This window comes from Pipistrellus kuhlii, unplaced genomic scaffold (genome assembly GCF_014108245.1).
Source record: "Pipistrellus kuhlii isolate mPipKuh1 unplaced genomic scaffold, mPipKuh1.p scaffold_m20_p_8, whole genome shotgun sequence".
Classification (NCBI taxonomy): domain Eukaryota; kingdom Metazoa; phylum Chordata; class Mammalia; order Chiroptera; family Vespertilionidae; genus Pipistrellus; species Pipistrellus kuhlii.
The window spans coordinates 3,113,077-3,180,009 of NW_023425584.1; the positions used below are offsets into that span (position 1 = coordinate 3,113,077).

General features: G+C 54.0%; 1 protein-coding gene and 1 pseudogene across 2 annotated transcripts; one reads left to right on the forward strand and one right to left on the reverse strand.

The window, feature by feature from the left end:
* Nucleotides 1-14,745: 14,745 nt before the first annotated feature.
* Nucleotides 14,746-51,465, reverse strand: LOC118711460 (neuronal vesicle trafficking-associated protein 2). Of its 2 annotated transcripts, XM_045576583.1 has the most exons (7): nt 51,362-51,465; nt 48,834-48,933; nt 47,410-47,447; nt 38,641-38,790; nt 29,579-29,662; nt 17,035-17,145; nt 14,746-15,202 (listed from the first exon to the last, which is right to left on the reverse strand). In XM_045576583.1, the coding sequence occupies exons 1-7, from the start codon at nt 51,431-51,433 to the stop codon at nt 15,011-15,013; spliced, it is 747 nt and encodes a 248-aa protein (XP_045432539.1). In that variant the 5' UTR covers nt 51,434-51,465; the 3' UTR covers nt 14,746-15,010. The 2 variants fall into 2 exon arrangements, with proteins under 2 accessions (XP_045432539.1, XP_036280442.1); XM_036424549.2 differs by lacking the exons at nt 47,410-47,447; nt 48,834-48,933; nt 51,362-51,465 and adding an exon at nt 39,626-39,744.
* Nucleotides 51,466-59,133: 7,668 nt separating this feature from the next.
* Nucleotides 59,134-59,972, forward strand: LOC118711218 (annotated as a pseudogene).
* Nucleotides 59,973-66,933: the final 6,961 nt, after the last annotated feature.

Sequence of the window (66,933 nt, forward strand, 5' to 3'; positions counted from 1 at the left end):
CACCCTCCGCAGCCTGTTTCTCCAGACCCTCCGCCTCACCCTGCACAGAAGGCGGCCTGCCTCTGGCCTTCGCTGCTCCCCCGACCTTGACCAGGTGCTCAGGAACCAGACCTTCCCCTCAGCACCCGCTCTGCCTTCTAGTCCTGCGTCCTAACCCCCTCCGCCCTTTGTCCCCAAACCCAGCCGGCCGCTGCTCCATTCCGGGCTCTCTCCACGCTGCCCTCCTCAACCTTGACCCTCCTCTCTCCTTCCTCCTGCTCCTGCCCGCTGGTCTGTCCTCGAACCCCCATCTCCGCCTGCCGCCTGGTGTGGTCTGAGAGCAGCCCTGGCCCTGGCACTGTGCCCACCCCGGACCCTGCTTCCTTGGGGCGGGGGAGGGCGGGCAATCTGTTTCTTGTGAAAAAATGTTCCTGGTTGGTGGAGGAAGGAGGGCTGTCTAAGACTCCAACCCAGTACAAATAAAGGACAGCCAGGCCTGCAAAATGGCTGCCAGGCGCCCTGACCGTTCGGCTCAGTGGATAGAGCATTGGCCTGCAGACTGAAGGGTCCTGGGTTCAATCCCAGTCAAGGACATGTACCTTGGTTGCAGGCACATCCCCAGTGGGGGGGGGGGGGTGCAGGAGGCAGCTAATCGATGATTCTCTCTCATCGATGTTTCTAGCTCTCTATCCTTCTCCCTTCTTCTCTGTAAAAAATCAATAAAATATATTAAAAAAAAACAAAACAAAACAAACAATAAAACCAAAATGGCTGCCAAGCCCATATTTCAGGGACAGACGCCGTAAAGATGACCTTTATCCAATCAAACGCGTCCTGGGCCCTTTGAAGTTTAAGGCCACGGAGCCCGGAGCGACTGAGTCCCAGGCAGAGGTGCTCTCCCAGGGGCGGGGGTGGGGGTGGGGGAGGCAGGGAGGGGGCGTCGGGAGAGAAGGTCCCCGCCCCAGGGAGTGGGGCTTCGGGAAGAAACCGCGGGGGAGGAAACGAATTCCCTCCCGCCCTTCAGGTTTCCCTGTTTGACTAACAATCACATTAACACGAGGCAGAGCAACAGGAGACAATGAGGACACCTGTCACGTATGTTCATACGGGACACGTGTTATCTATGTCCACACGGGACAGATCGGGGCCTCACCTTGGCCTTGGGGGGGCGGCGGGGGGCTCTGCCGGGGCCGGTGAGCACAGCCCAGCTCCCAGGCCCAGCGACAGCTCCAGGAGGCCCTGGCTCCATGCGGTTGATTTGACCCCAGGCTGGCGCCCAGGAAACTCCACGGTGGCAGGAGGGCCCCGCGTTGGAATCAGGGTTCTTCCTGAACACAGGGCGCTGGGCGTCAGACAGGCGTGGCGGCCATTGTCCCACAGGGTCAGCGTCGGACAGACTGGCCAGCAGGACGAGCTTCCGGAGCCACAGCCCCGTGGCCCGCTGCCGCCTGAGGTCTGGCCTCGCTCTGGGGGTGCAGACCTTCATCCCTGTGCCCGGGTCCCTGGCGGTCTTCACCCCGTTAGACACCGGCCCCCCTCCCGCCGCGGCCTCCCGCCTAAGGTCAGGTGACAGACGTCCCACTTTGGGCGGGACAATCGCGCTTTTTAACAGTTTGTCCCACGTCCCTCGATGTTTTAAAAAAGTCCCGATTGCCCAAACCGGTTTGGCTCAGTGGATAGAGCGTCAGCCTGCGGACTGAAAGGTCCCAGGTTCGATTCCGGGCAAGGGCATGTACCTTGGTTGAGGGCACATCCCTGGTGGGGGGTGTTCAGGAGGCAGCTGGTCAAAGTTTCTCTCTCATCGATGTTTCTGGCTCTCTGTTCCTCTCCCTTCCTCTCTGTAAAAAAATCAATAAAATATATTTAAAAAGTCCCGATTTCTTAAAAGATTTGATTTTTAACAATTTGTCCCACGTCCCGTGGCATGTTTTTATATTACCTCTTTATTATATAGGATGAAATTACAAATGGCATTGCTTAATTTCTCTTTCTCTTTTATTTATTTTATTATTTTATTAAATTATTATCTGTGTACGTATTTTAACCCCCCCCCCCCGGGTGGGGTTTTAAAACAAAAAATCGGGACTGTTTTAAAACGCCGGGGGACGCGGGACCCATTGCTGAAAATTGGGACTGTCCCGCCAAAAGCGGGACGTGTGGTCACCTTAACCTGAGGCGACGGGAGGAACCCCCGTCTTCCACGGACACAGCGCCGCCCCTGGGCGATGAGCCCAGCTGTCTGCCATCGAGGAAATCCGGTCTTCGCCCCGACGGTGCGCAGGTAGGACCGCTTTCCTAGTCAACCGGCTCTTGTCTGCGCCGGGCCGTTCCGGCTGGGAGGCTGGGAGGCTGGTCGGGGATGTGGGGCCGAGGCCCCCCCAAACCCCCCATTCGCTGAGCCGAGCTCCCACCCCAGGTCAGCTCTGCCGCAGGCGCCTCCGTGCTCCCAGAAACACGCATGGCCAGGAGCACACGTGTGGCCAGCCCTGGGGGGGGCGGGGATGGAGGGCTGCCTCCCCCTCTCCCCTCACCCCTTCGGAGGGCCTGGAGAGACGGCTCCACCTGGAGGTGAGGGGTCCCCTCAGCACCCCTGCAAAGCCCTCTGCTGTGGACGGCCACGTGCCCAGGGAGGGATGTTGGCATCTAAGGCGAGCCCCTTGCAGGGCGCTGGGCACTGGGCGCTGGGTGTGGGTGTGGGTGCAGCGGCCGCAGCTGCGGAGAGAATTCCCTCCCTCCCCGTCTCCCCGTCTCCTAGGCAGATGGGTTTGGCTGTGACCCAGAGGAAAGGGCACCGAGGCCCAGGCCCCGGACAACAGCTCAGGCCTCGCAGCACCTCCTTTCCTCGGACGGACCAGCAGCAGCAGGTCCACGGCCACCCTGTCTCCGCAGCCCGCCCGCCCTGAGCCACGGGAGGGAATCCGCAGCCTTCCCGGCTGCAGGTCTCCGATGCTCGCTGGTGCCCGGTTGCCGTGGCAACCAGAAGCTCTCCTGTGCCACCTTCCGGAATGTCATTAGACGGCGAGGGGGAGGCGGCGAACAAAGGGAGCGGGAAGGCTGTGCCAGCCGCTGGCGGCATCGTCGAGGGGGCAGGACCCCTTCGGTAGCCGGTTCCCCGCTTTCCTCTTAAATAAAAGGCATGAGCCATTGCATTCCGCCACACTGACCGCCTTCCTGTTGAAGGAAAATCAAGACTAATCAGCGTGCCTCCGAGCCCCACCTGGGAACTGGGAAACCTGTACCTTAACGAGAACAATGTTGTATAACAATACGGCCTTCGCGGGCACCACTGTGGACCCTGCCAGCTGCCCGTTTTACAGGTGAGCAACACGAGAGAGGTGAACAGCCGTCCCAGGTCCCAGCACCAAGGAGGGGAGGCCGGGACTGGGAGCCCTCAAAGCGACGCCCACTCAGCTCTCCTGGGAGACGCCTCGGCCTCAGCAGCTGATTCAGGAGCAGGTGCCTGTGGGAGAAGGAATGGAGCTGGCGCCTTCCTGCCTGACAGCCTCCCCCCCCCCCCCCCCCCCCAAACACACACACAGCTGTGCTGATGCAGAGCTGGAAGCAGCCCGGCCCCAGCTGCCTCTGGTTCCCACTCGCACGCCATCTCCCAGCAGAATGCATCTCGCCTCCGTGGTCTCCCTCACGGCCATCTCTCCACCCAGCCCCTCACCGGGCTGCATCTCTGCCTGGACCACACAGGATGGTGTCCCAATGCCTCAGCATCCCCCCCGGGCCTCTCCAGCGTCCTCACCACTGGCCCTCCAGCTTCTCCCGAGAACGAGCCAGCGGTCCCAGGTTGGGAGAGCGATCCTGGATGGGAGAGGGTGCAGGCTGGGCTGAGGGACACCCCGCCCTGTGCACGAGTTTTGTGCACCGGACCTCTAGTTAAACTTTATGAAATGGATGTTAGCAACGATGACACATCCTGGAAAAGGAAGAGTCATGCCCCAGTCCTGGACCCCGGACCCCCCTGGCCCCCCACCCCAGACGAGCTTATGGCTCCAGCCACACTGAGCTCCGCCTGGTGACTCAGACAGCCCCGCTCTCTCTTATCTCTTCCCTTACTTCCCTCCCCTTGAGCCCCAGAGCCCCCGACTGAAGAACATCCAACCTCAGCCTGGGCCATCTCCCTGGCGACACCCTCCCTAATGCCTAGTCCCTTCACCTCCCTGCAGGCTAAGCCCATCCCTCCTCTCAGACCATAAAATACTCAGACTCGGAGCGTTTCTTTCTTTTACTGGAATTGCCTATTTATATACCCTCCCCCCTCCCCCACCACACACCAGACTGTGAACATTTGAAGGCAGACACGGCGTCTGCTTCGCTACTACAATCTGAGCACAGCAGATGCTCCAAATGTAAGTGATTGACACGCACACGCACACAGGTGAACAGAGCATGTTAAGCTAAACCAACAAGAGATAGTGCTGGGATGAGCTCCTTTCCTCCTTAGAAACCTCCCCGGGGTTGTTGAAACGTGACTTGTGAGACAGAAACAAGTTTGATCCGATGTTGCACCAGTGCCTGGTGCAGAGTGTGGGTGCCCAGGCGTGCCCGGGATGGGCACCGTCTTGTCCCGTCTGATGGAGCATCCATCCTTAGCATCTCCAGCCACCCCACGCACTCGGAGAAAAAGCTACGGTCCCAAGTGCATCTATTAGAAAACCACAAAGGTGGCAAAAAAAAAAAAAAAAAAAAAAAGGACTTAGCATGAATCCAAAGCAGAAAGGACAAAACAAGTCACTCTTTGAACCAAAAGGGGCAATCAAGTCAGATGGCAGCAGAAACTAATAAAACAGAATGCACACAAAACGAATCAGGTACATTTGATCAAGGCCACTAAAGATGGTCCTTTGAAAAAACCAATAAAGTAGATTATTTTCTCGCAACCCTTACCAAGAAAATCAGAGAGAAGACATTTAAAAATAACTCTGGAGGTGAGAGAAGGCAAGGAACTATAAATAAGATTAACACTAAAAATGTAGGAATGTTAGGCACAGCTTAATGTCAATGAAGTAAGCCTTGAGATGAAATGAATGACTTTGTAGGAAAATATAAATTATTAAAATTGATTTAAGAAGTAGTTGTCAGCCTAAATAGAGAAATATACATAGAAGAAATATAGGAGAAGTTGAAAAGGTAAGCAAAGACCTGTCCCTTAAAAAGGACATAAACTCTAGTTTATGGCAAGTGCCACCAAATTTTTTATAAATTACATTGGCTATGATCTATAAACTATTCCAGAACATAGAACAAGATGGAAATCAGTCCTCCTTAGTCTGTGAGCATAACCCTGACATCAAAACTAAAGTTAAAATAAAACAGTAGGCCATATTCACTCATAAACATAGCTGTAAACACGCTGAACAGAATGCTAGCAAATCAAACCTAATGGTATATCAAAATGTTAGTGCCAAAGATATTTGACTCTTCCATGTCAGAAAAATATACTAATAAATGTCACCAGTTTAACAAATAAAAGAAGAAAATAAAATGTGATGGTTTCAATGGGGATTTCAAAAGCTCCATAAAATTAAACACCTGTTTCTGCTGAAATAAAGCCATAACCTAATAGTTGATGTTTAACAAACATGAGGCCTATTGGTGAAAAACAGGACTATTCCCTCGTAGGACTTGAACAGGTAAGGATGCTCTTGGTATCACCCTGCCACACAATATTTTACTCAATGTCCCTGCCAATGCAATAAAGCAAGAAAAAAAAAATAAAGGATTAAAATTTCAAACAAGGAAGAGCATCATTATTTGTAGGCAATCTTAATGTATTATTTCCCTAGAAAATCAGCTAACAAAATAACAGTAAAGGGGAAGTAGCTAGACATCTGTACAACATTTAAAAATTAATAATTCTCTTTACTACATAATAATCCACTCTAACATGTAATTAGAACACCCATTCATAACAAGGAAGCATACATGCCCCATCAAGGAACAAATCTAATAAGAACTGTGCAAGACCTACAATTATCTATACTAATAAGAGAGTAATATGCTGATTAGACCAGGAGACCGGACATCTTCTGACTACGTGACTTCCTTCTGGACAAAGTGTCGGTCGTTTGCATGAGGATTTCGAAGGAAGATCTGCCCTCGATGGGTGCCCAGCCGAGACGGCAGCCCCTCCAGGCCCTGGGGTCAGAGTCCAGTGCCCGGAGGACCACAGCTTGGCCTCTTGGAACTGGCTTCCGCAGCAGGAGAATCTGCTCTTTAACAGCCGCTGTCTGCGGTGGTTGTGAGACTTTTTTTCAGAGCACAATAAAACGGTGTGGGTAAGACACTTAATGCCGCACCCGGCATGCTTTCTGAGCTTCAGGCCGATCATGGGTAATGAAGTGAGAAGCAGCCGGCAGGCGGTGGAGGAAACGGAACGCGCTCTGATTCTCGGCAGCGCTGACTCCCACCTCCACCCCTTCCCAGAGGGAGGCGGGGTGCCTGGCAGGCAGCTGGGTGTGTGCTGGGCACGGGACCTGTCTGGATGCCAAGTCCAGTTTCACGAGCCGCCTGCCCTGTGACGGAGGCTGGGCGGCTGGCCTCCCAGGGCGTGTGAGGGTGAAACGATGGAGGGGGCACGGGGCGGGGCCAGGGTGAGGGGCAGCAGAGGCTCCGGTCCTGCCGCTCTTTAGGCCTGAGGTGTTTTGGGGATGGTGAGGGACAGGCTAAGAGTCGGGGGCAGGAGGAAAGAGGGGGCTGGAGGACATGCGACATACAGGGTCTGGGAGGGCTGTTGCTGCCACGCCAGGATGAGGGAGAAGAGAAATGAGGTCCCATGAGTCCAGACAGGCCTCAGTCCCAGGTGAGCTGAGGCTGGTCCCCCTGAAGGCTGGATAGAAACAGCAGCACAGGGAATAGCTGGGTCCAATAAAGAGGCTGGGGCAGGAGAAACAGGGGGCCGGAGGCTCAGGGCAATGAGAGTTCAGCACCACGGACAGCGACCTGCAGGCTGAACCCACTGCTTAAAGCTGCTCAACACCCAGCTATTGTTCACGTGGACATCTTGTCAACCACACCCATCGGTGAGTCCCCTGCCGCCAGACTGTCACTAAGAGAGAAGATGCGGACAGAGGCACTGGCCCTCTGGCCCAGGAGAAAATAGATGCTCAGAAGCGGGTCAGGCATGGAGGACAGAACAAGGAAACGGAGGCGTGTGCCCAGCCCCTGGGCAAGGAGGTGCCCATGGTGACATCCTCAGAGAAACCTGTGATAATGGTCCTGTGTTTACCTTCACAGTTTAAAGAATGTGACTATAATTTCATTAGCCAGGACAAGCAACGGTCATTGTGATGATAGCTAACATTTCTAAGCCTCTACTGTGTGCCAGGAACCCCCGGGTTTATATTTTTTACCCTCACAGCCATTCTATAATATTTATTGTGCAAGGTGGGAGCCTTGTGCCCATTGTACAGGTTGGGAACCTGAGGCTTCCAGACCTCGCGTCACTTGCCCAGATCAGCTGGAGCCACAGAAGAGCTCAAAAGGGGGTCAGCGAAGACCCAGCTTCCACTCCTCACACTCCAGGTGGAGGTCTGCGCCCCAAAGAGGAGGAGGAAATGCATGCTGGGGGGAGGCAACAACCAAGCCCGCAGCCCAGTGCTGAGCAGGGCGGGCTACCTGCAAACGCTCACCGTGAGCACCAGCCGCGGTCAGTGCGATCCCACCTGACATTCAGCCTGCCTGAGCCTTCCTGCGTGCCAGTTACAGCGTCTTTTAAAGCAAAAAGCCCTTTAGGTGCAACGCCATTGGCCATACACTCCACGTGCTCCAGGCCCCCAAAGACAGGGCTTTGCATTTAGTGGTTTTCATTTCTGACAACTGATAATGAACGCTCCCTCAATGTGAGAACTCATTTTTTTTTTTACCTCTGTGAAAACAGGGAGTGCAATTAACAGCTCTTTCAAAAGAATCAGGCTGCTCGGGCTGTTTGCGGTGTTGGTCTAAGCACTGAAAACTCTACTTGCACAATATTATAATCATCATAATCCATCATCCTTCCCGAGAAGCACTCAGCGGGGACCTCTTTTTCTGGAAGGAAAAGAAAGCAAACCTTTTAATAATGACAAGTAAGTAATACAAGGAGAAGCAGTTCGCTTAGTGGTCTGAGCCGCCCTGATGAGATTCCAGTCCTGCCCTGCCCTGCTCTGGGACCTGGGACAAGCCCCTTTAACCACCCAGAGTCTCAGTTTCCTCATCCGTAGAATGGGGATGAAATGTGAGGTCAGCAAAATCGTGATCATCAGAGCAAGTCCCAGAGTGCCTGGGGCAAAACCAATACTCGCTAGCATTCCTGCGTGGCACCTTGATACCACGCCACAGAATCACGATGACGGACTGTGCGTGCTGTCAGTGAACTGCCGGCCCCTCTCCTCCTGCTCAGTGTCCAGGTGACGAGTTCACCGCTTACACTGAGGAGGTCACCCCTCCCCGCCTCTCCTCGGCGGGGAAGCCCGGACCTCGATGCTCCGGGAGACGTGAAAAGACCCTCAGGCTACGTTCCCCGGCCCGTTTCCCTTCCAGTCACGCCCACCTCAGTGGCTGGTTGAGAACATGGATGAAAGTGTATGAAACGCCACCTCAGGGACCAGTTCATAGTTGCTGCTCCATCAACAACCCTCCTTCCTTCTGGTGCCCACTCATTCCTTCGTTGCTCCCTGCAGTCCTAAGAGGGAAGCAAGACGAGGGTCCGGGTTCTCGCTGGAGCAGAGGTAACGGATCTCGCAGAGCCTCGCTCGGGAAGAACTGGATGGTAAGTTCCGTCCTTGGCTTCCACTCCTGCTTTCTTGTTGAAGCTCCATGCGGAGTCATCTCACGTGTTCAAAACCTACTGAGTGTCTCCCAGGCCCTGGCCAGGCCGGGCCCCGGCACCAGTCCCAGCTCCATTTAACAAGAGCCTGACACCAGCAGGGGAGCTCAGCGGGGTGAGGGGGCAGCTCTGAGTCTCCTCTCTCTGTGCCTCCTCCTGGCTCTTCCCTGCACAGTCTCCCTCTCCTTTCCTCTCTCCAGAGCTTCACCACCCACACAGCCAGCCACATGCTGATGAAGTTAATAACCAGGGTGTCAGCTTTAAATACCAGTTAGCTCAAGGGAGAGAATCTACGTGTCAAAAAAAAAAAAAAAAATCCAGCAAGAGGAAAATTTCAGGGGAGCCAACCCCTTACCACAGCCATAGTGCTCAGCCTGTAGGATGCTGTTATACACTGAGAGGCCAGATGATGATGATCTCTGAACGCATAATAACCTGGCCACTCGGTGTATATCCTATACAATAAAAGGCTAGTATGCAAATTGTCCCCTCGACCAGGAGTTCAACCAGCAGGCCGGCCAGCCAACCGCCCATGTCCCCTCCCCCTGGCCAGGCTGGCCGGACCCCACCCATGCACAAATTCATGCACTAGGCCTCTAACATATATATATATATATATATATATATATATATATATATATATATATATATAAACACTGAGTGGCCAGATTGTTATGCATTCAGAGATCATCATAATCTGGCCACTCGGTGTATTGCATTTATCCATCCATCCATCCATCCATTCATTCCTTCATCCATTCTCCAAAGAAGTATTTATTTAGTTGTTTATTTATGAGCATCTATCAGTTAGACATTATTCTAGGCCAGGGATCAGCAAACTTTTCTGCAAATGGCAGGAGAGCGGCTATTTAAGGCCTCGTGGGTGGTGTGGGTTCTGTCCCTAGTGCTCAGCACCGCTGCTGGAGCACCGACAGCACAGAAGCAAGGGAGATGCCCGCTCCAGGACAAGTTCACTGACAGAACGGGCAGGCTGGCGCTCACCCTCCCTGCACTGGCACCCCCTCGTGGAGGTCAGAGCCTGGCGTGCGGACAGCCGTGGGGACGCTCTGTGGTGAGAGACAGGACGGAGGGCACAGTGACAGTGAGAGTCGGCAGTTAATTACACACGGAGTGCTGCCACATGCCAGACACCTCACCGAAGTCATTTCACTTGTTCTCCAACGACCCTGTTGGAGGTTTTGGTTTTTTGTTTTTGTGTTTTTTTGTTTTTGTTTTTGTTTTTGTCATTTACAGAAAACGAGGCTCACGTGGTGGTGACAGGTAGCCAAGACTGTGTGTATCTATCTATCTATCTATCTATCTATCTATCATCTATCTATCTATCTATCTATCTATCATCTATCTATCTATCTATCATCTATCTATCATCTATCTATCTACCTATCATCTATCTATCTATCTATCTATCTATCTTCTATCTATCTATCTATCTATCTATCTATCTATCTATCATCTATCTATCTATCTATCATCTATCTATCTATCATCTATCTATCATCTATCTATCTACCTATCATCTATCTATCTATCTATCTATCTTCTATCTATCTATCTATCTATCTATTCATCTATCCGTCTACCTTAAAGTTAGAATTCAGAAGTGCTATAGTCGTCTCAAGTTCAAATCTGTGTAAACTGAGCAATGAAGTCAGGTGTTTTCGAACAGTGTGGTTTGGCCGGAGGTTTAAATAAATGGCCTTGCCATGAAGGCAAGGGGCAGATCTTTTTCAAAACTGAATGACATCCGGTCCTTAAGCAAATACTTAACCGACAAGAAACAGTCATTTCCACCTCTTGCAGCCCTTTCAGCTTGTGGTTTAAGAGGATCTCCGTACCAACCGGACACAACAAGGGAACACAAAGCTCCCTACCGCACGGCGGGGCAGGGGGCCTCGGAGAATGGCCGTTAGGGCCCCGCCGCTGGCTGTCACCTTTCTCCAAACTCGGCTTCTGGAGGCCTTGCTTCCACGGGTCACAGCTCTTCTGCAGAGCGCCCAGCGCCCGGCGCCCTCCCCTCTCATCGCAGGAAGGGCCCTTTGCCTCTGAGGAAGGAAATCCTTTTGCCCAGGATTCGTTCAGCCACCGTGACGCTGCCTGAGGGCCTGGGTGAGAGGAGTCGGAGAGGACCAGATCCCCATGCCTTTTCGGCTGCAGTCCCCAGGCCAGGCGGTGTGGGGGGCACGGGGGGTGGGGCTCCACCAGGCTGCCCCTGTGTCACTGAGCAAAGGGCTACAGAGCAACGCGGAAAGCCCCGCCTTGTGCTGGAGAAGCCGCAGCGACCTGGGAAGACTCGCCTGTTTTCTTCCCAAACGCAGTTAGATGCCCCGCCCTTTGCGGACTTCAAGCCAAAATGGAGAAGCTGCTCCATCTGACTCAGGAGGCCCGGCCCCGTCGGCGAGCCAGCAGCGAAGCTGGCTGTCGGCAGTTTGTTTCCCAGCTCCTGTGGCCCAAGCAAGGCTTCTCCTATTGTTTTCCACCAGGAGGCTCATGGGGAGGGCGGAGGGGGGGAGGGAAGGGGGCACGCTGTGAGGACCCCCGTGGACTGTCCTCCCTGTCGCCACACTGAGCCCCTGGCCCCTGAGGCTGTGGGCCACTTCCCCCCACAGTCCCCTCCGAGCTGTGTGTCACCCTGTCTCCTGGGTCCACCTTAGTCCCAGGGTGAGACCAGCCGCCGATCCGGGCGGCGTGGGTTTGGGTGGGACCTGCCTCCAGCACAGCTGGCCCTTCCACACACGCCCGGGCCGGCAGAGCGGCCACACGCTGGTCACTTTGCAGCTACAGACAGGCAGCCCAGGGCCAGGCCCGGGCAGCGACGGCCATCGCCTGCACGAGGTCCCTCCCCAGAGGCCCGGAGCCACCCCCTCAGGGGCCAGCCTCAGACGGCATCAGAGCAGCCCCGCTCGCTCCGCGGGGCGCATCGGGGCGATCTGGGCGGCAGCAGCCCTGTGGGGGCGAGTCCTGCTCCGTGGGGGCAGCACCTGCCCAGCCTGCACCCGGGGCGGGTGGACCTCACAGGCAGCCGCGTGTGCAGCCGACGGCAGTCCAGGCTCAACCATGGCAGCAGGGCCATCTGCCCCCCACGGAGGCCGCTCCCGGGGCCCCCGCTCAGGTGGTCAGGGAGACGGCCCCACGGGGTCCCACAGGACACCCATCCCATAATGCCACCCACCACGCCTGGGAGACAGGCCTGAGGACACTGGTGGGCGTGGCTGAGGCCGTGAGCGTCCTAAGTCCGGGGAGAGGTCCCGGTGTATCACAGCCATTCCTCATCCGAAGCCTGGGCAGCCCTCCCAGGGGGCAGGGCTATTTGTAAATAATTCCCATTTACAGTTGAAAACACCGGGGCTGTGAAAGATGCTTATTCACGATACAGTAGCTACCACTGGTTGAGTACCTGCTACGGGTAAATCTTTAAAAATATTTCGTCGAGGTCTTGCAAAAAGAGTCGTCGGTACAATGGTCCCTCCCCCCTCCCCGCCCCCCCCCCCCCCGCCCCGTTTCAAAGATGGAGGCAAAGCTCAGGGAGGGGCCGGAGGTGGTGGAGGCTGGAGCCGCCCAGCGAGGCGCTCGCCGGGGACCTAGAGAGGCACACAGACAAGGACCATCAGGAGAGGGAGCTGGAGAGGGAGAGGGAGTCCGGGCCAGAGCAGGGAGGCCTCTGGCGGGCAGCCCAGGGGTGAGCTCTGAGTCCGGGTTCTCAGACACACACCCTTCCTGAGGGGAGGGCAGGCAGATCAGCGCCCGCTGTGCCAGGCCGAGCCGGGTCCAGGGACTGGCGCGGCGTTGCCATGGAAACCAGCCCTTTGCCAGCAGCGGCTCAGGAGGCTGTTTTCTCTGTTCTCCCTGAGGTGGTGCCGTGTGCATCTCGGAAACATCACCGGGCATTTCTTTCTTCTCCTTTCCCCGCTCGGCTCGCTCCCGATTGGAGGGGGCCGCATGGCGGGCAGGAGGGGGCGAACTCATCGCAGCCGCTCCCGCAGGTGGTCCCTCCACTTTCCAGGAAAATGTCTGTCTCCCGAGCTGGTCACGGACGGGCTCACCGGGCGCCGTCCCGGCCTCTCCAGCCCGACTGTGAGCCAGCGGCGCCCGCAGCCTCCGAATGCGGGATCTCGGTGTCCCGCCCGGCCCAGGGGGCACCGGGAGCCGCCCTCCCACCCCAGGCTGTCCCAGGCAGGGCGCAGGCTGTGCGGTCTCCTCCCCCCCCGGACCCTCCCCCAGCCTGAGGCTGCTCCCCCTCAGTGACCCCTGCCCCAGGTCGGCCCGGGGACCAGCGGTGCGCCTCGGTGACACTGCGACCTGATGTCTGAGGATGAGCCGCGGCCTCGACAGACGGACAGACAGACGGGCGGACGGCTCAGGGTCTCACAGAAGCAGCGGGGTGAGCGGCAAAGGAGCACATACCTGAGTTTGAATCCAGCTCAGCTGCCACAGCCCTCAGGCACCTCTGCAGCCCTCTGGGCCTCAGTTCTTCATCTGTCAAATGGGTCCATAACCCCAACCTCCCAAGGCGATGAGAAGCTTTAAATGAGGTAACACGTGTGGCCGGCTCACCCCCATCCTCCTCCTCAGGCTGGGGCGCAGACTCTGTGCCCTGCCTGCTGCCTCCGTGTGGGCTCTGCCTCCTGGCCACGGGCAGGGAGAGGCTGGGAGCCGGCCCGCACAGCCGCCAGCACGGCCCACCCGCAGGCGCTCACAGGGCGGGACCCGGGCTGCAGGAGGTGGCCAGGGGCCTCTCTTGGCTCTTGCTTCTCTGACCGCTGGGAGAGGGAGGGTCCCGAGGCCTAAGGATGGAGGTCCCCTCACCCCCCAATTCCCGGCCCAGCCCCGGGGCCCTGCCCCAGCCCCTCCCTGCCGGGCCCTGAGCAGAGGATAAAGGAAGGCCACGCTCTCAGACACATCTATCTTTATTTGTTTCCTGTCAGAAAAGTTCAAGAATTACACCAAAAAATACTTCAGCCTCTGCTACCTACTGACAAAAATACACCACAAAATAGAAGCGCTCAGCGGCTTGGCTAGGGACAGCGTCACGGGCTCGGGGTGACGGATGGAGGTGGGTGACTGCGGACGCGGAGGCGGGGGAGCGTGGGGCGGGGGCCTCAGCTGTGGGACCAGCTGCTGCGCGATGAGGCCGCACAGCAGCCCCCAGGCCCGGCCTGGCCGGCAGGGCTCCGCGGGGAAACCTCATCTCAAATGACTGCTCCCGGCCGGAGCCTGCCGCAGAGGGGCTCCCCAGGATGTTTGTGGGCGCACCGTGGTGTGCCGAGGGGTTCAGGCTGCTGAGGCCAGTGCGCCTCCTTGTCAGGAGCGTCTAAACCAGCTCAGGGGGTTGGACGGATGTCCCTGCTGACACCCCTGTGTGGGCAGGAGCCCTGAGTCTGTGCTTCCTTTAGAAACAGCTCGCTTGGCTGGGCCCCCACCTCGGGGTCCCCCACTCCCAGCTTCCTGGTTGCTACCTTCATTGTTCTTCTCATCGTTAGGAGCGCTTTGGGAAACAAACAAGTTTAAATCGGGTGCCTGTGCCCACAGAGCTCTTTCTGCAGTCTCTCCCCCTCAACCCTCCCCCCATCTCCTACCCCCCCCCCCCCTATACACACACACACCCCTCCTGGCCCAGCCCATCAGGAAGGTGTCAGCGCCGGTGAGGGTATAGAATCACCAAAGATACAGGGAGTAGCTGCTCCTGTTTGCGGACCCCCCCGCCCCCCGCCCAGGGGGCTGGGAACGGGAAACCCTCACACATCTGTCCGACCTGCAGGGCACCCCTGCCGGGAGCGGTGACCTTGAGCCGTGGCTCCCTCAGAGCCCCGCCTGTGAGGCCCCGGGTCCCGCAGCCCCAGAGCCCGCACGGGAGCTGCGGCCTCATCTGAGCAGCCCTCCGCCCCACACGCAGCCCGTTCAGCCTTTCCTGTCGGCGTTCTGTCTCCTTTCCCGTTTGCCATGGTTCCTAACACACACTAAGCAGCGGCCTTGAACATGTCTTACATGGGGACGGTCAACACGCAACATGCCTTTGTACACGAGCCTGACGGGGAGAAGCGACGACACCGGGACGAAAAGAAAGCGGTGGGACAACGCCACGCGTGGGAGTGAGGGAGCCCCGCCCCCGCCCCCCCCCCCCGGGGGACAGCCTCGTCTGGTGGCTGAGCCTGGCTTAGCCAGCGGGCCCCCCGCCCCGCCCCCCCGGCCTCGGGGGCCCTAGTGGCCCTGGGTCTTGGGCGGCTTGGGCTCGTGGATGGCGGCGGCGGCCGAGAGCCAGGGCCCGATGGCGCGGGCGGTGCTCTGCTTGGCCACGCTGTAGTGGCTGATGACCGTGTAGAAGCGGCTCCGGGAGGCGGGCTCCTGCGCCGAGTAGTAGGCGTCCAGGGAGGTCGGGATACAGCGCTTGTGCTGCGGACGAGAGAGCCGGTCAGCACCGCGCACACCCTGCTACCCGCCCGCTCCCGCCCGGGCCCAGCCACAGAGCAGGGACAGCACCCGCCGGCCTCCCCAGTGGCTGCCATCAGAGCTGACCCTCCCGGGGCGGGACAAGGGAGCACCGGTGCCAGCTCAGCTGCCTCCTGTCGCTGGCCGGGCCGCCAGGCCCTCTGCACCTGCGGTTCCCACCCCCAGCCCCGCGCACTGCCCGCAGCCCGGGGCCCTCCATCTCCTCGAGTTTGCTCTGTGTCTCCTCTCCATCAAAGCTTCGGTTCCTGCCCTGGCCGGCTTGGCTCATTGGCCTGCGGACTGAAGGGTCCCAGGTTCAATTCCAGCCAAGGCACAGGCCTGGGTTGCAGGTGCAGTCCCCAGTAGGGGGCGTGCAGGAGGCAGCCGATCAACGATTCTCTTATCATTGATGTTTCTCTCTCTCTCCCTCTTCCTTCCTCTCTGAGGCCAATAAAATACATATTTTTGAAAAGCCTTGCTTCCTGACCCATCGATGTGATTATACGTTTGATTGTCCTGCCACACTTCACACAGCAAATGGCCACAAACAACGCCGGCTGATGGCACGGACGTCAGTGCCGTCTCCGCAGCTCCGTGTCCTTAGAACGCACATCCCCGGGGGGAATGGAGTGTCATGTGAAATATTTCAAGTCTTTGTGAGTTCATGTCCCCAACCTGATATAGTTCTTTGTTTGGCTTGTTTTAACGTTCCGGAATGCCTTCTTCTTTCTGTATTTGTGAAATAGATCAAGGGCAGGCATTCACAGACATGTGCAGGGAGCCTGGCTCCGGGCCCTGTGCTCTGGGCCCCAGCCATCCCCCAAGGACCCTTTTTCCCTCATTTCCAGTGTGTTCTCAGGGCGCTGCTTTCTGCCAATGTAAGCACACTGGCCCCGCCCCTTCCCTCACATGGCAGCGCCTCTTCCTCCGTCTTATCCTGGAGGGGTTCCGTGTGGGGTTTAGACCCCCCTCCCACCCCCACCCGCCTACTGTCACCGCAGCACGGAGACCCCGTGGCTACACTGCAGCGTATGCACCTGCCCCGATGACAGGTGTCACCACCGCCCAGAGCCCGCCTCCTGTCAGAACGTGTCTTTGGGGTCACGTGGCACGTTTCCTGGGGAGCCTGCCTTAAAGGGGCGTCCACATGCATCTCCCCCACTTTGCACTGCTGGGTGCCGGCTCAGAAACCACTGCTCCTCGGATGGAAATGGGCGAACCCGTGTTTCTCCACGGGGCAGCTCCACGCAGGAACGTGTGTGAATCGTCCCTCTGGCTCCGGGAAGGGCAGTTTACGAAGGCCAATGCCCCCTCTAGTCCAGACCAGACGTCTGTTCTGACGGGCGTTTGTGGAGAGCGGTTCTCTAGATCAGCGGTCGCCGCCCGGGGTCCCCAGGCCACTGGTGTCCCTGAGGAGTGGGAGGTTGGCGACGGCTGATCTAGAAGGCCCCTCGCTGACATGCCCATCGGGCAGGTAAGGAAGCTGAGGCTCAGAGGGGCGGGGAGACGCCCCGGGGCCATGCTGCCGGCTCAGGTCTTGGAGGGAAGGAGCGCCATCAGAGTGGGGCTGCAGGCTTGGGGCCCCCTCAGCAGCTGCCTGGCACCCATCACTGCGGGGCCTGAGGACTGGCAGTCCCGGAGACCAGTCCTTCATGCCGAGTGAGAAACCCTTGGCCACGTCTTAAACCGTCCGCGGGGAGGGCGGACCCAGAATCTGGCGCCTTGGGAGGAAGACGCGGATCACCCTCCCACAGAAGCTGCCGGTGCCCGGCGTCACCTCACCGCGGAGGCCTCACCTTGTAGACAAAGCCGTCCGGGCAGCTGTGGTCGTAGGTGAAGGCTTTGTACACCACCAGGAACACGATGCAGGCGAGGAAGGCGAGCGCCAGGCTGACCAGGATGGTGACCTGGGGGGACAGAGCGGGGTCACCGGGGGCTTCCTGCCTCAGGCCTGCAGCCTTCCAAGCCTGGAGGCGGGATGGGGGGGCATGGGGGGGGGGGGACAGCTGTCGCTCACTTGCAGTGCGCCCCTGAGCAAACCAGAGTGTGATCCTGAGCAAAATGGGGCGGTGCACGGAGCACTGGGCTGGCCCGCCCGAGGTCTCGCCCTCAGCTACACGCGTGGGGTGCAGACATGCGTTAGTCACCCACCGCGTCCTCGGGCCTGTGTGGTGGGTACCATCCCTGTGCCCGTTTCACGGACGGTCTTTCAGAGGTGGAGGGATGGATGGTTTCACGTTCGTGGGGGCAGAGTGAGGCTAGGACTTCGGGTCCAAGTCCCTACCCACTACATGTCCTCTTGCCAGTACGTCTCCGACTACATCAGCGTTGTTCATCGCCGGGACTAAAAAGACAAAGTTGGAAGCCCAAGAGGAAACAGCCACCACGCCCTCCACCATGGCAGGCATGGTCCTACTCGCTTCCCGCCTGCCCCTGTGCACACGCGTCCCCCAGGACTGTGTCCTCCTGCGGCTTCGCTCTGCCCCTCGGGGCCCAGGACCGCCTCGCATGCCTGCTGGGTCCAGCAGAACCCAGGAGGCCTCAGCTCTCCCACCCAGAAAATGGCTCACACTGCCCCAGTCTGCACACAGGGCCACCAGGGTGACCGTGGTGATACTGCGTGAATGTGAAGATCCCTGCCAGTGGGCATCCCAGGGCTGAGTCTGGGTCAGGGTTCCTCGGCACAAGGACCATCAGGAGTTACACTGTGCGGCCATCAGCCGTGACCTGTGCCCCCAACTACCCACTGCCCCCAGGGCGGGGCTGTGCCCTTGGTCCTTGGGCTCCCAAGGGCCCGTGGGCCCTGCTAAAGGGTCTGCTGGTGGTTTGTGCTGACGGGCTGAGGCACCTGGGGTGGGCGTGACCTCCCTGGCCCCTCCCATCTCCCCTCCCATCCAAGGCCCCTGCTGCAGGAAGGGATCTCCCGAAAATGCTCCTCTGAACAGTTGTTAAGAGGGCGATATCCCCCGTGGGCTGCCTTCCTGGCCTGACACCAGGGGCGTGCGACTCCCTGAGCCTCAGAACCAGGGGAGGAGGGAGATCAGCTACACAGTCCTGGGCCTGCACCCCAAGATGCCAGCCCCCCGTCGGTACAGAGCCCAGGAGCCAGTATTCACGCGAGTGTAGGAGGCCATCTGTGCACCCGGCCCCATCAGAGGCACAGCTGTCTCAGTGCATCTCAGCCCACGTCTGCATGCAGCCTGTATCCCATCACCATGGAGACACAGCCCTGCAGCACATAGCGCATTCCATTAAGCTACTTCCATTCTTCAATCCCCTTTCTTGGCACCAGGGTTGATAAAGAAAAGAAAACCAGGTCAGCAAAATTGGTTGGAAAATGAGAAATCGCCTTCTTCCAGCTCCAGTGTGCGGCTCTGCTAGCGTGCCAGTGGGGCTGTGGGCCAGCGGAGCTGCTCCGTGTGTCACAGCTCCCGCGGGCGACAGCGACAGCAAGCTCAGGATCCCAGGAAGAGGGTCTCTCCCCAATCTCTCCTCTTCACCCCTCCCTCCCTGTACACACACACACACACACACACACACACACAGCATACACACATACACACACACTGACATACCAACACACACACCTCCCCCCCTCCAGGGCAGGAGTCCCCGAGGAGCTCAGGAAAAGGGTAAGAGTGCGGGCCTGGGCTGCCGCCCTGGAGAGGTCTGCTCACAGGCTGGCCCTCTGGCACCTGGGGTCTGGCTCAGAGGAGGGTGAGAGAGGCTGTGTGCCCACACGGTGCCGCCAACACCAAGGGGGCCCGTCAGCCAAGGGGTCAGCCTTGGGGGGAAGGGAGCCTAGCACGGAGGACTGGCCAGGGCGTGGGCGTCTGCTGTTATCCCTTGGGCTCCGCCTGGACAGGGAGGCGGCTCGTGGATGGGCCATGCTCCCGCCCCCATGATGACTCTGTGGGAAAGATTGAGATGACGCTGAGAATTACCACCCACCTGAGGCTGTTTTAGCTCTCTCTTACTAATAATGTTTAAACCCGCCCCACCGACAGGTCTTCTCACCTTTCCCATTGTGTGAACGAGCAGCAGGAGACCACAAGCCAGGTGCCTGAGAACCTCAGCCACGCCCGGAGCGGCAGGTTCGGGCTCTGCGCACTCCCCCGGGGGCTGCCTCCAGAGCTGTGGGGTGCACACTGCCCACCCCTCCCCGGAGGGCTTGCACCTTCACCCCCTGGCCAGCTCCCCGTGGAAGCCCCACCACTAACGCCCATGCTCGGGCCCGGTGAGTCCCTGTGAGCTGCCCTGGGGAGGACAGGAAGCATCTGCGGCCTCAGACGCCATGAGCCATAACTTGTCTCTTTCAGAGACAACAGTCTGTGCAAAGGCCTGGCGCTGAGGGCGGAGCCTGACGGTGAAGGGGAAGCTGGGAAGGGAAACGGAGGCAGGCTCGGGAGTGTGGAGATCGGAGGGAAGCGGGCAGGAGGACCAGGGCGCTAGCAGGTGCTTGCTGGCTGCTGCTCACGGCGGGGCGCACTGAGATTTGAAGTTACTTAGGCAGTCTGGCTGGCAGGCGACTGGCGGGGTGAAGTGGGGAGACCAGGCGAGGTTTGGGCTCTAAAAACAGCCCATGGCGGTCCTCACCCTAGCCCGGAGCTGGGCGAGGTATCGGGGAGACACCAGGGCGAGGAGGCGGACTCAGGGTTCCCAGGTGCCCGCTGCACCCCGCTGCTTTCTACCTGACAGCTCATCTCGTCTACGAACAACACCCGTGTCCTCACCTCCTAGGCTAGACTGACGCTCAGCGGGGTAGAGAGAAGCCAGCCACACGGGGAGCAGGTGAGGGAGGCAGGCCGGCCGCTCCCCTCCCGGGGAGGAGGGCGGCCCAGCACAGAGTGTGTGTGTGTGGGGGGGGGGGTGAAAAGGGGGCTCCTGCGTGGCTGTGCTGCCGCGGGGAAGGCTGTGCTGAGGGCAGTGGTGATAACGCAGAGAGCGCGGTAACTGTGAGCGCAGAGCGCTGAGCTCGGTCCATGTTCCATGCTCCGAGAGGCGGCTCACAAATCAGATTCAGGAGCCTGGGCCTCAGCAGTGTGGCTGGGTCTGGGACCCCAGGCATCACCCACACCACCTGCCCCAGCGGCTACTCTGTTCCTGCTGAGAGTTCACATCTCTGCAGGGAGTTACAGTTTAGAGATGACAATGGGCTCATTTCAGAATGCTCCGAGGACAAAATGGAATTTGTCTATCAATTCTTCACGTTACTGAAAACCGCCGGCAGCCTTCCAAATTTCACTAAGCCAGATGATTCCATGGGTTAATTCATTTTTGGTTTAAAAAACAAACTTGAAGGAACATATTAATTTCCTATTCTTTCAAATTTTCCAGAGCTTGGTGAGAGAAAAAGGTATGTTATCTTTACAAAGGCAGCATAACACTAATACCAGACCTGACAAAGACAGTACACACACACACAGAAAACAACAACACACACACAATGCAAACTCACAATATTATAAAGAAAAACATTAAATAATATATTAGCAAACAGAATTCAGTACTACACCATGACCGAAGGTGGACATGTAAGAATGGCTTAACATTTAAAACTCTATCAGCATAATTCACCATAATACAAGGTCAAAGAAGCCAAACCATAGGATCCTCTCCTCAAATGCAGGAAAGAATCCCTCAAAATGTACCTGGTCAAACACTAGAAGCAGTAGACAGAGAGTACTGACCAATGCAATTAGATAAGAAAACGACATCTGGAGAGTGAAAATGGAATAGAAGAAATATGTAAGAAGACCAAATACCAGCAAAGGAAGCAATGGTAGCATCATGGACAGATGATACAATTTTATATGGAGAAAATCCAAAGGATCACTTTTTAAACAAATTATTAGAAATAATAAGAAAGGTTGGTAACTTGTACACGAATACCAATCTTATACCTACCAAAATGTACAAGATTCAAAAGCATTTTTATTAAGTATAAATATCAACCAGTTTAAATATATAAGGGAAAAAGGTACCCTTTATAATGTCAACAAAAAAAAAAAAGTGAAATGCTTTGAAATAAGACAGTAAAGATGATTTCAGAGCTCATGAGAACCCTGAACGAAGACTTCAACAGATGGTGAAGTTCAATCTTGTTTCTAGATAGACTCACATTTTTAAAGATGTAACTTCTCCTCAAATTAATCTATAAATTTATGAAACCCAAATTAAAAAGTAGCATGATTCTGAGAACTTAAATAATCTATTAATATTTATATGGAGAAACAAGCATGTAAGAATGGGTGAGGAATTTCTGAAAAGTAAAAGGAATGGGGGAAGAACAGTTTACATAGATTTAAGATATATTATAAAACTATGTAACTGAGAAAAGTTGGTATTGTCTCAATTTTCAATACCAAATAGTTGTCAGACCAATGGAAGAAAAGCGAGCACAGGAGTAAACTCAAACACATATTGAAATCCGTGTCTTAAAAGGGAGGCATGTCAAGTCCGAGAGGATTAGCTGATGACCACAGACCACTGGTCACTGACCATTCGCAAAGGAGTAACATTGGATTCCCAGCTTACTCCAGATGAATCCAAATTTTAACATAAGAAATAAAATGAAAGAAACACCAGAAGAAAACAAGAGTTTAGGGTGGGAGAAGGCCTTGATTTTTAGAGAGTATCAATATTTTCCTTTATGCCTTCTGGAGTTTGTGATCAAAGCAAAAGCAAGCAATCACACAGGCTTGGAGAATAAGTTACACCATAAACAAAACCACAAGGCAGAGGACAACGGAGAAGGGAACAAACAAGTGAGAATGACTAAGTCCCTGGCTGTGGGAAGAGGCCATGTACTTCAACAGGAAGAATTAACAAGTGCTCCAACCAAACAGAATGCTTTCTAGGCAAGAGGCCAAGGTCAAGAGTCAATGAGTACACGGACAGAGTCTCAATCTCACCAATAATGAAAAAAGACACATTCAGACAAGGCTGAGGTGCCATTTTCAATCCATCAGACTGGTAAAACTAACAGTGTGGGAAGAACACATTTGTAGGAATAGTAGAGGAAGGATTGGTGGGATAATTTTGGAAGATACTGTGGCAAAAGCCATTAAAACTGGAGATTAACATAGTCTCAGGCAAGACTTTTAAGACAAAGATTCTCATGCCGTCCAAAGGTACTTGCAAAATCTAGGGAAGGTGTGAGTGTGAGTGTGTGTGTGTGTGTGTGTGTGTGTGTGTGTGACACACACGAGGCTGGGGAGTTCGCTGCAGAGGGCTGAGTGCTAGAACAATGGGACTGATTGAGGAGGCTGGGACCATCCTCGGAGGACAGCCACTAACAAGAACAGAAAGGACCGCCATGTGCTGATGCACAGATCGCAGAGATTCATCATTAAGAGGAAAAGCAAGGTGCAGGAGAATGTGTGTGAAACGGTCCCTCTGAGGAAATGAAAAGGATTTCAAATGTTTACACGTGTGTATAAAGATATATGTGCAGATGTGTAGAAAATGCCTCGCGTGAGAACATCAGAGCTATTTCTGACCTGCCGGATGGAGCGCCCTGTGGTGATGGAAACGACCCACAGACACGAGCTTCCATCCGGGAGCCGCCAGGCTCACACGGCCACTGAGCACTTGAAATGGAACTTGTGCGACCGAGGAATTAAAGCTGGTGTTCTGGTTCCTTTTCAGGAATTGAAGTGCACAGAGCCACTGTGGGCAGCACGGGCATAGACAGTGGCTGTTTGGGGTGAGGAGGATTGTTAAGAGAGAGAAAGGAGATTTACTTCCAGTTTATGCTTTCTATGCCTGTGTAAGTGTGATCCTTTTACTTTAAAGGAAAAAGGCCTGGCCTCCCAGGGCCGATGGTCACAGGGGATGTGGGGCTGTCCTCAGGGCCCTGTCCACAGGCCAGGGAGGAACTGCGCGGAGGTCACGTGGACAAACTCCCGGTGGTGCGGCCCAGAGGAGGGAACGGCCAGCTGTGAGGACAGGTGCGTGCAGCAGGGGATATCTGGGGGCGGGGCTATGAGGTGAACAGGTGATGTCTGGGGGCGGGGCTATGAGGTGAACAGGGGATGTCTGGGGGCGGGGCTATGAGGTGAACAGGGGATGTCTGGGGGCGGGGCTATGAGGTGAACAGGTGATGTCTGGGGGCGGGGCTATGAGGTGTACAGGGGATGTCTGGGGCGGGGCTATGAGGTGAACAGGGGATGTCTGGGGGCGGGGCTATGAGGTGCACAGGTGATGTCTGGGGGCGGGGCTATGAGGTGAACAGGTGATGTCTGGGGGCGGGGCTATGAAGTGCACAGGGGATGTCTGGGGGCGGGGCTATGAGGTGCACAGGGGATGTCTGGGGGCGGGGCTATGAGGTGAACAGGTGATGTCTGGGGGCGGGGCTATGAGGTGAACAGGTGATGTCTGGGGGCGGGGCTATGAGGTGAACAGGTGATGTCTGGGGGCGGGGCTATGAAGTGCACAGGGGATGTCTGGGGGCGGGGCTATGAGGTGCACAGGGGATGTCTGGGGGCGGGGCTATGAGGTGCACAGGGTGCACTAGACAATGAAGGGGGGGCGGGGAGAAGCGTTCGGGCGGCGGGAACAGCTAAGCTGAGGAGCGGGAGCCTCCTACAGTGCTGTGTGTCAGGATGCCAAGAGCAGTGTCGGTTGGCAAGAAGGATGCACAGGTGGGAAGGAGAGGAGGCGGAAGAGGAGCGTGAGACCAGTTCAGAGGACCCGGTCCATGGACCAAGAAGCCCAGATTCCACCAGGAGGCCAGGGGAGGCCCCCAGATGGTTTCAATCGGGAGAAGGAAGTGGTCACTTTGAGAAGAGACACGCCTTGGCTACGACTTGGAATATCAAAATCAAAGATGGAAACTGGACATGAGGGTCCCGTTGACTCTACACAAGACTCTTCTTTACCCTCCATAGGAAAATCACAGTAAAGCTATCTATGGACCTGAAATTGCATTCTGTGCATTTTATTTTGTTCGCCCATGAAAACAACCACGTTGGTCTTTCCGAATTATGCGGCATCGAGAGAAAAGAAAAGAAAAAGGAATGGGTTATCCCACCTCCCGTAGCCTCTCGTGTTTGTTTTGTTTTGTTTTGTTTTTACGAAGCCCCCAGGTCCTTGGGAAGTCTTTGACTTAATGCTACTGGTTCTCCGGGGACTTCACTTATCCGGGAGGTGGCTGGGAACACAACCTGGCCCCTGGCCAAACATGAGTGCCCCCCGGGTGGGCTGACAGCAGTGTGGTTTCTGTTCACAGGCCAATAACCGTGGCGGCAAATCCTAGGCCGGCTTCTCAGCCTTGACACTACTGACAGGTGGGGCAGGATAATTCTTTGTGATGGGGGTCCTCCTGTCCCTGAGGAGGCTTAACAGCACTGCTGGCCTCTACCCATCAAATGCCTTTAAATGCCACCCACACACGCCAGTCCCGACAACCATAATGTCTCCGCACTGCCCCATGCCCCCAGGAGCAGCCCTCCCTGGCGGAGAACCACTGTCATCAAACATCAGACAGAAGAGCCCTTGGGACCAGCCCACCCGCCTCCTCCTTTTACAACCGAGAACGTGATGCCCAGACGCGGAGACAAGAGATTAGAGGTTCTTTTCTTAGCCTCAGAGGAACCGATAACAGAAAGATATTGGGAGGAAGGAAGTCACTTTCATCTCGCCGAATATTCTCTCTCCCTCTCCCTCCCTGCCTCTCTGCCTCCCTCTTCCTAATATGCATGATTCACGCTAGAATTTCTATTTACTAATTTGGTTATCTAGCTACAAATACTATCAAGATTAATGATTATTATAATAAAGATTTTGAAAACAGCCCCCTGATTCAGCCATTTTTCTGTTTCTTTGTTCACAGGGAAGAGGTTAACGGCAGGTGTGTGATACACACGCATTGAAGACAGCTGTGCGCAGGCCACCTGCAAGGCACATTCAGACATAATCAATACAACTGCCCTCCGAGGGGGCGCGGGTACCCATTTTACAAAAGAGGGAGCAGGCTCATGGAGGTGAGGCGGCTGGCCCAAGGTCACACAGCCAGTGCGCTCCGGAGCCAGTGTTGGCACCAGCCTGCCAGGTTGCAGGTGCCACGAGGTCCAGGCTGTGGAGCGTTAGAATGAGCTCGTGATCATCTCCCGAGAGAGCTGAGCTCCTCAGGGAACCCAGTTCTCTCTGAGCAGCTTGGATTCCGGCGCTGGGAGCTTGTCAGCATCTCCAGAAGGAGGCTCAGTCTGTGTGGCAGTTGCTATGACAACTGGTTTTCCTATAATTATAGAACATGGTGGTGGCACCACAAGCTGCACACACAGGCACTTTGTGAGGACCTGTCTCCCCCTGACAGTTCCAGGAGCTTAAACATCACAATTTAAAAAAATCACATTTAATGTAATTACACATTACAGCCACGGAGGCCCAGAGGACGAGAAAGGTGGGGGGCTGGCCCTCCCACCGCCTGATGGGACTGCGGGGCAGGCCACGTGGCATTTCTCCTCGGGAAGGCTCAGCTTTGTGTTTTCCTTGGGCTCAGTGCAATTCAGGGTTCGGCCAAAAGTATATTTAAAGGGAAGAGAGAAGCAAAAAAAGCCACATGAAAATTAGCCTCCTGCTTTTCAAGCAGCGGGGAGAGGCAGCCACGTTAGTGTTCCAGCCCCGCTTTCCCGTTCAGGTTAGTGCATGTTCTCTCCCAGTCCTCACCGCGGCCTTTTGTGTGGACGTCATTACCCCTCTTACGGACGGGACACAGAGACAACACGGCTTTAGTCACACGGACCCAGTGTGCACCCCGATCCACGCTTCCCTGCTCCACGCTGCCTCTTTCCCAATAGTGTGGGGAGCGGGCACGCTTGAAGGTGGGGGGGTGGGGCCTGGTTGGTAGGGTTTGCCCGTTTCCGTGGTGTAAATACTCCTACGGAGCTGGTCCGCACTGGCCTGTAAACATACTCACTGGCCTGGGAGCCCCTCCCTGCAGGAGCGCCGGGGCCGGGCACTCACTGACTCGCCACAGTGGCGCTCTCTGTCAAGGCTCCGATTCGGCCGGTCTGAACCCCGGAGGACGAGGAGCTGGCCCTGGAAGCAGCCTCCCTGGCCCTGCATGGCCACCATCACCCAATCCCTCCTGCCAACCCCAGACGGCCCTCCTGACGCAGCGCCATGTGGGGTTTGTTAAGGAGAACATACATCAGGCCACACTGTCTTCTCAATGCCGGTGATAGAGATTTGTGAAGGTCACTAACGGCACAGCTCACCGACCGAGAAAGCACCAGCCAGACACAGACCGGCATCTTCCTCCTGATGGTCAGCAACCCCCCCCTCCCCTCCCCCTCCCGCCAGAGGGCACCCCCCAGGCAAATGCTTCCCCCCAGTGACGGCTCTGCTCCTCGCCAGCAGCACTGTTTGTAATAACTTACCTAAACGCTCCTCAAAATAACCTTTTTTAAAAAAATAGGAGAGCAATAAAAACCAAGACAGCAGATAATAAAGTAAAACAGCTTATCTCCATTTGCTGCTGTCAGCAAATATTAGAATGCTATGCCGGGAAGGTGCCCCTGGCGCTCGGAAGGGAAATGAGAAGGAGCGGCGAAGCTAAAAATGGGGTCTCACCTCCGGGCAGCGTGAGGAGCAGACGCTGATGGAAATGCCTCGCGGGCAGGAAGCAGAGCTGGCCCCGGTTTTAAATAAGATCCTGAGTGCAGGCGGCTCCCTGCGCCTGTCAGGTGCAGGGACTTTCTGTTCGCTCATCCCTGTGCCCGGTTATTAAACATAATAAACATAACGGCTTCCCGTGCTGGGGCCAGGGACGCGAGTCTCTCGGGGTGCAGAGATGAAGACACACGGCAGGTCACCCATGGGGCCACCACTGCACCTGGTGGAGGTCACAGAGCAGGGGCCGGGCCCCCGGGGGAAGGACAGACTGCGCATGGGCAGCGGGCAAGACCACACAAGCCAGGAGCCCCTGACCTGGGTGTTGAGGAATGAGTAGGGGTTTGCCTGGGGGTGAAGGACTCAAAGGCATTCCTGAAGCGTCAGCCTCTCCCACAGCACAGCCCCTCCCACAGCACAGGCCCCTCCCACTCACAGCCCCCCCACCACACAGCCCCTCCCACAGCAATAACCCCTCCCACAGCACAGGCCCCTCCCACTCACAGGCCCCTCCCACCACACAGCCCCTCCCACCGCACTGACCCCTCCCATAGCACAGGCCCCTCCCACCACACATCACTGACCCCTCCCACCGCATAGGCCCCTCCCACAACATTCACCCCTCCCATCGCACAAGCCCCTCTCACCTCACAGGCCCCTCCCACGCAAGGCCCCTCCCACCACACCGGCCCCTCCTCCGCACAGGCCCCTCCCACAGCAAGGCCCCTCCCATTGCAAAATCAGCTTCAGAAGCACCCAGCTCCCAGGATAAGAAAGAAGGAGGGGCTTCTTCTGTGGCCCCATCTCCTCACACAAGTCGCAATGACTGAAGTGCTTCTAGGTTTTAGAGCAGACAATTCCCGGCCACTCCTCCGGCCAGTCCTCCTCAGCCCGTGTCTGCCTGCCCTGCACTCCTCCATTCTCTCCGGTTTAGTTGCTGGAGCTGCTCTCGGGCAGCTTTGACGTGTGCAGTCACAGCTGTTCGGCCTGTGCCGTCCCCATGGCCACCTCTGCCTGAGCAGCATGCTGGAGGGCGGCCGCGGGAGCACCAGTGTCCGCTCTGACTTCCACCGCGTCTCCACCCAGTCTGCGTCTGAGCACCCCTCTCCTGTCTCCCAGGTGCTCACACTCTAAAAAGTGGCTCCTAGGAACCGGTTGAAATGGCCCACTCTGTGCGTGTGGTCCTGTACACCGAACCGAACAAGAGGGCGCTGTGCTGATCTCGCTGCTCCCCACAGTCTTCCCAGGAGGGGGGCACATATCTGAAGCCCCTGCTGCCAGGACAGGCCAGCTTACTCCCAGGCTGGTGAGTGCACGGCAGGCCTATCCAGCCTCCACACCGCTGCCTGCTGTTCTCCCCGCACCTGCAGGCCGTTCAGCCGAGTCCGCGTCTCCTGGGCCTGTGCTGTGTGCCAGGCACTGAGGCTACAGCCAAAAACACCAGCCACCCTGCTCTCACAGAGGGGTCAGCACCGGGCAGTGCCCCTGCGGGGAGATGCCACCCGCCCTCCGGCTCGCACACCCGCTGCAGGGGCACGGATCTGGCCCCGGACAGACCACTGTGTGTCCATGTGCACCGCTGTTCCCAGACAGTCTGCCCAGCGCTGCTCGCCTCCCGGAGCGCCCAGTCCCGTGGACACTAACGTTACTGTTAGCTGTGCGCTTGCCATGCTCCGAGCCAAGTGCTTTGGCGTATTCGGCGTCACCCTCACGGCAATCCTATTACTCCGTTTGGTAACAGGCATTGCTCAAGCCCAGCTAGATGCTCCGCCGTCCAACTCAGGACGCCTGTCCTGCTGCCTCCCCGTTATCGTTAGGTCTGCCCACGTCTCTCTATCCACTTACCGTCCTTGTCTGAGCTACTGCTGATTTTCACTGGGACCATTGCAGTAGCCCAATAGCCTGCCCATGGTCCTTCTTGCCCACTGCAGCCCATCAACCACATAAAAGTCAGTGCTTTGGTCAAAACCCAAATGCAACCATTCTTTCCCCTTTTTAAGGACCTTCAGAGGCTTCTAGCATAAAACCCTAACTCTCCATACGTGAACTAGACCTGGGATTGTCCGCCCTCTGCCCACTTCCCCGCCTCATCTTTCCTGCTCCGTATGCTCCTCCTAGGCTTCCCTGCCCCTTTTCTGATCCCATGTTGGGGCCAGACTCCCTCCGGCCTCAGGACCTTTGCACAAGCCAAGCTCTCCTCGGCCGCTGAAGTCCAGAAGACTTCCCAGGGGCTCCTCCTCCCACCCTCACAGAGCAGGCTCCGGGCTCCCCCAGGCACCTCGTCCCCGGGACACAGCTGGTCCCTCTTCCTGGTGACTCTCCCCCAGGAAACCGAAAGGCACCCATTTTCTTTTCCCACCGAGAAGGCAGCTTTTCTTTCCCTTTGTCCTCATTGGATCTAACTGAGCAAAATCCGAGTTTCCTGGAGATGGCGACGGGCAGGCAGGGAGATGGGCGGGAGGAAAGAGGAGAAAGGAGACACAGTTATCAATGATGAGATTATCCAAACATTCCGGAGCAGAAGAGGGAGTGAGTCATCCTCAAGAGGCAGCGCGTCTGTTATTTGATTAGACCCAGTGACCCAGACAGCGTGGCCCCAAGTGATGGTCCAGAAATAGCCCTCCGTTTCCGCTCTCCTGTAGGAGCTGCTGCACTCACACGGGCTCTGAGCCGGCCGGAGCCGGCCTTATCGTCCTCTTCCTCTCACACCATCAAGACACTGACCGTAAACTCGGCGATCTTCGGCACCCGGAACTTCCCTTTGTTCTTCTGCTCCGGCTGGTACTCCGTCCTGGTCTTCACGATCACCTGGAAGGTGCGAGCAGAGTTAGCACACGTGGAGACCGCAAACACACCATGCCTCTCCCCTCCTCTCCTCACCGGGATCATGGCGCCGCGCATCCGAGCAGCAAGAGCCTCTCACGCACACACAGGGAAACCGGAAATTCAAACTTCCCTCACCCTTCCCCGTCCCAAGCACCTTTCCAGACGTTTGATGTGCATATAGATGCAGGTGTGCAAATACGTAGATCCTTTTTATGATGGCTTGTACTCTATGAATTATAGCCTGCTGCTATCCCACAACACTATGCTAACATTTTCCCTCATAGACAAGTGTGTATTTTGCCTTTTGATGTCACATGATATCCAGTGTACGCACAGAATCGCCATTGTTGGACGTTTAGATTGCTTCCGCAGTGTGGGTCACACACACAAGCTGTGGTGAGCATCCTGTAGCTAAACCCTGGCTCATACATCCATTCTGAATGGATCCAGGGACTTCCACAAACAAAAACATGAAGGTCTATTGGATCTACTAGTATGTTACTTTTCTAAAGTCTGAATACGTTGCAGAGGTGGTTAATATCTTATCAAGATACGCTGTCAACCTGCCTAGACACGTACAGAAGGAGCGCGGTCCCACGGTCAGGCAGAGCGGAGGGAGAGAGAAGCCTGACAGATAACCTGTGATTATCGCCGATTGCCCCAGTGCTACAGGGAACGCTCAGGGCCTTGCCGCTGAGACACGGACAAGAACCACAATATAACCCCTATGTAACCGTCAGGGTGCCTGTGAGCCACAGCCTTGGCAGTTAGTTCATGGTCGGCAGCATTCTAAGATGGCCCTCCAGGTCCCCACCTGCACCCCTGTCCCACCCAGTGTGCAGGCACCGTATACTATCTTCCCTCGAAAGTGTGGGTGGGGCCTGTGTATGTGATAGTCACGCCTCTAATGACGCGATGACATCTGCAGCTCTGCCACAGGGACTGGCCTCGAAGGAGGAAGCTGGCATGGTGGGTGGGACATACAGCTGTACCTGAGGGCAGCCTCTAGGAGTCGAAAGTGAGCTCAGCCAACAAGGGGTCACTCAAGATAACGGAACTTCAGTCCTGCAACCACAGGATCTGAATTCTGCCAACAACCTGAGCAGGCTGGGAGAGGCCTCAGGTGCCAGGTGAGAATGCAGCCCAGCGGACACCTTGGTTTTAGTCCGGCGAGACCCTGAGCACAGAACCCAGCGTCGGCACCTGGACTTCTGACCTACAAAAACTGTGAGATGATACATCTGTGTTGTTTCAGGCCACTTAATTTTTGGTGTTTTGTTACACAGCAATGGAAAACGAATACAGCTTCCCACAATGCCAAGTCCATCTCAGTGATCACTCGGCTTGCTCCCTTCCTTCCTAGGTCCTTCGCCAGCAGACTGGCCACGTGCCTGCACATCGCACAGCAGATGGAACCAGCATCTGTTTCCCAGGCCTTCCCTCTTCCTCTATATATACATCTGTATATACGTCTATCCCAAAGATTCTCACCAGCTCAAAACCGTCTTCCTTGTTCCATCTAACTTAAAAGACCCTGTACTGTAACCGACATGCTGAAACAGGAGACGGAACTAAAAGTATACTACTATTGGAATGAGACAATGAATAATCTCATCAGGCAATATCATTCTAATTGTCATAATAAACATTTTGTAGCTGCTTCTCCAGCACCCATTTCTATCTTCAATCAAAAGCTTCTCCCAGCCCAGCTGGTGTGGCTCAGTGGTTGACTGTTGACCTCTGAAGCAAGAGGTCACTGATTCAGTTCCCAGTCAGGGCACATTACCCAGGTGGCAGGCTCAAAGCAGGAGGCAGCCAATGGATGTCTCTCTCTCTCTCTCCCCTGAGTGCTGACACCCCCATCTCTTCCGAGTCTGCCTGCCCCCTCCAGCTCACACTGCACAGTGCCTCGGGGCCCTCACCCAGCACTCAGGGGACCCGCCGGACATCTGCCCTTGGACCTGCTCAGTGCACCACGTCCCCGGCAAAGCCCTTGGGTTCCTGTCCCACCTGCCCCTCGACATTTTCTTCCCTGTGTCACCCCCAGCTCAGGAAGAACCAGCATTATCCACACCATCATGCATGTCTGATCAATCATATCCAGGAATCTCCCATGACCCTCCCCTCCCTTCATCCCAAACCCATTCCATCGCCAGCTCCTGCTTCCTCCCATTTGTGCAGTTACACCTCCACCACCCTGTCCAGAGCACCATCATCCCTCCAGGAACACTGGCTCTGCCAGCTTCCTTGTTTCCCTTCCTCCCCTCCCCCTCTCCCCGAACCAAACCCAGGGAAATGAGTGGGCAGCACACAGCAGCACACACTGAGACCAGAGGGCGCCGGGCAGGCCATGTGAGGGCGGCAGAGCTCAGGATGGCGGGCCAGGCCCCCCGGAGGGCGGTGAGGAGCTGAGGGGGACGGAGCAGGGAAGGGCGTTGGAGGTGCATCGCAGGGAGAGGAGTGGACACAGGAGAGATGAGGAGAGCAGCAAAGTGCAGCCCAATGGTTCCTGGGACCCACCGGCTATGAGGCCTCTCTGTTCGCAGGGAGAGGGGCCAGAACCCTCTGTGGAGACACGGTGGCACCCCCTTTTTCCAGTGCCAGGGGAAAGCACTGGAATGCCGGCCAATCGTTATTAATTGGGCCTTGGAGGAATCAGCTTGCATAAGCAGAGAGAGAGAAAGGAAACGAAATGTGCGGAGGCAGGCTCTGTTCTCAGCAGCGGGGAGAAAATGGAGCAAAACGGAGCCCCGAGCTCCCTGAACGAGAACAGAAACGGGCAAACGTGAAGCGCGCAGGAGAGTCTCCCTGCTCGCCTGTTACTCAGGGGGGGCTTCAGAGATGTTTGGAAACAATGAACCTCCAGATTTTTCAAATCTCACTGTGGATTTGGGCAAAGAAATGGATGTGTTTTCTCCTCCTATTTCTGTGTCAGTCCCACGGTCCCTGGGCGGCGGGCACAGAGAACATCATTTACCATAATTGTGAAGGACCGCATTGGGGAAACGGGATAAATTATTCATCCCGAAAGGACCCCTCATCTGCATGGACCCCCTCCGCTGGCCTGGCGGGTAATACATGGCGGTTCAGATGGCGCAAAGTACAGATCATGAAAATTTAAAATACTGCTTCCCGGGATGATCAATAATGAAGAGGCCCCCACACGGCAAGGCCCGGGATTGGCAGGAGCAATAAATAAAGGTGCGGAAGCGCTGACAAGGAGCGAGGCTGTGTTTTTATGAGCTGGACTTGCACAGCCAGAAACAGACGGAGTGACCCCTCCGCTGGCCGCTGCAGCGGGGGGATCTCAGAGCAGGGCGGACCACGGCTACCGTGTGCCAGGCACGGTGCTGGGGGCCCGGTGCATCCTCCTGGCTCACCCTGCCTGCAACATTTTCTCCTTTAAAGCCGTTATTATTGCCCTGGCTGGTGTGGCTCAGTGGATAGAGTGTTGACCAAAAGGTTCCAGGTTCGATTCCCGTCAAGGGCAGGTACCTCGGTTGCAGGCTCTTTACTGGCCCGGGCCTGGTCAGGGCTCCTGCAGGAAGCAACCAATCAATGTGTCTCTCACATCGATGTTTCTCTCTGTCTTTCCCTCCCTTCCACTCTCCCTAAAAATCAATGGGGAAATGTCCTCGGGTGAGGATTAAATAAATAACATCGTTATTATTCCCGTTTTTCCGAGGAATTCAACCTCAGAGCGTCAGCCACCCACCTCAGATGGAAGGCCTGCTCTTCCCTGCCAGGCTTTTAAAGCGGCCGACCCTCTCTACTCCTCTCTGACAATAAAACACGCACCTGTAATCCATGGACGGGCCCTCCATGCCATGCTCCATGAAGCCGCTCTCACTGAGCACCGTGCCTGGGCGGGAGCCCCAGCAAACCTGCCTCATTTTCAAGTTGATTTAACCCGTTCCCTCCCATGGAACATTCCAGCAGTTCCCAACGTGTAAAATACCCACAGGCCTTTGCAAACTGGCATCACTATGCCCAGGGGCCACGACCTGCCGGTGGGAAGCGTGTCATGTTATAAACAATGTCCCACAGCCCCGGAAGCAGGCACCGAGCATGTAACCGGCAGGAGCGCCTGGGCCAGTTCCCGCCAGCACTGGCAGCCCCAGCAGCAGTGCTGGCTTTTGCCATCTGACAGGCAGAAAATTCTACTTTGTTTACAATTATGTTTTTAGAGCTGCTTAGTGGTCACTGTATACCTGTGCGATAGACCTGTCCAGCCACAGCCTCTCCCCGGGCATCTCTCCGGGGTCTTGGAAGAGCAGAGGGGCCCTGGGGGCGGGAAGCAGCAGAGACGGGCATTCCTGCTGCCCCACCGGGGGAGGGAGGAGAGGCGGGGAAGGCGGAGGGAGGGGGCTGATGGCTCTCGGATCCCGTGTGTCAGGCAGAGAGAAGCACCCTCTGCGGAAGCCACAGGAGACCCAGGAAAGGACGCAGGACTCAGCAACAAGAGTGTCTCTCCACTGCGCCCCTTCCCAGTCCACATGTCCCGCCCCTGAGCCCTGGCCCTGCAACCCCACCCCTCTCAGCTCGGGTCACTTTCCCAGCTGGCTGCCAAGCCGTCCGCCCGGAGCCACGTTCTCGGCCCAGGGAGGAAGGGACGGCACCACCGAGGACAGCGTGCAGGCCTCACGCCTTCCCTCGCAGCCACCCCTCTGCAGGTGTCTGCTCACTCCCCAAAGCCAGAAGGCTAAGCCACTTGCCTGAAGCCACACAGCCAGTAAGTAGCTTGGCTGGGTTTGGCCCAGGCCCTGGGACCGCAGAGCGCACGTGGCCTGCCACACACAGGGCGGAGCGTGCCGGGCGCCGACAATGATCTGGAAGCGTCTGCACCGCTCTCCCTCTCGAGCAGGCGAGCCAGGAGGCGTAAAGACGTGGAAGTCAGGGGGAAGGAGCGGGCTTGCCCAGGGCCTGGCAGCCAGCTGGCCCAGTGCCCGCCTCGTCTGGGGCTTCGCCATGGGGGCTGGGCCTGCCGGCTGCTTCCCGCCGCCCGGCGGCCTCCGCTCCCAGCACCTGTGTGTGACTGGCCGCACTGGTCCCCGTGGTGCGTCACCGCTGGGCCTGCTCTGCGTCTGTGAGATGAGGGGAGGGGAATGGCAGTGACTCCCTGAGGGCTGCTGTGGTCATTTAGATAAGCCCAGGCAGGGCCTGACATTGACGCTCCGGCTCCCGGTGCCAGGCCTGAGCAAGCCACCCGCCGCTCACTCCCGTCTGGCCCCTCGCCTGCCCCGGAAGAACTGCTCAGCTTCAGCCCAAGGCACGGGGCCTCGTGCAGCCAGCACTGCCCACTGCCCGCTGCGGGCCAGGACTGGGGCTGCAGAGGCAGTGCCATCCCGGGACCAAGTCTGCATAAACCTACCCACCTCCCCATTCCACTGCCACCGCCAGTGCCCACACCCCCTTCCCCTCAGGCCCAGGGCAGCGGTCTCCGGCTGACCTCTGCCTTCCCTCCTTCCTCCCTCCCAGGCCCCGCCCCCGCCACTCCCCCTCCCCTGTCCTGGGTCTGCAGGACACCCAGCGCCTGCTCTCTGGGCAGCGGGCCTGGTGCCTCCAGGGGCCAGGTGGAGAGAGAGAGGGAGACAGTCCAGAAGACCAAGCCGAGTCCCGGCCTCCATGGGTAGGCTGCTGAGCTCACGCTCCAGCCACGTCTGCGGGCGCCCAGGCCAGCCGGCTCCTGGTTCCACCAACATGGAAGCTTCTGGAACAACACTGCCTGGGTTCTAGGTTCTCCAGACATTGCCAGGATGCTTACCAACTATGTGCGTCAGGAAATTACTTTACCGCTTGGTTCCTGAGCTCCATCATCTTTAAAACTGGGTTAAAGCAGCAGCTTCCTTGTGGGTCCTATTAACTACTAGAGGCCCAGTGCACAGAATTTGTGCATGGGAGGGGTGTCCCTCAGACCAGCCTGCACCCTCTCCAATCTGGGTCCCCTCAGGGGATGCTTGACTGCTGGTTTAGGCCTGATCTGATCCCTAGGCAGTTGGACATCTCTCTTGCAATCCGGGACCACTGGCTCCTAACCACTCTGCCTGCCTGCCTGATCACCCCTAACAACTCTGCTTGCCTGCCTGATGCCCCTAACTGCTTCCCTGCATGCCTGATCACCCCTAACCACCTGCCTGATCGCCCCTAATCGCCTCTGCCCCCACCATGGTGGCTCTGTCTGGGAGACATCTGGTTTATCCAGTCTGATTAGCATATTACCTTTTTATTAGTATAGATTAGAAAAGTGAAAGAAAATTGTGCGAGTGTGTACGGTTGGTTCAGACAGCATCCAGCATTTAGGAAGCATTGACAACAGTCATTACAGTCCTCTACGAGGCCACTTTTAATTGTCTTCTGACCACTGAGAGGTGGGTGTGACCGACCCCATTTCACAGAGGAGGAGACCGAGGCCTGCCTCAGGAAAACTTGGTCATGAATGCCGGAGTCTGTGATGTGCCCGCGGGGAGGGGTCCCTGTAGGGACCTGATCTCTTGGGGCGCACTGGCCTCCCTTCCCTGCACAGTCCACAACGCACTATCCTCTAGGCCTGGACAGAGTTCTGGCCCATCGGACGAGGGGTCAGGGAGAGAAGCCAGCCCTTGGAGGCAGGAGGGGGGGGCGGTGAGGGACAGAGGCCACATAACTCTGGGTGACTTGCAGGTGTGTGGGGGTGGGGAGGTGACCGCACCACATCCCTTCTCCTTGCGTATCCCTTGGACGGCAGATCTCGGAGGCGGTAGCTGTGGGCTGCGGGGTGCAGGCTTTTCCTGAGGCCTCACAAAACCTTGAGAGGATATGCCCTCCTCCCCAGCTGTGATTGTGTCTGGGCTCAAAGTCCTGCATTGCCACACACCCTCCTCTGAGCCGATAGCTAACCAAACCTCCTGGTCTTCCCCTTCTCACCGTAATCAGGTGCGGAACCCTGGTTCCAGGGCACTGTGCCTCAGCTCCGTGGGCTCAGCCGGCTGCACACAGAGTCTCCTGGGAAGATTAATGACCTCTGATGCCCGGGTCTGACCTCCAGGGCTTCCCGGCCGGTTGTTCTGGGCGTGGCCTGGGTTTCAGGATGTGCTGACGCTCCCCGGTGACCCTGCGTGCAGCCAAACACTGGGAGCCTGTGCTGTCCTGTGACAGACCCAGCCAGCACTGAGTGGACGCACCATGCCAGTGCAGACTGCATTTGTGAAGACCTCGGCCACCTCCCAGTTTGGCTCGGCCTTTACCCCGCCCCGCCATGCGCACTGCCACGCGGACACCCCTGCACTAGGGAGCGGATGACTCACGCCCGCCGGCTTCATCTGGCTCTGCCCGCCTCTGCTCAGAGAGCCATTGGCTAAGACACACAATGCCCTTTCGGAGATGCAGGGAGACAGTCAAACAGGCGGAATGATCCATTGTTCACTCTTCAGCCAGGGAACTCCACAATCTGCCTCCAAATCCATATCGTCCAGGGTGCAAAAGCTCCTGATCAAGCCCAGGTGCTCTGGGATGGCTCTTCAATGTAATGCTTCTCCCACCTGTGCCTATGACCCCACCCCCGCCACACACACTCACACTCACACATACTCACACACATACACACACTCACACACATACACACACTCACACACACACACTCACACACACACACTCACACACACTCACACACTCACACACTCACACACACTCACACACACACACACACACTCACACACTCTCACACACACACACTCACACACACACTCACACTCACACACTCACATACACTCACACACACACACACTCACACACTCTCACACATACACACTCACACACACACACACTCACACTCACACACACTCACACACATACACTCACACACACACACTCACACACACATACACTCAGACACACTCACACTCACACATACACACACTCACACATACACACACTCACACACACACTCACACTCATACACACACTCACATACACACACACGCATACACACACTCATACACACACACTCACACACACTCACACTCACACATACACACACATACACACATTCACACACACACTCACACACATACATACACACACATACACTCATACACACTCACTCACACATACACACATACACACACATTCACACACACACTTACACACATACACACACTCACACACATACACTCACACTCACACATACACACACTCACACACACACTCACACATACACTCACACTTACCCACACTCTCTCTCTCATACACACACTCACACACTCCTGTGCCCACATCCATCCCTCATGGACTACCCCGTCAGGGGCTGTGCCCTCACAGGCACTCACTTCCAGCCACGCCTCCCCGCAGACTGCACAGGCGTGCCATTTCCCACAGCCCTCCGTGCTCTGCACATGGTGCCCAGCCTTCCATGCCTCTCCCTCCCGCGGTCTACCTGGAAGGTGTGTACTCACCTTTCAAAGCTAAATTCAAATGCCCTCTGCACCTTCCCTCACCTGTCACCCCCCCCCCCCCCCAGGACTGCGCTGTCTCCCTGAGCTCTCGCAGGCTGCAATGCCTGGCAGGAGCCTTCAGCACGCCGCACGCATTGTGTTATCCTGGTAGGGGGTTGTGAGCTGTCTTTGTATACCAGCTCCCAGCACAGGGACAGCCCTCAGTGCTAACTAAATGCTGGCTGGACCGCATCCGATCTCTGTCCCCAAACCACAGCAGTCAGTTTCCGAAGCACCTCCCCAAATAATGTCACCATTTAGAAGTTGATCATTAGTGCTCATCTGCCCGGACAGACCCTTAAAAGGAAGACATGTAACCAAACACACGAAGGCACACTCAGCGCAGGTCTGACATCACACACAGGTGACGTCATGCCTGCGGGAGGAATGACTGTGTGTGAGCAGAAAGGGGCAGAAGGAAAGGGCCTGGGAGGCTGTGTGGTTGCTTTATTTCCTGCGGCGGGAGGGGGGGCTGGCAGGGGGGCGTCCTACCTTTTCGGGAGCCGGCAGCTGCAGGTGGTTCACCTCCAGCGGGGTGATGAGGGGGACGGTCTGGAAGCCGTCCTCCACCGAGGCGGGCTTGGCGGCCTTCTCGCCGGGGGTGCCGTTCAGCTTCACCATCCTGGCGCCTCCTTCCCGGGCCTAGGCGAGCAGCGGGGCTGTGGTTACGGGGGCGGCGGGGCAGGGGGCGGAGAGTGCTGTCCTCACAGCCCACGCGGGCGGCTCCCCTGGGGGAGGGCAGGCGCTGATCTCCCGCTGGATTTCCTTATACGATTCCCATTATTCAGGGCAACTTCCATCATCCAGACACGCCATCTGCCCCCAGGGCTCCACAGCCCTCACGCTGGCGACCACCCCAGGTGCACACACACACAATACAGCCGAGCTTAAAAGTCTACCCAAGACCCCGGAGCTGAGGCAGGCGCAGGGTCCAGGGGGAAGCGTGTTCTCAGCGCACCATTAAGCCCTATTATTCGGGGTCACCCTGCAGCAAGAGGCATTTCTCCTTAGCACCCAGTTCTATTGGCTCTTCTTCAACAACCTCCCTACAGCACCGCCCGAATCCTCCCTGTCTCCATGGCGAGCGCGCCCTTTTATGTAACACGCATCTTGCACAGAACATACCATTTCCTAAGACAAAACAAAAAGGAGCCGGCTTGAGCCTGGCCCTGCCACGAGCGCCTCCATTCCCTCAACAGCAAAGGGCCGTTTTTTATGTTATTCTTTGCTCCCGGGGAAAGTTAGCAAGCCCGGCATGGCAAGGCTGCCAGCTGGACAGACACGTCGCCTGCGCTCCTCTCCGGCTCTCCTGGAAGGCGATGGGGCTGCCACCCCACCCCCAGAAACCAGCAGCTGCGTGTGGCAGCCCCGCGCAGGGAACACGAGGGGACAGAACAGGGCTGTCGCGGGGGTGAAAGGACGGTGGCGGCGGGAGGGTGCTGGGGAGCGGCTGGAGCAAAAACAGATGCCTACTCACTGCGCTGCACTCCTGGGGGTCAGAGCAGACTCAAGCCAATTCGGCAGGAGGCCGGCCAAGCCTGCTCCCTGCTCGCCCGAGCTGGGCTGCTGGTGCTGAAGGGACAGCGCCTGGCGCGGGGCTGGATCCGGGAGCTTCTGAGCGCAGCGCCGCCGGCGCGGGGATGGGGATGAGCTGCTGGCAGCCGCCTGCCTGCTCGCGCCCCCGCCCACCGGGCCGGGCTCCCACACCATCTGTCATCTGGCACCACCTGCTGTTTCGCATGCATGGCCACAGGAAAACTGGAAAAGCACATTTCCTGGGAAAAGGCACCGCCTCTGGAGCTCTCCCAGAGCGACGCTGGGAGCACCGAGGCCGGCCTGCGTGCTCTCTGCCCGGGGAAGGGAGAAGGGGCAATATTTGTGGCCTCCGGTGCAGAGTGGGCAGCGGTCCAGGCTCTCTCGGACCCCTTCCCTCATTGCAGAGTGCAGTGCTGCCGGAGGGGGCTGGTGGGGGTGTGAAGGCGGTGACGTGGGAAAAGCTGTTAGCTCGGAGCAGGCAGTGCACAAACACAGACTGTCCTCACAATGCACGGGGCCACGTCCGGTCACAGAACCCCAGGAACGGGGATTTGAGCCCTGATCCGATGCCACGCGTGGAAGTGGACAAAGGCACTCTTGGAGGAAGGGAAGGGAGCGTCTCCCCAAGAGGAAAGGAGTGCTGAGTATCCCAACAGATACCTGCGCCGCAGCCCCGCCCGAAGCCAAGTTCGTGGCTTTCCTCTGGACCTAACAGCACGCCCTGAGGGCAGTGCACGGCCCGGACTGGATGGAAGAAACGAAGACGTACTGTTCTTCTGAGCTGCAGCGGGTAGCTGGGAGGCTCTCACCACCAATGGCTGACAAAGAATGCTTCTAAATCTGTGTTTTTAGCATAAAACTAAAATGCATTGTTTTCAGTTAAAAATTTTAATTGCTATTTATTGTTTCTATGAATTTGTAACCACTTTCCTGAATAATTGTGAGTGTGGTGTGGGACTCAGAGATGCAGTCTTTGGAGCCAGACTGTCTGGGATGCCCACTTCCGCCACTTGCTAGGTTTGTGACCTTGGGTAGTTATTTAAGCGCTCTGTGACCCCATTTCCTCATTGTACATTGAGGATACTCTTGGGCTGTTATAAAGATTAGATGAGTTAAGATAGGCAAAGTGCTTAGAACAACATCTCTAAAGGTGTAGAACAAATATCTACTTTAATTATTAGATAAGCATTTTAAGAATTATCTCTTACATCAATCATTTTTTAGTTTTCTAATTTACCAATTTATACCTGAAAAAGTGTTTTCTTCTCCCTCATTTCCTGAAGTTTATCTCATTTTTCTCTTTTGAAGCTTCCTGGGACAAATATCTAATTTATTGATTTGCCTTGTCCCTGACTGATAATGAAAGAAATGCTCTTATTTTAATTTACTTCTGAAATATTAGTTCCTAGATTATTTTATAACTAAAGATTTGCCTCTCTGACTTGAGTCATTCAGTAAAATGAGTTGGTTTTTCATTTTAATTTCTGAATGCTATTTTTCTTATTGCTAATTTATATCTTTTAAGACTAGTTTCTAGTTTTATTGCACGTGGTCTAAGAGTATTTTCTGGATATTCTCTGCTTTGGGGAGTGTATTTATATTTTCTTTGTGGCCTAAGGTATGAATTATTTCTGTTAAAATTCTCTGAACATAAGGAAAGAAATATTCTATATAAATAGATTTTTATACATAACTATTCAATCAAGTTACTTAAATCTTCTGTACACTCACTGATTTTTTTGCTGTTTGGCCTGTCAGAGGGGTTATGTGCTCTTATGTTGTAACATTTCTCCTTGCACTAAAGCTGTGTCACTTGTATATTAGCCTCATGAGTTTGCATCTTCTTTGAACTTTGCTTTAATGAACGTAAAAGAATCTATTGTCTGTTTAGTGTTCTGTGACTTGAGTTCATCTCTATCTAAAATACAGTTGCAAACCCTTCCTTCTGTTAATTCTACTCCCTCTTCCCAGCCTTTTAAAACTGCACTTTATTTCTTGACTAGGTCATTTTAAGTAACCTTTTTAACATGGGAATTTAAATCCTTATAATTAAGTCTGACAATAAGAAAATTGTCTTGCCGAAACTGGTTTGGCTCAGTGGTAGAGCGTCGGTCTGTGGACTGAAAGGTCCCAGGTTCGATTCCGGTCAAGGGCATGTACATTGGTTGCGGGCACATCCCTAGTAGGGGTGTGCAAGAAGCGGCTGGTCGATGTTTCTCTCTCATCAACTTTTCTAGCTCTCTATCCCTCTCTCCTCCTCTCTATAAAAAATCAATAAAATATATATTTTTTAAATTGTCTTGCATTTTTTATTATTTTTATTATTTCTTGTGATTTTCTTGTTTTCTGTATAAACTCCCCCTACCCTAGCTACTTGGGCCCCATATGTATGTGGATGTTGCTATTCTTGTTCTTTTCCCCCCTTTGGTGATTTAAAAAAAAAAATGTTTATTGATTTCAGAGAGGGAGATGAGGAGAGAGATAGAAACCTCAATGAGAAGAGAGAATCATTGATCGGCTGCCTCCTGCATGCCCCCATCTTGGAACCGAGCCCACAACCCAAGCATGTGCCCCTGACCGGAATCAAACCCGTGACCCTTCAGTCTGTAGGCTGATGCTCCATCCACTGAGTCACACTGGCCGGGCTGGTGATTTTTTAATATGCCAAAAACATACGTGAATTGGTGGCCATCTCTCAGCCTGAAGAATAAAACAAATTCTTTTGATAATTACCACACATCTGTGTCCACTTCCTGCTTCTCCCTGTTCCCATGCTCATCAGGTGCTAAACCTGTCTCTACTTGCACTGAGGCCTGTTTTCACGTTGTATTCCCATTTCCCGAGACACTCTTGTCAGAACTGGAAGTGGGAGGAAAGGGAGCAAATGCGAGTCTTTTTCCAAAGGGCGGCTTTGTGTGAAGTAATTATCTTACATGCACACATGTCAGGGAGTCTGGGTGCTTCTGCAATCAATGTCATCACGTCTCCGCACAAAGGGTTTTGCTTTGTCTCCATGTACAGCTATATCTCCAATGAAGGAGATGATAAAAGCACGTTAAATGTCTCATTATAAATCATGTTGTCAGTTTAAGAACGTTATCCCAAATTTAATGGAGTGGTAGAAACATACGCCTTTTAGAAATCTGTTCTAAGAATCTCCCAGAGGCAAGCATAAAGGGAAGCGATGCTCAGACTCTTGCGAGGAGCTCTATATTTAAATTTCAAATAACACAGTCAGAGAGCTCTGAAAAGCATGAGGTTCTCTCATCGCTTACACAGGAAAATGGGTCACTGCCCACTTCGGACTCAGAGGGGGAGAAGGGCCACCGAGAGGCAGAGAGGCAGGCCAGAATGGCAGTGAAGCTTCTCCGGTTGGCGAGGACGGGGTGAAAGGGGGCCGCCCAGGGGAGGAGGAAGGTCTGTGGGTGCAAACTGACATCCGCTTCATATAAGCAGGATGGCTTACACAGAACTCTTCCAACCAAAGCCTGCGGGTGCACTGGGGGGAAATAATTTAATGAGAAGAACGGGCCTTCTGAGCGAGTTTCTGTGTTTTGCCTAGAACTTGGCCTTTAAAAGACATCCTGAGGCTCGCTTCCTGTGACATGATCCATCCAGCTGTCTCGTCCACCAAAGCTGTCCAGTCTGTACTGTAAAAAAGGACACGGTGGAGTGGGAAGTTTGGGGTGCAGAACAGGCTCCCCAAAGCCACTGCCGAGAGCTCTGAATGCTGCGCTTCCTAGGGAGAGCTCTCGGGGGAAGAGGGAAGGAGGGAAGCAGACGTGGTCAGGCAGAGACCTGAATGGCATGCAATCGAAAGCTTATGAACTGTGTATTCTGCAATTTTCCATTTAATGGTTTCGGACCACAGTTGCCTCTGGGTAACTGAAGCCACAGGAAGCACAGGGAGACCACAACAGACAACACAGCAGCACTGACTGCAGTCACCATGCGCAGTGGGGCTCCAGACCACTCGTCCTGCGTGACTGTTCCCTCGACCAGCGGCTCCCGAAGCCCCTCCGCCCAGCCCCTGGCAGTCCCCACCGGTCTATGGGCTTGACCTTTCGGGTTTCTCCTATAGGCGACCACGTGGTATGTCTTTCTGGGCCTGGCTTGATTCATTTAGCATGATATCCTCCAGGGTCATCCATGTGACACAAATGAAGAATTTCCTTCTTTTTATAAGGCTAATATTCCATTGTGTGTGTGTGTGTGTGTGTGTGTGCATGTATGTATGTGTCACATCTTCTTTACCCATTCACCCTTTTTTTAAACTTTCAGATTTATTTATTTATTTATTTATTTATTTATTTATTTATTTATTTATTTCAGAGAGGAAGGGATAGGAAGAGATAGAAACATCAATGATGAGAATCATTGACCGGCTGTCTCCTGCAAGTCTCACTCTAGGGATGGAGTCTGCAACCTGGGCATGTGCCCTGACCCGGGAATTGAATCATGACCTCCTGGTTCATAGGTCAACGTTCAACCACAGAGCCACACCAGGCGGGCTCCGTTCACCCACTGACGAACACTTAGGTTGATTCCATATCTTGACTATTGTGACTAATGCTGCAGGGGACTTGGGAGCTCAGTTATTCTTCAAGACACTGTTTTAATTTCCTTTGCACCCCACTCAGGACTGGGACAGCTGGATTGTATGGCAGCTCTACTTTTAAGTTTTTGGGGGAATCCTGTAGTGTTTCTCACATTCCTACCGACAGTGCACGTGGTTCCACTTCCCACACCCTCACCAACACTTATCTTTATCTTTTGCTATCGGTCATTGTAACGGGTGTGAGGTGAGATGTCACTGTGGTTTGAGCATTTTCCTGGTTACCAGAGATTGTCAGTATTGTTTCATATTCCCATAGTTCTTAAAGTGCAACAAGGGTGTGAGTGTCCCCGCCCAAGAGCTGGACCACATGTCTTTGCCAAGGAAAGAGAGCTTTAGGATTTGCAAATTTCCCATGAAAAGTCCCTCTCTGCAGAGAAGTCCCACCTGCTTGACTTTTTATGCTTATACTTGAGGCCCGATGCCCAAGTCCATGGAAGGGGCTCAGCCCTCGCAGCTGCGGCTTCGCCGGAAGGTCGTCCGGAAGGACGCCCAGTCTAATTAGCATATGATGCTTATAATTATAGGTGAGAAGACAGGGAGAAAGAGGATCCCTCATGACTCTCAACACAGCTGCCGGAGTAGTTGTGTTAAAGGCCGGCGGCTCATGTCAGTACTCTGCTCAGCAGACTCCCACAGTGCCCCCCACTCGGAGGAAAAGGAGCCCTCCAGTCTGCGTCTGTCACCCTCCATCTCCTCTCTCTCCCTACTCCATGGACCTCCTCCCCTCTCCTCCAGCCTCGGGGTCCTGCCTCTGCACGCCTGGTCCTTCCTTCCAGTCTTACCTCCACATCACCTTCTGCGTGGAGCCTCCCCTCCACTGCACCCTCACCACCCCCACCCCCTCCATTGTCCTCCTTAGCGCCTGCTCTCGAAGCACACTGAGTGCTCCAGGTGTTTATTGTGTCTTCCCCGGAAGCCAGACATTTACTATGTCTTGTTCCCGCCTGCTCTCCAGTGCCTAGAGCAGAACCGAGGACATAGTATGTACTCAGCAAATACCACACCAGTGAGCGAGGGAACTAAAGAATGCCCTGGAACCTGGCTCACAAAGGCAGGAGCCTTGTGCAGGCTGGCCCGCTCCCACCTCTGCCCCAGATGGTGTGTAACCTGAGGTTCCCACCTGCAGAAAGGAGTGGGCAGTGCATGTTTGCTGACTCCTGAACTTGGCATTGCCTTTTGCTGGGATAATTTCAGCTTTCAGTCAACCTCTGTCTTTGATGTCCAGAAGATTCCATTTCATGGTGATTTTTAAAAAATAAGAGGTCTGGCTTCTGGCCTGCACGCAATTACATGACACACATACTAATGACACGCTACACACGGGGTGATGGGCTCACCAAGTCCCCAGGCTATTTCCATGTTTAAAAGAGTTCTCTGAGCTTCAACCCCAGGCACAGAGTCCTGGGAGGCACAGGAGGGTCAGGAAGCCCGGCTGGACAAGTGACCATTCCATGGAGCCCCTGAGATCAGACTGGGACACTCCCAGAAACAGAAGTGTCCCCCCTGCTCAGAACCTCCGAAAGGACAGAGGGAAATGGGGCACTCCCTGGAGCCGAGAGACAGCCCTCACTCAGCAGCCACCGAGGAGCTGCTTCCTGCTGTAACTTTTCTGGGATTATGAAACATTTCTAGACACACAATCAGTTCTGAAAGCACAGACATCATTTAGGGTTATCTTTAAGTTAAACAGATGAAACCCAGGGTAAGTTTATCCTGAGGGAAAGTGAGATAAGCTGGCTCAGAGTGGTTGTGCCCAGGAGCCTGGCTATCCCCTCACACTGATGTGGCTTTTACAAAGTGCTGAGTAAAATGAATGAGCCCCAAGGGCAGTCAGCAACATGCACGAATGTTATAAAGTAAAAGTCCAAAAAGAGCACATGCGACATAATGTCCTCGTCAGAAAGTCAGACCCCTAGATGCACCCTTCAAGAAGACATATATGTCATTGCAATAAACGATATGAAAAGTAGTCACATGCACAGATTCGGTGTGATGGTTACTTGAGCGGAGAAGGCAGGGAGGGGTGGAAGGGGCTGGGCAATGTGACCAGATGTAAGTACTTTCTAGCTATTGTCCGCAGAGAAAAGTTGTATTGTGTTTATTATATTCTGCAAAAAAAAATAAATAAACAGGTTTAATACATTTTCACCAGAAAGTATTAGATAAAAATGAAAAGATGTAGAGCACTCTCTAGAACATTCTTTCCCTGGGAGTCTTCATTACTCCAGGGCTCTGGAACAGTGAGGCAAACCGAGTCTGGACCCAGCATGACACTTAGTTTTAAATCTAATAAACAATTCGATCATTAACACAGATTACCTGACTACGCCAAGCAGTGCAAGTTACGTAGAGTAAGCGGACATTGAAATGACCATTCACATTTACCACAACACGTTGTGTAGCACAGATTACAGCATAAGCAAGTACATGTCTCACTTTACAAGGATTTGAGTTTCATCAGCTAAATTTGGGGGCTTTACCAAGAATTCAACAGTGAAAGTTCCTGGCACATTCCCACAGTGCAGGCCCCTCCCGCCGGGCTGGGACACGGCGTGGCGGGCAAGGCCCCGGCCAGCTGCCCAGCTCCGTGTCCTCAGCGGGAAACAGGCAGCTTCACTGGACGGTCACAGAAGAACGCGCGGCCACAAATCCCAGTCTCCAGGGGTTAAATTATAGCTAACGGGAGACACAAAACTAGGAATTACTTTGCTGTTTCATGCCATTGTGAGAGAAACGAGGAAGGCCCCCTCTCAGCGCCCCGGGGAACGGAAGCCACGGTGCCCTGATGCTGGACAGGAAGAGGGCCTGTCACCGCGGAGCAGCATGGGGGCACAGAGAGAAGAGAACTAAGCAGGCACATGAACAAAAAGGAAAAAGATGACCATGGCGACAGCAGTTTCAATAGCATTGCAGTCACAGGGCCCAAACAAAGTTTATTAAATGTCAACAAATATTTAATGAGTGCCTACTGTGTGCCAAACACTGGTTTCAGGAAGGAGATTGGCTGGACTTAGCAATGGGTATACACTAAAGGTTGGAGAAAGTAGGATATAAAGGAGAAATTTTAAAGTCTATACTTTATAATTGTTATTAAAATAGATTCTTACCAGAAGATGATGAGAAGATTCATCTTTGTGATCTGAGTCTAGAAACAATATAAAACAAAAGGAAAATTCAAGTGGGCCTCTGGGAAAGGTTTTCCCATTAATAAGTGCATATTAAAGAATAAGTTATAATACGTCTTAAAGATGTGATCATTAGTCTTTGTAATCTGGTTTAAAATGGTAATACAAAATAACGAATTATAAGGGTATCTTTTGTTTGTAAGAGGCTGTTTCTGAAAAACACAGCAGATTATGTTATGTTGTTAAACAACCCTTACTAGAATGTTTGACGGTTAATAGAAAGCCTCTTGCTGAGGCACAAGAGAACCTGCAAGTTCAAGGCTGCGGCCAGAGCAAGATTAAATCTGACCTAGCATGTTCATTAAAGCTACTGGGTCTGGACTAACTCTCAGAACGAGGTCCGGGTTTTAGCACACTGCAAAAGAAACCTTAAGAAACCACCAACTACTTTTTCTCCTAATCCCCGCTCCTGCTCCATTCATTCTCCTTTTTAATTGGGTAAGAAAAGCAAAATAGAGCATCACTAATCTGAACACTGGCTTATAAGCCATAATTGCAAACAATTTCTGCCATTATTGATGCACACACAGCAATGAGTTTCTAGTGTATATTGTTTACAAGATGGCATTCCGTCTCTAATTGTTATTGTTTGAATATTCTTCACAAAATTAAACTGCAGATTTACTGTCAAAATAGACCTTGTCATCACGTGACTGTCCTAAGAACCTACAGAAGCATCCAGCACGGTAACACATGTGTGAGGACATGCACGTGGAGGAAAGAAAATAACTATGATGATTATCAATCTGTGTGGCATTATTAGTTACATACACAGAGATTTTTATCCAATTTAATTGCGTGGATTCCAGTTTCTTTAATAAATACACTGGATCACACCTAATGTTGCTCAGGCTACAGCATGGAACTCAATACTGATGCAGCTTAACGCCTGGTTTAACATACAGGATGTCTTCCAGGAATGAAGGGTCACCAAGGCCATAGTTCAAGGGCAGGTTTTGCGAATGCATTAAGTTAGATAGCAGCATCATGTGCCTATGAAGTGACGTATAGTTCACATTGCGTTACGCCTTCCTTCATCACTGGGGATCAGCTCTGCAATCTGTATTGAAGGGCTGGCATGGAAATTTAGATTTAAGAGACAAGCGTGGGCCTGTTCACTAAATTCCCGTCAGCATTCACCTCTGCAGCCCTCCACGCCCGCCTCCTCCGGCCTCTGCTCTCCTCCGGCTGCACTGCTTGCTGTGTTTTGAGATGAGCAGTGGTTAGCCGCTTCCAGAGTTCTGGACCTTGCCTGACAGTTAGGAAAAGTCCTGTTCTAATGTGATCCAGGGAAACTAAACCGTTATAGAAGCCAGTCCTTCAGTACGATAAATAGTATAACTTACTTTCGCTTGATAATCCTTGGCATTTCAGCCTGAGTCTATATTGTTCGTTTTCTTCGAGCATTCTAGAAATGACTTTGTGTACTTTTTTCCACACTGAAACCTTCAAAAGATAAGCACAGGTGAGGAACGCTGAGCAGAAAGGCAAAGTAAATTCTGCAGATTTACTGTAAAAAATGGATGTTACCAAGTGACTGCACTAAGAACCTACATTTTGATGGAGGCGACTGGGAGTGACTCAACTGTGCTGCATGCCACCTGATGTTATAATTATAAAGCAGATTAGCACTTAGAGACTCAAACTGAAATGCAGTCATCCTCCGTGACCACTGCCTTTGATTTCCTGGTCCAGCTGCTGGCACTTCCTCCTGTATTTACGTCACCCTTCTGATGGAGTTGCTTCTCCAAGGCCATGTCCACAAAGCTCTACCTAAATGGCTCCCACACATTCCATCTTGTTTCGAAAGATTAAAAATAATGAATTTCTGTCCCCATGTGGAGGCCAGGGGGCAATAATTTCATCTTAATGTGTTTTATTTTTAGATAGGAAACATTTCTACTAAGACATACCAAAGCAAAATAACGAGAGCATGGATGAACTACAATAGAAGAATGAGGACCGCAGAAGCAAGTACACAGACCTCGGCTCTCAAGTTCTGGCTGCCACTCGCTCTTGCTTGTCATTGGGCAAGTGTTTTCATCTCACCCAGGGATAATTCATACAGGGGATTATTGGGATTAATGAAAAATATTTGTAAAGCATGTACCGTGGCTGGTACACAATATTTATGACAATGGCTATTACTCTTTTCTCCTCACCTAAGAGGAATTGGCTCTTGGAAAAAATATTCCCAGTGGGAAATTCAAAATACATTTGCTGCAAGGGTTATTCACCTTGAATGCTATTTATATAAACCATAACTTAAACACTAAGCTCAGAAGATACTATTTTATGTGCCGTTATTAACTAACAATTTCTTTAAACTGAAGTATAAAATATATGGTGGGAATTAAAGATGAGCAAATGGTCTTGAATGTTTAAACATTCTGGTGACCATGACCTTGGGACCAGAGGGAAAAGGTTTAGCACTAAGGTTCGTCCTTGTCAGCTTTCCTGCCAGACGTGTAATGTCTGTCCTTGTCTTTAAAAGAGCAACACGACACCAATAGATACATCCTTTTCTGTGAAATCCATGGTTTTCTTCAATGCTGTCCCTCAGAGTGTGTGATTGTCTATAGGACATATATTTCCATGCTTTGAAAAATCTCCCGGAAGGGCAGCAGCAGCCAGGTGGGAGTGGCAGCAGCCAGACCCGGAGCAGCTGGTTGTGGAGCGAACCAGAGCAACAGAGTTCAGGCCCGGAGCAGCCAGGCCCGGAACAGCCCGCTCCTCACCTGCCCACGCCCCAGGGCTGCCTCTCAGACATGGCTGGAAACTTTTGGGGGAACTTGAGGGTCTGCTGCATCAAGTGATGAAGGCTTAAATCTGGATGTGTTGAGTTATTATACAGCGCTGGGGTGTTGATCTGTGAGTGCCTTGTGTGGGGTCTGGATGAGACTGGTTGATCTATTTGGAAGTGTCTTTTGTGTGAAGTGTATCCTTGGGCATGTGGAGGTATTATTGATTTGAGAAAATGCTAAGTAACTGATTTACTACCTGAAAAATTTAAAGTTCTTAAAGTTCTTGCCAAAAAGAGGTTTTAAAGCTAACACCTTAATTTCAATGGAGAAAGGGGAGGACAAGCCCTTCCCACCCAGAACAGGTAATCCAATTCCAACCAGCAGCTTTGTTTAAACAACGTGTCCATTTACATTTGAATGGCTACACCTTTTGATAGCCTAAGGGCAAGTTTACATGTAAACAAGTTTGCTTCTCAGTTCCCAGGGCAGAAAAAACAAGGTTTAAAATTATTAGATTTTTAAAATTTATTCTTAAAAATATAAAAGTTTATTAATTAAAAAAAACAACAACAACAAAAAGAAATTAAAAAACCTGATGAACAATATTAACTGTTGATTATAATAGAATCAGAGATACGGGAGGGGAGTGGACTGACAATTCTTGGGGGGAAAAGGGAGTGGTGGAGGCGGGAAGAGACTGAACATAAACTGTGCACCTATGGATGAGGACAATGGGGGGTGGGGAAAGGGCAGAGGGTAGGGTGGGAACCTGGTGGAGGGGGGAAGAAATGAGGAACCTTTGTAATAATATGAGCAATAAAGATTGATTAAAAAAAAGAAAAAGAAAAAAAAAGAAAAATCTCCCGGAGGGTAATATTTTGATTAAAATGTGTTTTATACCTTCAAACACTACAAGGACTAGTCTTTATGGTAATAAGAATTTCCAAACCAAATTCCATTTCTGGTCAATTACTTCGACTTTCTCATTTCAGGAAATTAAACTTTTCAAAAGACGGAACTATTTTTACTGTGTTAAGCATATTCATACATTTGTATTTAGAGAGCTTAATCTAAAATTCAAATATTGTCTCCCCCCCACCCCCTCCCCCGTGCGCCTTTCTATAATATACCTCTTTCTTTTTCTTCATTGCTTTGGAAGTTTCATTGGAACGTATGGGAAACTCAAACTTTTTAGTTAACATCTTCTGGGATAAACCTAATTGTTAAAACAGAAAGGAAGTGAAATGTCAAGGTTAGTACATATTTTAAAGGAGGCCCTCTCCTGAGAACAGACAACTAGGAAGGTCCCTTGAGCCCTCGGTGGGGATTTTCACAATTGTTGGTATATTTCTGATCACTAGGTAAAACCAACTTATCAATTAGCTAATATAGGGAAACAAACAAACAAAAAAACAACCTAGAGATAATCTTGGAAGTGCCTAGAAAATGGCCTTCCTTTTCTTTCTTTTAAAAAAATATATTTTATTGATTTTTTTACAGAGAGGAAGAGAGAGGGATAGAGAGTTAGAAACATCGATGAGAGAGAATCATCGATCAGCTGCCTCCTGCACACCCCCTACTGGGGATGTACCTGCAACCAAGGTACATGCCCTTGACTGGAATTGAACCTGGGACTCTTCAGTTCACAGGCCGACGCTCTATCCATGGAGCCAAACCAGTTTCGACTGCCCTTCCTTTTCTGATATGAAAGGTAAGCCCCTAAAAGGTCAGCAACAGTAAACAAATACCCGAGCCCCATCCTGCCCGTGTACCTCGAACATCCCTTTCCTTCTCCATTCAAGTTCAGGTGCATGTGCTTCCCACTACACAAACCACCTGCGGTTCCTCAAACAGTATTCTTACTCCTCCCAGCCTTCGCACACACTGTACACACACACACACACACACTCAACTCAAACAGTATTCTTACTCCTCCCAGCCTTCGCACACACTGTACACACTATACACACACACACACACACACACACACACACACCAGGGAAATTTCTACCTGCTCTTCAAGACTCAGCACATTTGTCACCTCCTCTCTGAAGCCTTTCCTCAAACACAACCAGTCCCGCACGGACTCCAGGAACACCGTGTACATCATGTAACAGCACACTTTCACCTCGTGTGTTTAACTGTGATTTCTCCTCTAGGCTGGACCTTCTAGGGGACAGCCTTGTCCATCTTTCTGTCTACACCACCAGACACAGGAGACACTACAAGTCCCTCAGAGTGAGTAAGCTTCCCGGCTCCGCTCACTGAGCCATGCTGTCTCCCCGCGTTAACTGTTAGGAGAAACCCTAAGCGCTGTGTGCTTGAAAACGTTTATCAACCATAACGCTAACTCTAATAATAAAAGAATTCAGTGGAGTGCGAGGATCTGAAACTAACATACAAAAATCGCGAGGCTGTGACAAAAGCCCATCAGGAAAACTGGCGTATTGTGTGATTCAACTCATAGGAAACTAGAGGCCCGGTGCACAAAGTCTGTGCAAGGGGCTTGGCCCTCACAGCCCCGGCTTCATCTGGCAGGTCGTCCGGCTGTCCGGTCTAATTAGCATATTTTACTATTCTACCATTATAGATTATTACAGACATCCAGAGTAGGCAGACCTATGGAGGCAGGAAGGAGTTTGGTGCTTGCGTGGGGCTCAGGTATGGGGTGAGGGAGGGCAGTGAGCAGGAACAGTGAGTGCTGATGGCTACAGGGCTTCTTTGGGGGTGATAATTGGTCCCCATAATTGCTTGTGTTGACTGCACCTCTCTGTAAAAACAATGCATGCAGTGCACGCTTTAAACAGGTGAGCTGGATGGACGGTGAAGTCCATCTCAACAAAGTTATTAAAAACAAACAGAAAACCAAAGCAGAGGGCGGGCTGAGCCCCAAAGCGAGGCAGGGCTTTGGCCTGGGTGTTGCAGGGAGTGGAACCCGGTCAGACTCCTCACGGGGTGTAACTCAGTCCTGCATGAAGCTGATTTTTTTTTAAGGTCGAGGCTTCACCAGCACAACCGGACACACAAAAAGCGGGCCTCATGGGAGAGGGGGCCCCGCTTTCAGCGGCAGAACCCTCCCGGGGACGGATGGGGACGGATGGACCGGACGCAGTTACCCTCCGGGAGGAGTTTGTGGCCGGGCCGGGAGGGGGTGAGGGCAGCGGGAGGGCTTAACCGCCCGGGGCCAGGCCCGGCCCGGGTTCCGGGCTCCGGCCCGGGTCTCTCCCGTGCGGACGGCTCAGGGGCCTGTCAGCGCCCTTCCCGCTCCGGGGACCCCGGGCGGCGGCCAGGAGGAGGGAGGGCCCGGCCCGCCCCGCCCGCCCGCCCGCCCGCCCGTCCCCTGCGGCCACCTGCGCGCGCCCTTCCCGCCGGAGAGGCCGCGGCCGCGGGCCCGGCGCCGGGGGACAGCGCCCGGGCCCCGCGGGCCCCCGCCGCCCCTCGCGGCTGCGCGGCCCGGCGCGCGCCCCGCGGCAGGACGCCGCCGCACGGGTGCGAGCCGAAGCGGGGCAGGTAGACGAAGCGCAAGGCTTCCCGCCCCCGCTGCCCCGCCGCAGCCATCGCCTCCAGTTTCAGTCCGCAGCCGCCGAACCGCCGCCTCAGGCGCCGCCTCCACCGCCTCCGCCACCGCCTGCTCCCGAGGCCCCGGGCTGGGGGCGTGGCGCGGCGGGGGCGTGGCGCGGCGGGGGCGTGGCGCGGCGGGGGCGTGGCGCGGCGGGGTGACTGTGGGGGCGGGGCTGACTGGGCGGAACCACTGTGTGTGTGTGTGTGTGTGGGGGTTCCAGAGCTGGACCACTGTGTGTGTATGTGGGGGAGGGGCCTAGGGAAAGGACCACTGTGTGTGTGTGGGGGAGGGGCCTAGGGAAAGGACCACTGTGTGTGTGTGGGGGAGGGGCCTAGGGAAAGGACCACTGTGTGTGGGGGGGTGAGGGGCCTAGGGAAAGGACCACTGTGTGTGGGGGGGGGAGGGGCCTAGGGAAAGGACCACTGTGTGTGGGGGGGTGAGGGGCCTAGGGAAAGGACCACTGTGTGTGGGGGGGTGAGGGGCCTAGGGAAAGGACCACTGTGTGTGGGGGGGTGAGGGGCCTAGGGAAAGGACCACTGTGTGTGGGGGGGTGAGGGGCCTAGGGAAAGGACCACTGTGTTTGTGGGGGGGTTCCAGAGCTGGACCACTGTGTGTGTGTGTGTGGGGTGAGGGGCCTAGGGAAAGGACCACTGTGTGTGTGTGGGGGTTCCAGAGCTGGACCACTGTGTGTGTATGTGGGGGAGGGGCCTAGGGAAAGGACCACTGTGTGTGTGTGGGGGAGGGGCCTAGGGAAAGGACCACTGTGTGTGGGGGGGTGAGGGGCCTAGGGAAAGGACCACTGTGTTTGTGGGGGGGTTCCAGAGCTGGACCACTGTGTGTGTGTGTGTGGGGTGAGGGGCCTAGGGAAAGGACCACTGTGTGTGTGTGGGAGGGGCCTAGGGAAAGGACCACTGTGTGTGTGTGTGGGGGGGGGGTTCCAGAGCTGGACCACTGTGTGTATGTGGAGTGAGGGGCCTAGGGAAAGGACCACTGTGTGTGTGTGGGGTGAGAGGCCTAGGGAAAGGACCACTGTGTGTGTGTGGGAGGGGCCTAGGGAAAGGACCACTGTGTGTGTGTGTGTGGGGGGGTTCCAGAGCTGGACCACTGTGTGTATGTGGAGTGAGGGGCCTAGGGAAAGGACCACTGTGTGTGTGGGGGGGGGTTCCAGAGCTGGACCACTGTGTGTGTGGGGGGGAGGGGCCTGGGGAAAGGACCACTGTGTGTGTGTGGGGTGAGAGGCCTAGGGAAAGGACCACTGTGTGTGTGTGGGAGGGGCCTAGGGAAAGGACCACTGTGTGTGTGGGGGGGAGGGGCCTAGGGAAAGGACCACTGTGTGTATGTGGGGGAGGGGCCTAGGGAAAGGACCACTGTGTGTGTGTGGGGGGGGGGGGTTCCAGAGCTGGACCACTGTGTGTGTGTGTGTGGGGGGGGGGTTCCAGAGCTGGACCACTGTGTGTGTGTGTGTGGGGTGAGGGGCCTAGGGAAAGGACCACTGTGTGTGTGTGGGGTGAGAGGCCTAGGGAAAGGACCACTGTGTGTGTGGGGGGTGAGGGGCCTAGGGAAAGGACCACTGTGTGTGTGTGTGTGTGGGGGGGGGGTTCCAGAGCTGGACCACTGTGTGTATGTGGAGTGAGGGACCTAGGGAAAGGACCACTGTGTGTGTGGGGGGGGGGTTCCAGAGCTGGACCACTGTGTGTGTGTGGGGGAGGGGCCTGGGGAAAGGACCACTGTGTGTGTGTGGGGGAGGGGCCTAGGGAAAGGACCACTGTGTGTGTGGGGGGGAGGGGCCTAGGGAAAGGACCACTGTGTGTATGTGGGGGAGGGGCCTAGGGAAAGGACCACTGTGTGTGTGTGGGGGAGGGGCCTGGGGAAAGGACCACTGTGTGTGTGTGGGGTGAGAGGCCTAGGGAAAGGACCACTGTGTGTGGGGGGGAGGGGCCTAGGGAAAGGACCACTGTGTGTGTGTGGGGGAGGGGCCTAGGGAAAGGACCACTGTGTGTGTGTGGGGGAGGGGCCTAGGGAAAGGACCACTGTGTGTGTGTGGGGGGGTTCCAGAGCTGGACCACTGTGTGTGTATGTGGGGGAGGGGCCTAGGGAAAGGACCACTGTGTGTGTGGGGGGGAGGGGCCTGGGGAAAGGACCACTGTGTGTGGGGGGGAGAGGGGCCTAGGGAAAGGACCACTGTGTGTGTGTGGGGGGGGTTCCAGAGCTGGACCACTGTGTGTATGTGGGGGAGGGGCCTAGGGAAACAACCACTGTGTGTGTGGGGGTTCCAGAGCTGGACCACTGTGAGTATGTGGGGAGTAATGAGGGCAGGACCACTGTGCGAGGACAGTGGGCCAGGAGTAAATAGTTGAGGAACTGGCCTGGACCAAGGTGGGGAGGAGAGCTGGGGAGGGCCACTGAGGACCATACTACTGTGAGTTTGTATGTGGGGGGAGCTGAGGGGAGAGACCACTGTGGTGGAGAGGAGGCTGGGCTGGACCACTGTGGAGATGCTGGGGAGCGGACTACTGTGGGGGTTTCAGCTGGGGAGCCAGATCACATGCTGGCGAGGGTTGGGGGTTGCGCTGTGGGAAGGAACGAGGGATGGGGAAGCTGCAGGAAAGTGAGGGAGGCTAGGGAGCCAGGTCACTCCATGGACAAAGGGAAGAGGGCCCTCTGGGGAGACGGGAGCAGCTGGAAGGAAGGTCACTTGGTTGTGGCATGATGGGCCATTCATCTGGAAAGTGGAGTTAAGAGTTTGGGGATCGGCTCCCCAGGGATGGGGGACAGATCAGAGGGACTAGCAGTAATCAAAATACTCCTGGCAAACAGAAGCCAGGAGCAGACAGCTTCACAGGGGAGTTTTACAAAACATTCAAAGAAAAACTAATACCTGTTCTCCTCGAACTATTTCTGGAAATCCAAGAGGAAGGAACACTTCCAAACTATTTTTATGAGGCTAGTATGACCCTAATTCCAAAGCCAGATAAAGACACTAAAAAAAGAGAGAATATCCCTGATGAACATAGATGTTAAAATTATCAATAAAACATTAGCAAATTGCATCCAGCAATATATTAAACAGAGCGTACACCGTGACCAAGTGGGATTTATTCCAGGGATGCAAGGCTGGTACAACATTCACAAATAAATAAATGTGATATACCAGCCGAAACCGGTTTGGCTCAATGGATAGAGCATCGGCTTGGGGACTGAAGGGTCCCGGGTTCGATTCCGGTCAAGGGCATGTATTTATTAATGTAGTTTTCTAATACTTTTTAAAATCGAATTTATTTAAACAATACAACAAAATTTAATCAACAATATAGTTGCCGTTGTTTTCTACTACTTGTACCCAACGCTCAGGAAGCATTTTAATCCCTCTGTTGTAAAATTCTTGTGATTTTGATGCAAAAAATTCGGTCAATGCATTTTTGAGGCATTCTTCATTATTAAATTTTTTTCCAAGAAGAAAGTTTTGCAAAGAACGAAACAAATGGTAATCGGAAGGGGCAATATCAGGAGAATATGCAGGTTGAGGGAGAACTTCCCATTCCAACTGGCGCAGTTTTTCAGCAGTGATTCTTGCAGTATGCGGTCGTGCGTTATGGTGGTGAAGAATTACGCCCTTCCGATTAATCAGCGCGGGTTCTTTTTCTCTTAAAGCTTGGGCTAACCTTTCCAATTGGGCACTATACACTGCACTTGTAATGGTTTGGTTAGATGGTAAAAGTTCATAATGAAGAATTCCTTTAAAATTCCACCAAACACAGAACATCACTTTTTTCGCATGCAAGTCAGGTTTTGGCATGGGCTGCGGAGCCTCATTTTTGTCCAACCATTGAGGCCGCCTTTTCAAATTAACATACAGCACCCATTCTTCATCTCCGGTAACAATTTGCTCTAAAAACGGCAAACGGTTTTGACAAGAGAGGAGCGAACTGCAAATTGTGACTCTTTGATTACGGTTGTTGTCGGTCAACTCATGAGGAACCCATTTTCCAAACTTTTGGACTTTGCCAAGTGCACACAATTGATTGGAAATTGTTTTTGTGAACAATTTAAAGTTGTTGCAAGCTCTTGTTGGGTAATTTGAGGATTTTGCACCAAAAGAGCTTGAAGAGCTTCTTGATCAAAATTGGACACACGGCCTCGACCACTCTTGTCATCTAACGAAAAATTTCCCTCACGAAATTTCTCAAACCAACGCTGGCATTTTCTGGCGCTAACTGCATCTTGACCAAGAGCACTACAGATGTTTTTTGCAGCCTCACTTGCTTTTCTTCCTAATTGGAACTCGTAAAGCATGCAGTGCCGAATATGCTCTTCATCCGCCATCTTCTTAGCCCTAGTTTTGCAACAAAAACCAAACCAAACACAAACTTTTTCAAGCAAAATTTGTTAATTGCACTTCACACGTTCTGTAGATACCACGTGTTTGAAGGTTATGTCAATACAAGTCAACGCCAAGCAAGATTTTAAACGAATGTTTAAAAACGACATTAATTATTACTAGACCCTATACCTTGGTTGTGGGCATATCCCCAGTAGGGGGTGTGCAAGAGGCAGCTGATCCATGACTCTCTCTCATCAATGTTTCTAGCTCTATATCTCTCTCCCTTCTTCTCTGTACAAAATCAATAAAATATATTTAAAAAAATAAAAAATAAAAAAATAAATGTGATACATCACATAAACAAATTGAAAGACAAAAGGTCACATGATCACAGCAACAGACACAGAAAAAACATTTGACAAAATCCAACACCCATTTTTTATAAAAACTCAGCAAAGTGGGGATAGAGGGAGCAAATCTCAACGTGACAAAGGCCATATGTGACAATCCTACAGTGAACATCATACTCAGTGGGCAAAAACTAAAACCATTTCCCCTAAGAACAGGAACAAGACAGGGATGGCTGCTTTCACCACTCCTGTTCCACATAGTACTGGAAGTCCTAGCCACAGTGATCAGACAGGAAGAAGAAATAAAAGGCATACAAATTGGAAAGGAGGAAGCAAAACTCTTATTATTTGCAGATAACGTGATATTGTACATAGAAAACCCTAAAGATGCCACCAAAAAAACTACTAGACTTAATAAATGAATTTGGCAATGTAGCAGGATACAAAAATCAACACCCCAAAATCGGTGGCTTTTTTATATACCAATAATGAATTCTCAGAAAGAGAAACTAAATAAACAATCCCATTTACCCTTGCAAAAAAAAAAAAAAAAAAATTAAGATACTTAGGGATAAACTTAACCAAGAAGGCAAAAGACCTGTATTCGGAAAACTACAGGACATTGAAAGAAAGAGATAGAAGAAGATATAAACAGTGGAAGAATATACCATGTTCGTGGGTCAGTAGAATCAACACCATCAAAATGTCCATACTACCCACGGTAATCTACAGATTCACTGCAGTCCCTATTGAAAGACCACTGGCGGGTGCATTCGCAGTGCTGGTGCGGGTGGCTCAGAGCGTGAGGTTGGTGCGGCACAGCCTCCCAGCTTTGGCATTATATCTTAGTCCCACGCCTCGCCTGCTGTGCACAGCTGCAAAGCAGGAGAACAGTGGCCAGAACCTGGAAGAGGACGTGGGTCAGACGGACCAGAAGATGGACACTCCCTGTGCAGAGAAGACGCTCACGGAGGAGAAGGCCAAGTTAGAGGAGCAGCTAAAGGACACTATGGGAAAGTATAAGCAAGCTTTGGCGGGGGCTGAGAACTTGCGGTGGAGAGCCCAAAAACTGGTGGAGGAGGCAAAATGATAAGGCATCCAGGGCTCCTGCTAGGACTTGCTGGAGGCCGCAGACATCCTGGAGAAGGCCACGCAGAGCGTTCCCAAGGAGGAGATCACAGAGGACAGCCCGCACCCAAAAAACCTCTGCAAGGGGCTGGTCCTGACCGAGGTCCAGATCCAGAAGGTGTTCACCAAGCACGGCCTGCTCCGGCTGGACCCCTGGGCGCCAAGTTCGACCCCTAGGAGCACGAGGCCTTGTTCCACACGCCGGCGGAGGGCAAGGAGCCGGGCACGGTGGCGCTGGTGAACAAAGCGGGCTGCCAGCTGCACGGGCGCACCCTGCTGGGGGTGGTGAAGGAAGCCTAGCTTCCCCCAGGCTCGGTGGGTTGTGGGTAATCACTGGCTGTAACTCTTACAGGGCTGGTTCCTCTGTGAATACTCTGGACCTTTCCCAGACCCGTTGGAAGGCTCTAATAACCAGCAGCTGAACAGAAAATTGGGGCCATTGCTCAGCTGTAACTGGACTCTCATTTGGGAGCCTGCTTATTGATTTTCAACACACCTTTTGATAGTTCACATGCTTACCGAGCAGGACACCACTGGGCCCTTGGGTATCGTGAATACTGTCACCTCTGCGCAAAGTCTGATGACACCAAAGGATTTAAAACGAATAAAAGGTCTCCCTGAATTGTGCTGTTGGGTAGCGGGCCACGCCGCCTGCCCTGTGCACCTTCTGCTTCTCCCTGTCCGTGTGTGTCAGCAGGCCTCAGCCCTCTGCACCTCTTTCAGGCAGGAAAGCCAGCTTAACTTGGTTCTTGCTCAGAAAACCTGTATGCTCGATGGAAGACATAGTGAGCCCCCCTGTAATCACCATCCAGCTGCTACATGACCGACTTCTGGCTGTTTTGGGGGCACTTTAACAACTCTCTTCCCCCACCCCCACCCCCGGAATAAGGCGGGTTTGATGAAATCGGTTACTCTTGTCCTGTTCTGTTTAAGTGCGTGTAGAAATGTTTATCCCTCATATTCAGGCAGGTACCAATGACCCGAAGGTAAGTCCCTAATGAGATGGTCTTTCTCAAAACCCGAGGGCTGCATGCTTGGTAAATTTTAAATGTTTAGTTTTTAAATTTTATTTGAGGATTAAAGCCCCGATGTTTATTTTCCTAAAAACAAACAAACAAACAAACAACAAAAAAAAGACCAATGGCATATTTCACAAATCTAGAACAAATAATCCAAAAGTACAAAAGGGATCAAAAAAGGCCCCGAATAGTTGCAGCAATTTTGAGAAAGAAAAACAAAGGTGGAGGAATCACAATACCAGAAACCAAGCTATACTACAAAGCCACTGTAATCAAAACAGCCTGGTAGGAGCACAGGAACAGGCATATACAGTAGATCAATGGAACGGAACAGAATATCCAGAAATCAACCTAAGTCATTAAGCTCAATATTTGACAAAGGAGGCAAGAGCATTCAATGGAGTCAAGACAGTCTCTTCAATAAATTGTGTAGGGAAAATTTGACACATACATGCAAAAAAAAAAAAAAAGAAACTGGACCACCAACTTACACACTTACACTATATACAAGAATAAACTCAAAATGGATAAAAGACTTAAATGTAAGTCATGAAACTATAAAAATCCTAGAAGAAACCATAGGCAGCAAAAAGTCAGACATCTCTCCTAGCAATATGTTTACAGATACATCTCTGAGGCAAAGAAAATTAAGGAAAAAATAAACAAATGGGACTACATCAAAATAAAGAGCTTCTGCACAGTAAAAGAAACCATCAACAAGACCACAAGAAAGTCTACTGCATAGGAGAACATATTTGGCAATGATACAGCTGATACAGGGTTAATATCCAAAATATATAAGGAACTCATACAACTTAACAAAAGGAAGACAAACAATTTAACTAAAAATGGGCAAAGGACCTGAAAGACACTTCTCCAGAGCGGAATACAGAAGGCCAAGAGACATGTGAAAACATGCCCAAAGTCACTGATCATCAGAGAGATGCAAATCAAAACGACAATGAGATACCATCTCACACCTGTCAGAATGGCTGTCATCAACAAATCAGCTCGTGCTCTGCTGGTGGGAATGCAGACTGGTGCAGCCATTATGGAAAACAGCATGGAGTTTCCTCAAGAAATTAAATATGGAACTGCCGGACCCAGTGATCCCACTTCAGAGAATATATCCTAAGAAACCCAAAATACAAACCAGAAAGAATGTCTGCACCCCTATGTTCGCAGCAGCACAGTTCATCATAGCTGAGCTCTGGAAAGAGCCCCGTGCCCATCAGCAGAGGAGTGGATAAAAAGCTGTGGCACATTCACACCAGGGAATACTGTGCAGCTGCGGAAAAGAAGGAACCCTTACTCTCTGAGACAGCATGGAGGGACCTGGAGAGTATCCCGATCAGTGAAATAAGCCAGTCAGAGAGAGACAAGTAGCACATGATCTCGCTCACATGTGGAATCTAAGTAACAAAACAAACTGAGGAACAGAGTGGATCCGGAGACTGGAAGCATGGGACAGTGTGTGAATCTCAGAGGGAAGGCGGGGGAGGGTGGTCATCAACCAAAGACCTTGTACACATAAATAACCCATGGACACAGACAGTAGGATGCTGAAGGCCTGGGGGTGGAGGGCCTGGAGGGAGGTCAATGGGGGAAAGGGAGGACATATGGAATAGTTTCAACAATAAAGAATTATTTTTAAAAAGTCGTGGATCAGCTTCCTCGGGGTGAGGGGCAGGCCAGAGGGACAGAGCCCTCCGAGGAAGTGAGCTGACTCACGAAGAGGGTGGTGGAAGGGGAGCAGGGCTGGGCACCCCTCCCTGTGGGTGGGAGTGGGGGAGGTTTAAGAGTGAGGAGCCGACCCGGACCTGACCGATCCGGATTGTCACCCCGATGAGTGGGAGCTGGGTCCCGGGGGAGGGGGAGAGGGATGGCACCAAGGGGCAGCGGGCTCCAGCGGGCCCTCGGTCTGGCTTGTGTCGGTGCTGGGCCATGGCCTGCGAGAGACCCACACAGAGACAACGTGGGCCCGAGGCCCATCCTGGTTACTTCACAAGCCGCTTGCCCGAGGCGCCGCCCATGTGCTGCATGCAGCACGCAGGAGAACGGAGCGGTTAAGGTCACTCCAGATAAGGCACCCTGCGCCTCTGGCACAGGGTAAGAGGCAGCTCCCTTAGACCTCATTTCAACCTCACAATCACTGAGTGCGTGCCCTGTGAATTACCCTTAGCGAAGGGCTTCCCTGACTCCGGAAGCTGAGTCCATTGGCCACTGGGTATCATCTTTGATCTTATAATCTCTATTTATATGTGGGCCCTCATGCAATAAAAGGAGTTTGTTATATATCCTGTATGTTAGCTTAGCGGTATGTACTGTGTGCAATGCTGTTCTCACCTGCGGCTTACCTGATTGGTGCTAAGCCTCTCCGTGGAGTGTGTACATTAATTCTCAGGGTATGGACCGTTGTCACCCCCATTTTATAGAAGGAAGTGAAGACAAGGAGAGGTCTGAGAGCGGGGACTCAAACCCGGGCCGGGTGGGCCCTGTATCCGCGCCCTTAGCCCCTTCTCAGGACGGTCCCCACACAGCCCCTAGCACAGGGAACACTGTGTGGTAGCCCTCTCTCTCCTGCCCTTCCCGGACCGTCCCCCTCGCCCCCAGAAACCAGGGACCAGAAGAGGGAAGAGACAACAGCCGATTTCTGTAAAGGAGCCTCTTCAGTTGCTCAGCTCTTACCATCCACCAGGTGGCAGGCACAGCCCCCAGATAAACTCGTCTCTCTTGCCCTCCCCTGGCCACCTTTCAGAAAGAACCGCATTCCCGTGTTTTACCCGGGAGTGGCCGGATCCCAGCCACACTCTCAGGCTGGGGAGAAAGTGTGTTTCCCGCCCTGTGCAGCGGGTGGGCGGGCGTCCGGCTCCACGCAGGGCGTGCTTGGCTGGCACTGGGGTGGGAATACCAGGGCTTCTCTGCAGGATGCCATGTCAGCCACAAGAGACACCATGTCCCCCTCCCTCCCCTGGGCCTCCTCAGGCAGCTGCAGGGGCTGCCAGGAACACTCTCAATGAGGAGGGCGTGTGCCACTGTGAGAGCCCCTGACGGCCAGAACCCCGCTCCCCGCCTCGCCTGTCCCCCCTCCCTCCCGCGGGTTCTGCCTGAGGGTGGAAGGACCCGGTCCAAGGGGACTGGGCTGGGGTGGGACCGTCCAGGAAGGACAGGGCCAGGCCGGGGCCATGGTCAGGGTGGCAAGAGGGGAGCTCCGTTTCTTTAAGTCAGGCGTCCTCAAACTTTTTAAAGTGGGGGCCAGATCACGGTCCCTCAGAGAGCTGGAGGGCCGGACTATATGAACTACTAATTCCTACTGTAACACCTCGGCTGCGCTCACTGCCCAAAAAACCTGGCGGGCCGGATCAGACTCCTCTGCGGGCCGCATGTGGCCCGCGGGCCGTAGTTTGAAGACGCCTGCTTTAAGTGAAGACATTGTGAGATATTTTAAAGTTCTTATATTAAACAAATAAACACTGTTAACTCACAACATACAACGTGGCAGAAGCGTGCTTTTCTGCAGGAATGACGGAAGCCGGGGTGGTTTCAGACTGAGCGGCCATCGGCGTTTACCCTCGTGTCGGCTCCGGTGTACAGCGTGATGGCTCCTCCCGGTGTGTGTGTGTGGACGTGGGCGCCGCAGTGAGTCAGGCGACACCCCTCACCCCCCCGAGTCACCCTCTCTCCTGGAGGTGGGAATGGGCTGCTCTTCCAAGGCGGGGCCTGCCTGCACGGTGAGTGGAGGGTGTGCGCGTGGTGCCAGGCTAACGGTGTGTGATGGCTCCAGGCTGCTGGCCCTGGCTAACCCGGGGATAATGCCAACGTTCTCCGTTTGCTGAGTTTGTAGGGACCGGGGGGGAGGGGGGGGGCGCGGGGAGTGACCCGCCCTGTGGGAACAGGACCCATCCCCCCATCTTCCTCCTGTAAGGCCCCTCCCAGTGAGAATAATGCGTCCTGGGAATTAGAGCCTGCGCAGCGGTGCATCTAAGGACCCACCACGCGTTCCTTGTTAGAGCCGGATCTCTCAGCCGAAACCGGTGTGGCTCGGTGGATAGAGCATCGGCCTGCAGACTGAAAGGTCCCAGGATCGATTCCGGTCAGGGGCATGCACCTTGGTTGCGGGCACATCCCCGGTGGGGGGTGTGCAGGAGGCAGCTGATCGATGATTCTCTCTCATTGATGTTTCTAGCTCTCCGTCCCTCTCCCTTCCTCTCTGTAAAAGAGCAATCATATATATATATAAAGCGTGATCTCTCACGCCCTTTCAGAGAAGCAAAGAACTTCCAAGCAGCCTCAGGGCGCAGGAAGGGGCTGGGCCACAGGCTGCCTCTTCGCCCTCCCGCCCTCGGCCGCCCGCTGTCTGCGGTGGAGCAGCCCGTCTCCCGTGGTTGCCCGAGGCCTTGCTTTGCCGCAGGCCGAGAAGTGGGGACGGTCCTGGGCGGCACCTCGGGTTTCCTCCCAAAATAGTAGAGCGTGTGGGGTTTGCCCAAACCCGTCCCCTTCCCTGCATCTTCCTCACCGCCCCCGCCCCCCTCCACCGTTCCCTCCAACGTGTAGCCCTAACCGCCCATCTCCTTCATTCCACTGCCAGCATCCCATCCCAAGCCACCGCATCACCGTCCTCCGCCGCATCACCGTCCTCCACCGGCATCACCGTCCTCCACCGGCATCACCGCCCTCCACCGGCATCACCGTCCTCCACCGGCATCACCGTCCTCCACCGCATCATCGTCCTCCACCGCATCACTGCCCTCCACCGGCATCACCGCCCTCCACCAGCATCACCGTCCTCCACCGGCATCACCGTCCTCCACCGCATCACCGCCCTCCACCGGCATCACCGCCCTCCACCGGCATCACCGTCCTCCACTGGAATCACCGTCCTCCACCGGCATCACCGTCCTCCACTGGAATCACCGTCCTCCACCGGCATCACCGTCCTCCGCCCTCCACTGGCATCACCGTCCTCCACCGGCATCACCGTCCTCCACCGCATCACCGTCCTCCACCGGCATCACCGCCCTCCACCGGCATCACCGTCCTCCAGACCACCGCCATCGCCATCGCCATTGCCTCTCAGTGGCCCTCCTGCCCCACTCATGTGCCCCCAGGAGCTGGTCTCCAGTGTCCACGGTGACCCCAAACCAACTCATGCCCCTCCCCGCAGCTCCTCTTCAGTGCTCTCCATCTTACTTTTAAAAAGACCCACAGTCTCTACCCTGGTCCCTGGGCCTCTCTGGGCTCATCTCTGACCCGCCCCGGGTCCCTGCTGTGCCCGCCACTTGCGCCTCCTGAAGCCATCGCCCCAATGGCCAGATCTGGGGCCGTCGTGGCAAAGAGCATGGGCGTCTCTGAGGGTCGTTGTTTCAGTGATTTTAGCCTCACTCGACCCTTCCCTCAGCCTGAGGGCGGAGAGATTATTGCCCACCCCTTCCGGCTGAAGAGACAGCTGAGGCTCAGAGGTCACCTAGCATGGTCCAAGTCCTGGGGTCAGGTGTGGCTCAGGGCCAGACACCTGGGCGTCTTACCCCAGAGCCAAGTCCCTAACCCCAGTGACCCCTGTGGTTGGTTTGGGGTACGAGCCCAACTCTGCTTAACTACAAGCACCCACTTCTGCTATCCAGGCCCACCGTGCCCTGCTCCGCCTCTGCAGATGTTTGCTGCTTATAAGGGCAAAGGGGGACAATGAATGGTCTACTTCCTGGACGGCAGCATAATTGAGCTGTCAGCCGAGGCCTAATGTCCAACTTCCATCCCTCAGTTCTTGCTTCTTTCCTAAGGAGAAAGATTCTCTTCCAAAAACCTCAAAAAACCAGTCCCCGGGAGGTGGTGCCCACTTGGGTAGCAGGCACCATGGAGACTCGCTGCTCCTAAGACGGAGAGAAAGATGGCGAGAACAGAGCAGCGGGCACTGGGCTGAGCCTCCCGGCTTTCTCGGTCACCATGGTAACGCATGCAGGCTGGATCGGGTGGGCATGGCGAGCATCAGCGGAGAAAAATGCCACGTGAGAGAGCAGCACAGAAGGTGCCTGTCTCCCACCTCCAGCTCAGGGACCCTGCTGCCCACTCCTGCCCCCAGCCACGCATAGGGACCCATGCTTTGTGAGAGCACGGACAGTAACTATAGCAACCGCACAGTAGCCACGAAGCTCCCAGTAAGAGCTGACAGGCATTGAGGACTAGCGCTGGGCTAGACATGGCGCTGACGACCATCAGCTTAGAGGCGCCACCCACTGTAGGTAACTGTGTAAGCGAAAGGGAACACTTAGAATATAGACCAAGTATCAGCAAAGCCAAGGAAGAGCCCATGTTTCCTCCCTTATGG

Coding starts and splice junctions, on each gene's coding strand:
- LOC118711460 (XM_045576583.1), bottom strand. CDS start 51,433: ATGTTAACTAAAAAGTTTGAGTTTCCCATACGTTCCAATGAAACTTCC. Junction 48,934..51,361: donor CAATGAAGAAAAAGAAAGAG/GTATATTATAGA, acceptor TATCTTTTGAAG/GTTTCAGTGTGGAAAAAAGT. Junction 15,203..17,034: donor CGGACGGCTTTGTCTACAAG/GTGAGGCCTCCG, acceptor TCTCGTCCGCAG/CACAAGCGCTGTATCCCGAC.